General features: G+C 40.4%; 1 long non-coding RNA gene across 1 annotated transcript; it reads left to right on the forward strand.

Annotated features, from left to right (window-relative positions):
- Positions 1 to 26444: 26444 nt before the first annotated feature.
- LOC104666611 lies at positions 26445 to 56656 on the forward strand. Its single transcript, XR_004052815.1, has 3 exons — positions 26445 to 26612; positions 27313 to 27676; positions 56448 to 56656. It is a non-coding gene; the product is annotated as an uncharacterized LOC104666611 (long non-coding RNA).
- Positions 56657 to 72089: the final 15433 nt, after the last annotated feature.

Genomic DNA, 72089 nt, shown 5'->3' on the forward strand with positions numbered 1-72089 from the left:
CAAGAACAGGGTTTTGAGCCATAGAACTGATCATAGAGCTGATGGAGCCACATATAAAGAATCGTTGACAGGAGTGGGTTCTCTGCATTTAGATTTCTGAGAGGAGGGATAAGGAAGAACCAATCCCAGGTGTCTAAAATAGCCATGGGTCATTTAAGACAATTATCCACCAAAGATTCCTTAACAAATTTTTTTCTTTTTTGTTTTTTTGAGACAGAGTCTCACTCTGTTGCCCAGGCTGGAGTGCAGTGGTGCCATCTCAGCTCACTGCAAGCTCCGCCTCCTGGGTCCACGCCATTCTCCTGCCTCAGCCTCCTGAGTAGCTGGGAATACAGGTACCCACCACCGCGCCCGGCTAATTTTTTTTTTTTTTTTTTTTTTTTTGTATTTTTAGTAGAGACGGGGTTTCACTGTATTAGCCAGGATGGTCTCGATCTCCTGATCGGTGATCCGCCTGCCTCGGCCTCCCAAAGTGCTGGGATTATAGGCGTGAGCCACCACGCCCAGCCACCTTAACAAATTTTTTTCTAAAGGCGGGTTTAGGCACATTGTAGGAAGGAAAATTAAAAAGAATTTCTTTCTTAAATGAGTTATTAAAAAAATAGATTTGATTAGAAATGAATCCATGAAATTAAAATGTTAGGATGATTGAAAGTAGAACATCACTTTTTTCTTGTGAAGGTCAAATGAGGGGTATGCTTGTGAGAAAGGAAAAAGACAACAGCAAGGAAAGCAAATTAAAACCAACACTGGGTTGTGCAAAGGACTAAATGTGTTCCCTTAAAATTCATATATTGGAATCTTAACACCAATGTGATGGGAATAAGAGTTGGGGCCTTTAGGAAGAGATTAGGTCATGAGAGGGAGCCCTCATAAATTAGATTAGTGCCTTTTTAAAAGGGACTCCCGAGAGCTCTCTCACCCTGTTTGCCACCTATGAGGACACAAATAGAAGGCAGCTGTCTGCAAACTTGGGAGTCCTCACTAGAACCCAACCCTGCTGGCTTCCTGATCTTGGACTTCTAGGACTGTGAGAAACACAAGCCTGTTGTTTATAAGCCACCATCTCTATGACACTTTGTTATGGCAGCCTGACCTGACTAAGGCAAGTTAGGAGTCAGAACTCTCAAATTCTCTGAATCTCAGCCCTGACATTCAATATCTATGGGTGGCATGATGGGTATGGCACTTCACAGATGTGTTTCCTGACTTTTAATCTAAATGAGAATGAGTACAATCACTACTGCCTACCTGAGATCACTGCACGAAAGTGTTTTATAAACTGTTAAATAAATAATTTATTTTGGCACCATCTTGAAATTTTAAATGTCTATGTGAAAATTTTCTCTGCTTGTCACCACTGCCTCCTGTCCTTATAGAAACGTATTTTCATGAGCTGTCTGGTTCAGAGTTTAAAAGTAGGGAGAATAAGTATTCAACCATAATTGATGTCAAACAATGTTGTAAAATCTCTTAAGTTATCAGAGTCTAAGCACTCTTGGTTATGAAACCCAAATAATAACAATGCATACGAAACTGTTTTGTAAACTTTAATGCTCAATGCAAATGTCACTTATTTATTTCAGTTTCTCTCTTACTAAAGTCTATTTGTCTGATCTTTTTGCTGCTGGTATATTTTTGCCCTAGTAAGTTCAAAAAAATTAAAAATTCATAATTCCTGGCTTCAGATACCTCTCTGGGAATTTTGAGAGTTTTTTTCTATATAGATCTGCATTACCTGCCTGATTCCAATGCATCTCAACTGGGTTGCTCCTACGCCAACCATTTATTTCATGAGCTTGCATCTCACTCCCTTCTCACTTTCTCCATTAACCTTTACCTTGGAAACATCAGATCTGCTCCCATCTAAGCCAAAAACACTATCCAATTTTATATCCATTAGGTAATGCCTTGTGATTCAAACTACATCTCAAGATTTTCCTTGTTGAGAAAGCTTATCTCAAGGTGCTTGGAGGGGTGACAAAGATGCAATTCATTAATCATTGTAGCTCTTCATATGTAGAGAATGCAGCAATTAAAAGGTGCTTCCTCATATGTTTGATCTTCACTTACATAAAGAAAAATATAGTACCTACAGTTAAGTATTTAACATTATTCTATTCATTGTGCAAAGTGAGAAAACCAGCAATGTTTAAATCAAATAAAGTCCAAAATCTCTCAAATGATAAGCAAAACAGTGAAGTTTGCATTTTTTCTGTCTACATTTTTTTTCTTTCAGGAATTTTTCTTTGTTTTTGGTTTTCTGAAGTTTGAATATAATATGTCTACATGTGTATTTTGCTAGTTTGTCACTTATCCTGTTTGGTGTACTCTGTAGCTTGGTGTTTTTCATTACTTTTGGGAAGTTCTCAGTCATTGTTTCTTTACATATTTCTTCTGCTCCATTCTGTTTCTTCTCCTACTAGTATTCTAATTACACGTATATTGCATCTTTTGAAATTGTCCCACAGTTCATAATTGTTCTGTTCTGCTTTTATCATTCTTTTTTCTCTCTGTATTTCAATTTGGAAAGTTTCCATTGATCTATCTTCAAGCTCAATGATTCTTTCTTTGGCTGTGTCTAATCCACTAATGAGCCTATCAGAGGCATTCTTGATTTCTGTTAGTGTTTTTCATTTCTAGCGTTTCCTTTTGATACTTTTCTAGCGTTTCCATCTCTCTACTTCATTATCCACCTGTTCTTTCATGTCTACTTTTTTCATTAATTACCTTAACATATTAGTCATAGTTACTTTAAATTCCATAATAATTACAACATGTGTTTCATATCTGAGTCTAGTTCTTAAACCTGTTTCGTCTCTTCAGAATGTTTTTTTCTTGTCATTTGACATGTCTCATAATTTTTTGTTGAAAGTCAGATACAATGTATTGAGTAATAGGAAGTGAAATCGGCATTTAGTGTAAGAATTAATGGTCGTCTGGCCAGAAGTTTGTTTGTGTTTAGTGTTTGCTATAGTTGTATGTCACAAATATAAATATACCCAGAGGTTTCAAATTTCTCTAGTGTCTTTGTCTTTGTCTCATCTCTTGCCTTTGGGCTTCCCTAAGTACTCCTTCTTAGAGAGAGTCTGTGTCACCTCTTTCAGCTGTGCTTGCTGTTTATACTGTATTCCTGTTGATGTGATGGTAAGGTGCAGGGGAGGAGGAGTATTCTCTAATTTTATTAATAAATCTCAGTCTTTTAATGGGGCTGTGTCTTGGGGCTATAACCTTTACAAGGTTTCTCCTTTGGTACTCTCCCTTCCCCCTGCCTCCTACTCCCTTTCCTGTCTGCAGCCTCCCCAACTTATTTCCTGGAAGCCATGGTCCTTGTTGACTATGGGGATCTTTTGCCCCCTATAAAAGTAGACAGAAAGTTTGTGGGGGGTGTTTCCACTGGAATATGACTCTGGCAAAGTCTTTTCTCTTGGAGCATAGGCTTTTGTTGCAGACACATTTCACAAAGATTACTCTCCCCCTTCTCTTGCCAGAACCTTGAAGGGATCTCTCAGATCTTCATCTTGAGAACCTGTGAATTTCCTAGAGGTAAAGCTAGTGATTGTATGGGGTCTCTGAGGACTGGGGACCCCTGGAAGTTTCTGACTTTCATGCTAGTCTACACTCCTGGTTTATCAAAATTTCCATTTGAGTCTTCCTATGAGTTTATGCCTCATGTGGTTTCTGCTCCAGATAAGCAGATTTGGCTATATTTCCCCAGATCTGGGGATGGCAGTTTGCCCTAAAGCCACAATTATTTCATTGTTCCAAGAAATATAATTGATTTTCCAAGAAAAAGTCCAGCTTTTTTGTTGTAAGAATAAAACGATGATTTCCAAAGTATTTACATGTCAGAATGGGAGCCAAATGTCCCAAGTCATTTCCTTTACCCGAGAGCCTTCACCAGCTTCTAAGCAAGAAAAAGAAAAATCTATAAATAAGCCACCATCTACCTGTTGCTATTAGTAAAACCATTTTTGTGTTACTAGCAAAGAGGAAGGAAATGCCGATGTATTGACTTCTCTATCTGCCCATTCTCTATGGAGGAGGAAAGCCAGCAGAAAAGTGCTGAAAAATAGCTTTGAGGCATAAAAAGCTAAGTCATACCATGCTGCAGGAGGATAGCAATCTGTCCAGCAGAAGGCTCAGTCTGACTGTGGCCATCAGGGGTGTCTTAGGAGGGATCCAGGCCTCCAGAGATTAGAACAACCCCCATATATTTCCCACTTCTGGCTAGTTATTGATCTGCTGACCACAAAATCACGGGCAACTCATAAAAATCACAAAAATTTGCACGTTGAAACTGGAAGATTCTCAGGGCTTTATTTATTTATTTATTTATTTATTTATTTATTTATTTATTTATTTTTTACAAATGAGGAAACTAAGCCACACAGGTAGCTCTTGACAGATTGTGGGTTGGTGGCGGGGGAGGGGGGGCAGTCTACACTTTTTTCAATGCCTTTTGCTCCTACTCGAAATTACTTTTATTTTCGTTTTATCCTACCCTTTGGAGCATAAGATTTTTATGTACTTGTATATATACTTTTCTCCTTAGTATGCTGGCTCCCCAAGGAGGGTAGAAACTGGCCCTTTATGTTATTACTAAACTCCTCTAGGCATTTATAAAGATGAAAAATGTCAAAAAAAAAAAAAAAAAAGAGAGAAAAATATAGCAGTGCTGAAGATGGGGAAAAAGAGGTAGGCAAGACTTATTTATTTCCCTTCCACCTTGTCATCTAGACATTTTGCAAGCATATCACAACAGCATAAATCTGATATATCTGCTGTCAACTCCAACACCCTTTCATTCCACCTGAGATCATGTTAGGAAAAGGAATGAGGAAGACGTTTGTGTTCTTCTTACTCATTGTTTCAAATGATGAGAAAGTCTTTGATGAGACAGAAAGAAGAACGAGGCAGAGCAAGAACAATAAACCCAAGTGCAATGATAAAACCAAGTGTGCAGTGGGAAAATATGCAAGACTAAATCTGAATCCTTCAACGTGAGTCATCTGAGGATACCTTTGAAAACGGTATTTTTATTTGGTTCGTCTGAAACATTATGTAGCTTTTGTCCTGTGCTTGGTTATCTCGGAGTCTTAGCTGTCAGAGAAGGAAGGGACCTGAGAGCCTGCCTTGTTTAACGTTCCTCATGCTGCACTGGAATCCACTGAATCACCAGGGACCAGCTGACCTCTGCTGAACCCAACCCCACTCACACTCACCCCTAGTGGGGCACTCATTAATCCTCAATCCACTTACTTTACGTTCTAGGGCTCTGGATGTTAGAAAGTCCTTTGTCTTGTGGAACTGAATATGATTTCCTTATAAATCCATGAATTGGTCTTAATTACATCATAAAATAAATATGCTTGACAATTCAGCTATTAAGCAAAGTATACATTTTGTATTGGATGAAGTCTTTTTGAGGAGAAATCTTGGACAAAATTTGACAATCTATTCTTTTATTTTCATGGATCTCCAAACAATATGAACCAAAATGGCTAGCCTGAGTGATTTAAGGAGTTCAGCAAATTGACCTATAAATAAAGCAGAGACTAAACTAGTTTGAAATATAGGACATAGAAATGTCTTTACTTCTCCCCAAGTAGTGAATGACCACATGTCCCTGTGGGGTCCTCAGGGCAGGAATATGCCCCCAGTTTGTGGAGATGAAGGATCACTTTCTCATCTAGAGTGGTAAATTATATTAATTGGAGAAAGTGGTGAATTATATTAAAGGAGGCATTTCCAGTTCCAACTCTTCAGATACACATGGAAATGGGCAGTTCTGAGTATATTTAGAGATACCATGTTGCACTAGACGTTAGAGAACGCAAGTGTCACATTAAATGGTGATAGGTGAAATTGAAATTAGTTATCTGAACATTCTCTTTTTCAGAAAGATCCTGGACCTTGCATTAGAAAACTTGGAAAAAGTCACAAGGTATGGAGACATTATTGATATCGAACGTGATTTCAGGTAGGCTGTTTGTTCTAACCTCAGCCAAATTCCAGCCCCACTGGGGAGGCAGCAAGCTGATAGCAGGAGGAATGTGGAAGAGAGAAAGGCTTGCAGAAAATGGACCAAAGAGGAAACAAGGCAGACGTTCTCCATCTCTTTTGATTGGGGCCAACTATGAGAAGAGACAGCCCCAGTGAGAAAAAGTGAACTCCAAGCTCCATAGATCAGCAGGGAGACATGAGGGCAAAGTCTTAGTACCTGAGCTCTGCGTATATACAAGAAAATGCAAATACAAATTAAGCACCAAGAAATTACACATCTATACGCACAAAGGATAAGAGAAAAAGGCAAATTTACAATGTGACATCACTAATTAAAAGAACTAGGGAGGGGCAAGAGGTATCCTACTGTTGTAGATCCCAGACTCTTTGAGTTTATTAATTTTTAAAACTAGAATGTTGAGTTCATTTGTTTACAATATTAAATGCAATTCAAATAATGATATCTTAATGATTATTCAGAATCAAATTTTTATTTGTCAAAAAGAATGCTGAAAAAGGTCACATTCAAAGAAAATAATGATTATATGACTAAAGATAGTAATTAATTTCTCAGGAAAAAAATGAACCACCCACACATATAATCCTTCATCTTTGTAGAAACTCATTTGAAGTAAACCTATTTTACTCCTTTAAGCTCACCTTTGATTGAACAAAGTAAAAATAGTCTTTCTTTGTCTATGCATTTGCTTTAATAAATAGGCATCTAGAAACATCAGAGGTAATAATATATCAAAAGCTAACTGAATTCCACCGAGTTGTTTTGAAAATGAGATTTCTCCATCTTCGAATTTTCAAAATCAATTTATCTCCTTCATTGGCGGACAAAAAAAAAAAGAAAGTTTTTGACGCCTTACTTTAAAGGAAAATTTCTTGATTTCAAATATGTAAGGAAAAGAATTCTCTGCATATTTTATCTTACTGTATATACATACATCTATCACTTGGTTTCTTTGTCAACCTCATAGCCAGAATTACTGACAGATGATCATTTGATGTACCACACTAATTTCAATGAGAGTTGTACAAATGAGTGTTTAATCTCATAAATATGTTCATAGTCTCTAATAAACTCTGTATGCAATTCCTTAGTGAATTTTCAATGGTAACGTAAAGCTAAATATCAATTAATTAAAGAGTTTTGGGGGTGGAAAAGGGGACAAGGGGAAGGAACCACTCTTGGTTCTTACAGGATGGAGTTTGCAATGAGAACTTAATTTACAAATGAAAAATGGCATTAAATTAATATCTAATTTCTAAGCTAGTTGACCAAATTATTTGAGGCTTACTGGTTTTTTCTTGCTTAGTGTTGATATAGTACTTACTTAACTTTGTTATCATCATAAACAAAAACAAACAATTATGATATGCTCCTCAAATTGAAAAGCAGCAGGTGGCACTCCCTACCTTCAATAGTAGCTACCTGAATGTGTATCTCTCCATATATCCTTTGAAAGCAAACTGATCAATGAGGATATTAAGAAATATCACCCCTAACCCTCATGTACAACAAAACTAGAAGACAAAGAATAGTATAGACTATATGTGTAATGGGAAGAACCTCTCAAACCAGCAGAGTCAGTTTCAGACTACAGACTAAAGACAAAGATGGACAAGGATAGAAGAGGTGTGACTGCATTTAGGATGTAGCATGGTGGAAAAGAGAAACCATCCCCCCAAGAAAATAGGAGTGTCGTGAGATGGGACATAGAGAACAGGTCTGAGGCCTCAGGGATCCACTGGCTACTGTGGAATTGAAAGAAAGAGGCTTGATGTTTCAAAGGACCAGAGGTGTAAGTCTTCTAGGAAAGAAGCAGGCAACATGGAGGCTTGCCGGTAAAGGGGAAAAGATAGCAAAAGCCAGAAGTCATAGAAAGAAGTATTACATATCAGGAAGCACTGTGGCCACCTCCACCCAGTAGAAGAAAGCAATGAAAAAATATACCCCACAGCCGGGCGCGGTGGCTCAAGCCTGTAATCCCAGCACTTTGGGAGGCCGAGACGGGCGGATCACAAGGTCAGGAGATCGAGACCATCCTGGCTAATACGGTGAAACTCCGTCTCTACTAAAGAATACAAAAAACTAGCCGGGCGACGAGGCGGGCACCTGTAGTCCCAGCTACTTGGGAGGCGGAGGCAGGAGAATGGCGTGAACCTGGGAGGTGGAGCTTGCAGTGAGCTGAGATCCGGCCACCGCACTCCAGCCTGGGCGACAGAGCCAGACTCCGCCTCAAAAAAAAAAAAAAAAAAAAAATATATATATATATATATATATACCCCACTTACAAGGGCAACAAAAAAATACAAAATACTTAAAATAAATGTTGTGGCCAGGTGTGGTGACTCATGCCTGTAATCCCAGCACTTTGGGAGGCCAAGGCGGGTGGATCACGAAGTCAGGATATTGAGACCAGTCTGGCCAATATGGTGAAACCCCATCTCTACTAACAATAAAAAAAATTAGCCAGGTATGGTGGCACAAGCTTGTAATCCCAGCTAATCAGGAGGCTGAGGCAGACAAATCACTTGAATCACTGGCGAAGTTTCAGTGAGCCGAGATTGCGCCAGTGCACTCCAGTCTGGGCAACAGAGCAAGACTCTGTCTTCAAAAAAAAAAAAAAAAGTTGCAAGAAATATGGAAAAAAACTGATGAGTAAGCCTTGAAAACGCTCCTGGAAGACCCATGATGAACGTGAACCATAAGGAAAATGCCCCTTGTTCATAGACAAAGCAAGTCAACATTATAAACTTGCCAATTTTCCTAAAACAAATGAATAAACAATACAATCACAATAAAGATAGCAACAAGTTTGTTTTTTTTTCCCCTTGAGCTAGACATTTGATTCTAAAATTCATATGAAATATAAAGATGGGACAATAGCTAAGAAACCTCTGAAAAGGAAGATAAACTGGGTGGGGGCAGCCCTAACCCTATCAGGTATTAAAATATAGCATTGAGCTGCTGCATTTAAACCATTCTGGAAATGTTCCATGAATAGACAGACCAATGAAACAGAATAGAAAGTAGATCCAAGTATATAAAAAATTTGTGTTTGATAAAGATGAATGCATCCTTTGTTATACACAAACTTTCACTTGAGAATTTATAAATTTGGGGAAATGATGAGCTTTCATTAATTACTGTGGAAATTATGAACTTTCATTATTTATTGGGGAAATTATGAACTTTCTTGTAAATGGTGTTGAAATAATTGGTTTCATTTGTAAGAGAAAAACATGGACCCATACTTCACACTATACCTAAGAGGAAATTCTAAAAGATCTAAGATATAAACATAAAACTGAAACAACATGGTACTCAGATAAAACAAAACTTTGAAGGGAGGAAAATACTCAAAATCCAGAGACAATAAAAATAAAGGAAAGAACTAATAAATTCTATTCTCTGTGCATCTGTATGTTTTAATATAACAAATAGAAAAGGAAAAATAATCAACGCTAAAATAAAAGAACATGTTTTCACCCAAATAATTTAAATCTGTGAATCAAAATACTTCATCTGTTATCAGTTGACTAAAACCATAGATCAGTACCTGGACACAGTTTTGTAAAATTTATAAATCTCAAGACAAAAGCTCACTCCCCATGTATTTCAGCAGAAAAGTCAATCTACCTACAATTTAGTAAAAATAATATTTGTCTTAGACTTTTCCATAGGAATGAACATCAGACATAAATAAAAGTAACATTTACAGAGATTTTAAAAAGAAAGGTTGTAACCCAAGAATCTAGACTAAACAAATTTTCACTCATCTGTAAAGATAAAAGTAAATAGTCAGGTCTTTAGGAAGTAGTTCACTTCCATGCCATTTTGGAGAAAAATAAAAATAAAAAAAATGAATATGTATTGCATCAGAGTAAAGTAAAAAACTTGATAATATGAAAATTGTGGTCAATAAAGAACATTCAGGTTTATTTTTAAAAGTTGCAATTATTGAAAATACTCTTGAAACCATAGGGTAAATATTTTGAAAATGCTTCAGAAAAAGAAGAGTCTCCAGTCTTTCCCTCTCTCACAAACACACAGCCGCAAACACACTTATGCACTTTTAAAATATTAGATTATTGCAACCAAAGTTAAAAATTAGATGGAGAAGAAGGGCAAGGAATAAAAAGCAGCCGGTTTCCTAATTTTCTATAAAGAAGTATCAATAGAAACTGTCTTATGTTGGCAATACTAATTAGATAAATATTGGTTCAAGTGCATGTTCTAAGATTTGAAGAAACTTACCAGATAATTAAAAACAAAATATACACCTTTCTAGTTATTAGAAGTACAAAGACGTTAAAAATAATCAACTTACAAAAAGAGAAAACAAGAAGATGAAAGCACACAAGCAGGAAAAAAAAGATATGAAATGCCAACTCCCTAAAGTCTATTATTTTCTCATCTATAAGATGTGGGTTATAACAAACCTAACCATAAGTTAATTTTGAAGATTAATAAGATAATGTTCAAAAAGTATTTGTCAGTGTCTGGCTCACAATCGAAGCTCAAACAATGTTTATTATTATTATTACTATTTATAATAAAATACGACAGTTATCAATTATAAAAGTAAATTTAAATAGTTAAAATTTAAATAAAATGGCCAGGCACGGTGGCTCACACCTGTAATCCCAGCACTTTGGGAGGCTGAGGTGGGTGGATCACGAGGTCAGGAGAACAAGACCATCCTGGCTAACACGGTGAAACCCCGTCTCTATTAAAAATACAAAAAAATTAGCCAGGCCTGGTGGCGGGCACCTGTAGTCCCAGCTACTCAGGAGGCTGAGGCAGGAGAATAGCGTGAACCCGGGAGGCGGAGCTTGCAGTGAGCTGAGATCACACCATTGCGCTCCAGCCTGGGCGACTGAGCAAGACTCCGTCTCAGGGAAAAAATAAATAAATAATAAATAAATAAATAAATAAATAAATAAATAAATAAATAAAATGTTTGACCTTTCTTATTAGAGGGAAAAATTAATACAATAAATAAAATAACCAAGAGAATTAAAAATTTAGGCATGTGAAAAGATATCGCAAACAACACAGATCAAAAGAAAGTAACTGTAGAATTCCAAGTAAAAAAGCATTAGATGATGCAAAGATGGTCATTTTATATGGACAGATTTTTAAAAATCACAGTGATGATAAAATTGTCATAAAATTTAATTCATTAAACATTTATCTTTAAAATAAGTAAAAGTATTTGGAAATACAAGGGATAAGAAATAATTTTTAATGCTTTGCTCTTAGTATTTATAAATTAAGAAGACCAAAAACAGGGCAACCCTCTTTTGGACCCCCTGTCTGTGGTGGAGAGCTTTCTTTGATTGCTCATTAAACTCTCGCTCCAACCTCAAAAAAAAAAATAATAATAATAATAAATAAAATAAATCAAGATGACCAAAAATATACCTAAGATGGTAGAGGACATTAACAATGTAATTAATTAGATTTAATTAGTGTATATTAAACAATATACCTTTCCAAGATTTTGGAAAACCTTAACAAAAACTGTATCTTATGTAGTCTACAGGATTTAAAAAAATTTTATTTGTACATGACACACTCTATCATGACTATGTAATAAAAATAAAAACTAATGGGAATAAAACATTTCAGAAAATCCAGTAACTTTAGAATAAAAAGAAAACCTTGTAAATATTAGCTAAAAAGAGAAAGAAAATGAAAGTTACTACTATGAACCATTTAGAAAGTAATGACTGTGTAAAACTGTATGTTAAAATTTCTGTACCAAGACAATTAAATGGGAAAAGAAAAGGCCTTTCAGTAAGTGGAGCTGGAAAAACTAGATACCCACACACGAAAGAATGAGTTGAAGTCCTATCTCACATACAAAAATTAGCCAAAATGGAGGAGCTAAAACTCTAAAACTCTTAGAAGAAAATAAGCATAAATCCTCATGATCTTAGAATAGACAATGGTTTCTTAAATAAGACATTGAAAGTATAAGCTGCAAAAGAAAAAATTACATAAATTGGACATCATCAAAATTAAAAACTTTTGCGTTTCAAAGAATGCCATCAAGAAAGTGAAAGGAAAATCCACAGAATGGGAGAACATTTTTATAAATCATGTGTCTTATAAAGCAGGAGTCCCCAAGCCCCAGACCACAGACTGTACTGGTCCCTGGCCTGTTAGGAACCAGGCTGCACAGCAGGAGATGAGTTGAGGGAAGTAAGCATTACTGCCTGGGCTCTGCTGATCAGATTCTCATGGAAGTGCAAACCCTATTGCGAACTGTGCTTGCAAGGTGTATTAGTCCATTCTCATGCTGCTATGAAAAAAATATCTGAGACTGAGTAATTTACAAAGTAAAGAGGTTTAATTGACTCACAGTTCAGCATGGCTTGGGAGGCCTCAGTAAACTTACAATCATAGTGGAAGGCAAAGGAGAAGCAGGCCTCTTCTTCACAGAGTGGCAGGATGGAGTGAGTGCAAGTAGGGGAAATGCCAGACACTTATAAAACTATCAGATCTCGTGAGAACTCACTCACTATCACAACAACAGCTTGGGGGAAACCACCCCATGATCCAATTACCGCCACCGGGTCTTACCCTTGACACATGGGGATTATAGGGATTATGTGAATTATAATTCAAGATGAGATTTTGGGTGGGGACACAGCCAACCCAAACCACATCACGAGGGATCTAGGTTGCACACAGTTTATGCGACTCCAGTGTCTGATGATCTGAGGTGCAACAGTTTCATCCTGAAACCATGCCCCTTCCCCTGCACTTCCCACCCCCAGTTCCAATTTTGTGAAAAATATCTTTCATGAAACTCGTCTCTGGTGTCAAAAATGTTGGGGACCACTCTTATAAGGGACTTGTACCTAAAATATATAAAGAATTATTACAACTCAATAACAGAAGGGCAAATAACTCACTTTTAAAAATTAGCAAAGGATTTGAATAGACAGTTCTTTTAAGAAGACATACAGGCCGGGCGCGGTGGCTCAAGCCTGTAATCCCAGCACTTTGGGAGGCCGAGACGGGCGGATCACGAGGTCAGAAGATCGAGACCATCCTGGCTAACACGGTGAAACCCCGTCTCTACTAAAAATACAAAAACTAGCCGGGCGAGGTGGCGGGCGCCTGTAGTCCCAGCTACTCCGGAGGCTGAGGCGGGAGAATGGCCTGAACCCGGGAGGCGGAGCTTGCAGTGAACTGAGATCTGGCCACTGCACTCCAGTCCGGGCGACAGAGCGAGACTCCGCCTCAAAAAAAAAAAAAAAAAGAAGACATACAAATGGCCAATAAGCACATCAATGGTTGCTTGACATCATCAGCCATTTGCAAAATTGAAATCAAATCCACAATGAGATACCACTTCACACTCGTGACAATGCCTATAACAAAAAAGATGGATAAAAACAGGTGTTGGCAAGGATATGGATGGAGAAACTGGAATCCTCATGCACTGCTGCCAGGAATGTAAAGTGGTGCAGCCACTTTGGAAAACAGGCTGGCAATTCCACTCCCAGGCACATACCCAAGAGAAATGAAAACATAACATCCACATGAAACCTTGTATACAAATGGTCATAGTAGCATTGTTCATAATAGCTAAAAAGTGGAAACTACCCAAATGTTCACGAACTGATGAATGGATTAAAAAATGTGGTAATGAAACATGCTTCCATGATAAAAAAGAAATGAAGTACTGGCATGTGCTACAATTGAGACAAACCTTGAAGACATGATGCTAAGTGAAAGAAGTCAGTCACAAAGGACCCCATATGGTATGATTCTGTTTATATTAAATTTCCAAAATAAAGGAACATATATAAGATGAAGTAGATTAATGCTTGCCTTGGGCTAGAGGGGCTGGAGTAATTGAGGGTGATTTTTAAGGGGTGCAAGGTTTATTTGTAGTGTCATGAAAATGTTCTAAAATTGATTGTTGTAGTGATTGCAGAACTCTGTGAATATACTAAAAGTCATTGAATCATATACTTTAAATGGGTGGATTGTGTCACCCATTTAAAAAAAAAAAAACAACTTGTGCTATGACTTCAACTTCCAAGTGGAATGTAGACATTGTGATTGCCCAATGTTCCCAACACAATTACTGGACAAAAAGCCAGATAAATGACCAAAATCTTGTTTCAAGTCACCATAAAGTTGTAGAAACAATAACTAAACAAACTGGTATTTCACAGGAGGAGACTTCTAGGGCAGTAGGAGTTTTGCTAATGTTTAATAAAGACTCATGATCAGATTTGGCCCACACCAGGGAGAGAAACCAGAGATGTTTTTATTGGTCACTCAGGGCTGGTACGGGCACAAAAGATTATATAACTTGAGAAGAACAGACTTAACTGTTGTTTTCCCTAAGAAATTCTCTGTGTGCTAGAGATGAACATGGAGGACTCGAGAGCTAGGCTAAGGGTTCCTAGAAGACAGAGTAAAATGCTTTATTCTCCAAGTGCTTGAGAGACTGTGTTTCCCCAGAGGGACAGGGCCTGCCAATTGGTCCTTCAAGATTTTTGCCACATTTAAAGCTGCAGGATATGGGAGCTAAAGATCCAAGCTGAAATCTAAAAAGTGGATTTGCCACAGTCTTCCATGTTTGAGGGAGAGTTACCCACTAGTCTCTCAGCCCAAATCCTTAAAGGGTCTTCCCTGAGAAACAAGGAAGGACCAAAGACGGATGAGTCTTAGTAAAACTGCATATGTGTACTAGAACTGAGAGGAAGCGGGAGAGAGACAATGGGCCAAAAGCAACAATTGAAGATTTAATGGCAAAGCATTTGCCAAAATGGATAAAATATTAATACAGCAATTCAAAAATTCAAGAAACCCTAAGTAGCTCAGTAAACTCCAAGTAGAGATTAAGAAAAAAGAAAATCATACTAAGGTACATTACAGTTAAACCGCTAAAACTTAGCAGATGAGGTCAAGTTTCTTTTCTAAAGCAAATTCATACCTTTAAATAGCATTATTAAATAATAAATATTTAAAAATTTTAAAACTACTTATTCATCATAAGAAATTAAGAAAATAACAAAACTTAAGATTCACAGGAGATTGGGTTACCAAAAATAAATACTGAAATTAAATTATCAGAAGAAGGGAAAACAGTTAAATTGATAGATTAATAAAACTTAAAGATGATTACTTTAATAATAAAAACCCAACAAAAGACATGTGTTTACTTTCAATGTTTATTATTTTAATTAAATAAATTTGATTCAAATTAAAAAGCACAAATGCGAGAGTGAAAAAATGACGTGACTACAGATTCAAAGGAAACTAACTACAAAAATAAGGGAAACTGTAAAAATATGCCTTCCATAAATAAATTTGATAGCTTTAATGAAAAATATAATTTCTGGCCAAATATAAATTATAATATTTTACCTAAGAAGCAGAATATCTGAATAAGCCTATTACTATGCATATTACTAAATTCAGAAATTTTAAAATTTACTCCAAGATTTTACAAGATTAGGTTGTATCATATAAAACTACTTTATGCTATATATAATAGAGTGCATATCCATAATAATTGGTTATATTTGAATCTCAATTTATTTTTGACATTAGATTAACTTGTTACCAAGCTTGAGAAAACACTACAACCATGCAACTAAAAAAAATAGCACATGCGACATTCTCACTTATGAATATAGGTGCAAAAATTCTAAAGGAAATTCTAAAAAATCAATTTCAATGCTAAATAAAAATGAGACCATACCATTTTAAGTAGAATTATTCTAGGTATACAGACTCACTTCACACTAGGCAATCTATCAGTTTAATTGATAAAGCCACAGTTCAAAGGTAAAACTACACAATTACTTCTACCCACGCTGAAAACACATTAATAATTAAGATACATTTAAAAATTAATAAGCTTTATTTTTAGAGTAGTTTTAGCTTTACTGATATATTGTGTAGAAAATACAAAGTTCCCATATACTCCCTCTCCCTACCACAGTTTCCTCTGTTATCAATATCTTGCATTGATGTGGCACATTTATTATAATTGATGAGCCAATATTGATATACTATTATTACTAAAATCAGTAGTTTACTTTAGGTTTCACTCTTGATATTATACATTCTAGGGGTTTTGACAAGTGTATAGTGATGTGTACCCACCACTGAGGTATCTCATATAGTAATAGTTTCACTGCCCTAAAAATCCCCTTTGTACTACCTATTCATCTCTCCCTGTCCTCCAATCCCCAGCAACCACTCATCTTTCTACTGTCTTCAAAGTTTCACCTTTTCCAAAATGTCAGAGTAGGAATCATACAATATGCAGCCTTTTCAGATTGGTTTCTTTCACTTAACGACATGTGTTTAAGCCTCCTCCATGTCTTTTTGTGGCTTGATAACTCATTTCTTTTCATTAATAAATAGTATTCCATTGTATGGATGTGGATGTACCATAGTTTATTTGTCCGTTCACTTATTGAAAGAAATCTGGGTTGCTTCTAAATTTTGGTAGTTAAGAGGAAAGCTGCTGTAAACATTCATGTGCAGGTTTTTGTCTGTATGTAAGTTTCTAATTCATAAGGGCAAATATGAGGGAGTGTTACTACTGAGTAGGAGTATGCCTAATTTTGTGAGAAACTGCCAAAATCACTTTCCAAGTGGCCATACCATTTTGCATTCCCACTAGCAATGAGTAAGAGGATCTGTTGCACAACATTCTCATCAGAATTTGGTGGTGTTGATGTTTGGGATTTTGGTCATTCTAATGGGTGTGTAGTAATATCTCGTTTTGACTTGAAAGTCTCTAATGATGTTGAGCATCTTTCCATATGCTTATTTTCCATCTATATATCTCCTTTGGTAAGGTATCTGTTGAGATCTTTTGCCTATTTTTTAATTGGACTGTTTGTTTCTTATTGTGGAGTTTTAAGAGTTTTTTGAATATCTTAAATACCAGCTTTTATCTGACATATGTTTGACAAAATCCTCCCGGCCTATGGCTTATTTTTTCATTCTCTGAACAGTGTCATTTACAGAACAGAATTTTGAAATTTTAACAAAGTCCAACGTATCAATTTTTTTATGGACTATGCTTTTGGATCTAAGAAGTCATTGCCAAATTCAAGGTCATTGAAATATTCTCCTATTTTATTTTCTCAGCATTTTACAAGATATATTTTTAATTAAAAACAAATAGACACTCTGAATCAGTCATGGTCCCCACAAGGATTTTTAATAGAAACTGTAAGGAAAAGACAACTTATAATGGGCGTGGCAAGGTTAAGGAAATATATAAGGGATAATGCTTGCAACCATGATAAACTGTCATCACCCAGGTCAAAACGAAAAAGGGGAGGAGCTAGTGGTGAGACCCACTGTGGAGGCTATGGTGAAGAAGCTGTTATTGTGAACTCCACTACTACTACAGGTTTCACACCTAGGCAAGAAGAGTGGGTAGTCCTGATAAGTTGATAGATATAAGAAAGGGGCCTGGGCGCGGTGGCTCACGCCTGCAGTTCAAGCACTTTGGGAGGCCGAGGCGGACGGATCACGAGGTCAGGACATCGAGACCATCCTGGCTAACACGGTGAAACCCCGTCTCTACTAAAAATACAAAAAAAAAAAAAGAAAAAATTCGTCGGGCATGGTGGCGGGCGCCTGTAGTCCCAGCTACTCGGGAGGCTGAGGCAGAAGAATGGCGTGAACCCAGGTGGTGGAGCTTGCAGTGAGCCGAGATGACACCACTGCACTCCATGCACTCCAGCCTGGGTGACAGAGCGAGGCTCCGTCTCAAAAAAATAAAATAAAATAAAAATTTAAAAAGAGGAGCCTTGGCTGGCAGGAACAGGAACAAGGATGGGGGAGAGCCATCATTCTAAGAAATAGTTGACAAGCCATTGTTCTGAGAAATGGTTTACCAAAAACAACCCACTTGCACAATACCCTGTTCCCAAATACCTTGTTCTGCATAGACCCAGCAGCATGACCCTATCAGCAGGTGGCTTCTCCAGCACAACCTTACAAATCTTCCCTCCAGCCCCTGACTCTTCACAGACATCCTCCTCTCCGCTGTGCTCCTCATTGTTCTCTTGCAATTTTCTTCCTACTTTGTACAATAAATCTGCCTTTCTTTACCCATTACTGTCTTGGTAAATTCTTTCACTGCCTACAAGCTGGACCCAGCCAGTTGCACCAGCAACATTTTGGTGGTCCATACGGAGACCCCTCCCCTATTCACCCCTTTTCCTCTTCTCCAACTCCAACATTTTAGTGGACAGCATCCAAGCCTGGAGACATCTGATGGCCCCCAACTGGGGCTACTCCCTGGTGGACCAGAAGGCCCCAGTGGAAAGACGTTTGAAAATCACCGTCCGATCGAGTGAGAGTGTAGAGTTTACTTTCCTTTGCCATCTTCTGGTGGACAAACTCTAGTATCCCTCTGGCAACTGATGGCAACTGGCCAGGGCCACTCTCTGGTGTAGCCTAAAGGCCAAGGAGTGAACAGGTTTGGCTGCCTTGCTTGGAAGGGAGGATGGTCCTCTCCTAACCCTTCTGGTCAAAAGTCCCCGGTCCCTACATGCAGTGCAAGAGGCAGCGGCAGGTTGACCAGGGAAAACCCACACACATTTTGGGGAACTCAGACCCCCTCCTTCTCACTCGAAATTTCTCCTGTGAAGAAAGCCAGCTATCCTTTTCTGGACATTTTAAGCAAGATGATCCCACACAGCACCAGAACAGTGAGTCTTCCCTCAACCTTTTCCCCTTACACCTGGATTCAGCATGCAGTATAATTCGTACCTGGACTGACCTGGGGCTGCTCACCCTGTGTTCATCTATCCAGTGTAAGGCTCTCGTGCTGAGAGGTCCTTCCCGATAGGTGGGATGCTCCTTTGGAAAATGCCTCTCAAGCCTCCTCAATGGACATAAGTGGAACCCCCTTTCCTTGGAAGGAGGCCCCAAGAGAAATTGTGCTTTGGTCCCCGGTAGACATTCTTTTCCAATCCCCCCATGGGACAAAGCCCTTCCATTGTCTCAGACTCAACTCTGGGCTGCATTCGAAAACATTGGGATAAACTTGACCCCCAGACTCTCAAAAGGAAACATCGAATTTTCTTGTGTAATACAGCATGGCCACTACTCCTACTAGCTTCCAAATGAGACCCTTGCCCCCAATAGTATTTTGCAGCTTGACCTCTTCTGTCGTAATTCCTCTAAATGGCTTGAGATTCCTTATATCTGAGGTTGTGTAACTCTAAGTTTGCTCTCCACTCCCTTACATGGTTCCTTCCATTACTAGGACAGCTGCATTTATACTTCTACTTCTCTTCTTCAGTCCTTTGTCTCTTTAATTTGCTGGTTAAATTTGTTTCTTCCAGAATGTAGCAACTCCACAGCAAACTCCTAATGATGCAAGGATATCAGCCAATCACCCTCAGAGAACCCCATGAATCTCCTGTAGACTCACTGGATACCAATTCCATATTAATACGCTCTTTCTTCCTCAGTTCTATCCTCCAGCGGCATCTAATAGACTAAGTCCCATAACTAGGGACAATAATCCACAGGGTCCCCTAACAGACCAACAATCATAGGTAGGGCCCACACTGTGCCCACAGTCAGCAGGAAGCAGTTGAAAGATCAGACCTCCATACTAATGCCAAGATTTGTCACCGTTGTTCTGTCAGGGTGGAACATGGAGTCCTGGTAAGTTAATAGATACAAGAAAGAGGCTCTAACTGGCAGGAACAGGAATGAGGGTTGGGGAGAACCACTGTTCTAAGAGATGGCTGACAAGCCATTTTTCTGAGAAACAGTTAACCACAAACAACCTACTTGTACAACATCCTGTTCCCAAATACCTTGTTCCACATGTAGCCCCAGCAGCATGACCCTATCTGTACACAGCCTCTCCAGCATAACCTTATCAAACTTCTCTGCTGTGCTGCCTGTTGCTCTCTTGCAGCGTATCTTTGTACTTTCTCTAATAAATCTGACTTTCTTAACCCACAACTGTTTTGGTAAATTCCTTTACTGCCTGTAACACCAGTCCCAGCCTATCACACCTGTGACAGATGGAGAGGATAAAGTACCTTTACTTCTCTCTCCTCACCCTCAGTAGCATGCCAGTGATCCTCGCTGGCCAAACACAACAAGAGGGCAGCCAGCAAGGGAGCCTGGGGCCGGCCGTCTGCATGGGTGATAATACTGGGGGCACAGGCAGAGCCAACATGAGTGGGCCAGCCCTGTGAGAGAGGGCACATGAAGCATGATGACCACAGCTCTTTGTGTAACCAAAAATTAGTGTTCCACACTCTAGACTCTTGCAGACCAAGGGTCAAAGCTGAGTTCTAGCACTCATTGGAAAGTTGATGTCTTTAAGCCTCTGCATTTTATGTGTAATTAGGATTAATAACAGTGCTACATTATAGATATTGAGATGATTATTTATTTTAAATGTTTGTGAAGTATTAATGAGTGCTCAGTAAATGCTAGCTGCTATCACTACTGCTGCCACTACTATCAAGACTACTACTACCATTACTACTACTAATACCATAACTACTACTATCATTACTATTACGATCATGAGTACTACCACCACTACCATCACTACTACTATCATTGCCACTACTATTACCATTACCACAATTATCATCACCACTGCTACCACCACCATTACTATTACTACTACTGCTATCATTACTACTATTGCTACTATAATTACTACTCCTACTCCTACCATTACTACTAGTAGTATCATCATTACTACTACTACTATCATTACTACTATTACCACCACTATTACTACTACTGCTGTCATTACTACTACCACTATGTACTCTTACTCCTACCATTACTACTACCACCACCACTACTATAATTGCTACTATTACTACCATTACTACTACCATCATTACTACTACTACTATTAGTTTAGTCATTATTATCAGAGGTGAGGAGAAGCAGGCAGCATAACCAGGAACATAAGTATTATTTCTCAATATGAGACAGAATCTCTATATTAAATTAATAGCCAAAGCCATACCCAGCAATGAAGTATTTACATGTTCTCACTAAAACCAAGAACTAAATAACCACAGGATTGCTACCATCATTATCAATGAACATTCTAGAAATTTTAGTCAACATATTAAGATATGCAACATCAGGAAAGAGAACAAATTTACCTTTTTTTGGTTAACATTTACAAAACATGATGGTTCTCTGCCAAGAAAATCACTCCCCCATTTAAAAATTAAATGGCTAAACACAAAAAGAATGTATAAAATTTAATGGTTGTTCTAAAAACCAGGATAAAACTATTCATAATATTTAATGAAGATAATTTTCCAATTATAATGGCAACACAAACTATTAAGTGCCTAAATAGCTTTATATAGAATTTTGCAAATAATATAAAGGCTAGTAAAAAATAAAAACAAAAAAACTTATAACTACATTAAGAAAGCTGGGCACAGTGCCTCATGCTGGTAATCTCAGAACTCTGGGAGGCTGAGGCAGGAGGATCGTTTGAGGCCAGGAGTGGGAGACTAGCCTGGGCATCATTGCAAGATCACATTTCTACAAAAAATAAAAAAAAATTAGGCAGGCATGGTGGCATGTGCCTGCAGTTATCTACTTGGGAGGCTACAGGTAGCTAGACTGCAGTAATGGTAGTAGGAGCAATAATGACATTGGAAAAAATGTCGATATTTTACAAATTCATTTATAGGGTTAACACAATTGCACTTAAACTTCCACTGAGATTTATTATTAAATGTGTTCAAGTAAAACTAAGATTCATCTAGAAGAATGAATTCACAAGTAGAGCTCAGAAAAAACTTTTTAAATGCAAAACAGAAAAGATTAACCAGTGAGATTTGCCCTGTTATATATAGAAACATAACACTAATATAGACAACATGTAGTTTTGGCACAAGAATAGATTATTGGAACAATGAAATAGAAACTCTGGGAAAAGAATACATACATTAATATAATGAAGTAAACCTAGACATGTATTCTGACACATTACCCCAAAAGAAATACCAGGTTGATTAAAGACTTAAATGTCAAAAATAAGCCACTATAAAAATCTTAGAAGAATATGCAGCAGAATATTTGTGTATCTCAGAGTGAAAAAAGGGTTTTACAAGTATAAAGGCAATGCTAAATAGAACAGAAAATTGATATGACAACATGAAAGAAAATCTTTTATATTTCAAAAGTCAGCTTTTCAGTTTTTGCCAGTAATAGCCATTGTTTCTAACCATGGCGGTCTAAGTTTCCAGGCTTGTTATTGGAACAGGATTAGAAATGGAATTACACTACACACCGGGTGATTGTGTCAACAACCTCTAGAATGATTTCTTCTTGGAATGAGACTTAAGATACCATAGTTCTACTTCTATTGTACATTGATACATTAAGTCATTTATAACATTTCCCAAAACTCCAATCCAGAGAAGTTTCTCTATAACCAGGGCATTGCTTTTGGAATTCAGGGAGGCCTGAGTTCCGGATGGGAATGGGAGTGAGATAGTCCAGCGAATGGTAACAGTCACTATTATTCCTTACTTTACAGAGGAGGAATATTCTGCTCCTTTATGAGCCAACATTTACTTTCTCTGAATTAAATGCTACTGGTTTCTTATTTATAGAAAGCAGAGATTGACTGGGCACACTTTCCCCCACAGTTTCCAAGACTCTGTAATTATATGCAAAATAGTAAAATTAAATTCAATCTAGATGAATCCATATTTCAATAAGGATATTAGTGACTTATGTCTAAAAATTAAAATTAGACACGTTAATCCTGTCATGCTTTCCATTCAAATGTTTGTCCTAAACAGCAACAACAACAAAAACCTGATTTCCTAATAGTCCATTTAGCTTTTATTTCATGCCATTTACAAAGTTTAGGCAACATAAATGCACATTATGCATATCTCTGTCCCATATCTCAGTCTAGATAATTGTCTAGATAATTATCTAGACAACCTAGATAATGAGGGAAAGGTTGAATGGCAGAGCAGATAAACCACGTCTTCATGGTCTGAACTACTGAGAGTAAGTATCATCTCCATCACTTAACAACTGTACCACTCTGGGCAGATGTGCTGCACAAGCCCTTTCAGTCTTGTAGGCTTACCCAGTAGTCAGGATTTGTGGCAAGAATACAGTGCCAGCTGTGCTCCGGCCACTGCTCTCAGGGCACTGTTCTCTTTCTATGTTCTGATATTTCTCCCATAGCTACCAACCGGCCCATTCTTCCAGTCTTTCCCTGTTCAGATCCTAATGGGAGAGAGTTGATGGTCTTAGATAGTCACCATAATCTCTTTTGAGCAGAGATTTGTTGGAGAAGCCAGGCCACTTTGAAGGACACAGGCTGCCTGATATTCTGGCTGCCCTTGGGTCAGATCTCATCCCTGGTCAAAGTGGTGCCACCACTTTCTCAAAGATTGCTTAATTCTCTCTCCTTCATCATGCTTTAGAAGGCAGCATTTCTCTTAAAGGAGCACAGTGGGCAGGGCAGCAGCAGTGGACGACACGTGTATTACAGCAGTGCTGGGTATCATCATAACCAATGTGAACATGTGGATTGTTCTTAAAATGTGCCAGACGTCTCATGAAACATTCAACGTTTCTTAATTCACCCTCACAACCAGAATGACGTAAGTGTTGTTATTATTATTATTTGATATTTTACAGACAAAGAGAAGCTTACAGCAGGAAATAGCTTTCTGAAAATGATAAGATCAGTGGGTGGAATATTCTATTGGATTCCAGAGTTTATGCTTTTAGCTATCAAGCTATACTCTTTCTCACTATATTTCCCTGAGCTTTGGTTTCCTCATCTATAAAACTGGAACTGCACTGCCTGTTTACCTTTAGAGCTATAGGCAATAAACGTTATGCTTTTATTTTATTTTATTTTATTTTATTTTTTTATTTTTTTTTTGAGACGGAGTCTCGCTCTGTCGCCCAGGCTGGAGTGCAGTGGCCAGATCTCAGCTCACTGCAAGCTCCGCCTCCCGGGTTTACGCCATTCTCCTGCCTCAGCCTCCCGAGTAGCTGGGACTACAGGCGCCCGCCACCTCGCCCGGCTAGTTTTTTGTATTTTTTAGTAGAGACGGGGTTTCACCGTGTTAGCCAGGATGGTCTCGATCTCCTGACCTCGCGATCCGCCCGTCTCGGCCTCCCAAAGTGCTGGGATTACAGGCTTGAGCCACCGCGCCCGGCCACGTTATGCATTTATTATAGTAAATAGCATATAGTAGAGCAAAGCATGGAAATTCAGGAAGTAACAGAGCAATCATCAGAATATCTATGTGGTAAATCTAGATAAACATTACTTGTATACATAATTACAGTAGTGCCTTTAAAACGCACACCAACAGCACTTTAATAAGTCAAGAATGCATGTTGCACCTATTAAACACCAATTTTTAAACATCATATAAATAACAAGCTAATAGAAGAAGAAATGTAATTAGAAAATATTAAATAAACCCAAAAACTTTAAGGAAGGACAAAAAAAAAATCATAGAACAAAGAAAATAGGAATCAATAGTAAGATGGTAGATTTAACCTTGAATTACAGTAAATGTAAACAGACTAAATATTCAAATTGAAATATAAAGCTCATCAGAGAGGGTAATAATACCAAACAAAGCTAAACAAGCTGCTTACTTTAAATAGAGAGATATCGACAGGTTGAAAGTAAGGATGGTAAAACTGCTATGCAAAGCAAAAGCTACAAAATCAAAGCAAAGAGTGGTTCGTTTCAGAATAATAATAGTTTCAGGCTTAATATGAAATAATCGTAAATTTGTTTATACCTAATAACATAGCCACAAAATATATAAAAATTGACAGATATACAATCATGTTAAGAGACTGTATAAGTCAGATTTCTCCAGAAAAACAGAATCAAAAGGATATATACATTAAGAATTATATTAAGAAATTTATTTTAGCATATTGGCTTACATGGTTGTGGGGCTGGCAAGTCCAGAATCCGTAGGAGAAGCTGGCAGGCTGAAACTCAGGCAGGAAATGATGTTGCAGTCTTTAGGGAGAATTTTTTCTTCTCTAGGAAAATTCAGATTTTGCTCTTAAGGCTTTCAACTGATTGTATGAGGCCCACTCACAGTATGAAAAGTAATCTTTATGTGAAGTCAACTGACTGTAGATGTTAACTACATCTACAAAATACCTTTGCAGCACTACTTAGATTAGTGTTGGATTAAATAAATGGGCACTAACGGCCGGGTGCAGTGGCTCACGCCTGTAATCCCAGCACTTTGGGAGGCTATGGCAGGGAGATCACCTGAGGTCAGGAGTTCAAGACTAGTCTGGTCAACATGGTGAAACCCCATCTGTACTAAAAATACAAAAATTAGCCTGGCGTGGTGGCGGGCACCTGTAAACCCAGCTACTTGGGAGGCTGAGGCAGGAGAATCACTTGAACCCAGGAGGTTGCAGTGAACCGAGATCGCGCCATTGCATTCCAGTCTGGTTGACAAGAGCAAAACCCCGTCTTACCACACAGACACACATACAAAAAGGCACTAAAGCCTGGCCCCATGATGGCACAGGAAACTAATCGTCATGGAGACTTTATCCACACTTCTGAATATATGTTACATTTCAATATTTAAAAAAAAAACCACAAAATCATAAAGCAATCAACAAAACTAAGCTGGGCCGGGCGCGGTGGCTCAAGCCTGTAATCCCAGCACTTTGGGAGGCCGAGACGGGCGGATCACGAGGTCAGGAGATCGAGACCATCCTGGCTAACACGGTGAAACCCCGTCTCTACTAAAAAATACAAAAAACTAGCCGGGCGACGAGGCGGGCGCCTGTAGTCCCAACTACTCGGGAGGCTGAGACAGGAGAATGGCGTGAACCCGGGAGGCGGAGCTTGCAGTGAGCTGAGAGCCGGCCACTGCACTTCAGCCTTGGTGGCAGAGCAAGACTCCGTCTCAAAAAAAAAAAAAAAAAAAACAAAACTAAGCTGAATGCTTCGTAATTGCTGCATTCCCTGGGAAGCTGACTGTGAGATGGAGATTAAAGTGCAGGACATTTCTTACGGTTGTTCTTGGGATCAACGCCTGTGGAGAGGAGCAGCTGAGGCAGGATCAGGAAGCGGGTAAGTAGAGTGCAATGCTGGTGAAGCGGCATCACTGTCTGTGGTAAATATCCGGGGTTCATCATCTCTCGTCAAGATGATTAACGACATGGACTCATATGGTTGAGTTAAGGAGCGGAAAGTTTAACAAGTAGAAGAAAAGAGAGAGGAGACCAGCTATCAGACATCCTTGAGGGAAAGGCTGGTCGGTGACTGACTGCAGCAGGTTTTATGGGCAGGCTTGAGGAGGCGGTGTCTGATTTATGTACGGCCTGGAGATTGGTTAGACCAGGGGTGACGTTTACGTAGCGCGCAGGGAAGGCTGGTCACTCCACCCTAGTCTTATTCAGCAAATAGGCTTTTCACTTGGCCGGCGCCATCTTGTCCACTCCTTACTGAACGCAGGGCTGGCAAAAAGAGAAGAGGGATCCGTTCTAGGCATGTTCTAGGCATTTGGAACATGCCTAATCCCAGGTAGTGTTTTTTGTTGTTGTGTTTTGAGACGGAGTTTCGCTCTATGTTGCCCACGCTGGAGTACAATGGCGTGATCTCGGCTCACCACAACCTCCGCCTCCTGCATTCCAGCGATTCTCCTGCCTCAGCCTCCTGAGTAGCTGGGATTACAGGCGTGAGCTACCGCGCCGGCCCCAGGTAGTATATTTTTATTGGCACAACTGCTGGCATTCGCCTGTGCAAGCTTTCAGCTTTCTGTCTATGTCTGCAGCTCGATTTTCCAGGCTGCTCTTTGTTAGAAAAGAAAATGATTTGGGGGCGGCTTTTCATTAAAAGGAAAACCTTACTGAGGACTCCCATACCCCCACTATCTGCCTAAGTACTTTCTTCTTAACTCCTATATCACTGGGTCAGCCGCAACCCCAGGCAGACCTCAAGGGAGATGGGAAGATGGGAAGATGGGACGATCTGTCAGAGCTATGCTGAGTTGAGGCATGAGGGCCGACCTTTATGGATTGCGAATCAGTGACTCATCGGAGGTGGGGCAACCTGGAAGGAAATGTGGCTTTGGGTGAGGCAGGTGTCTTCACAGGAGGCAGTCTCTTTGTATCTGGAGGGGCAATTGTCAGTGTTCCCCTAGACTGAAGGGTGAATTATGGAGAATGGAATAGAACGTTTTGTTATAATGATTTGCTTGATGACTTATTTCCTGTTTCCTTAGCTTCATCTTGCTGAGCAAAAATGAAGGAACTTGGACCCAACTTTGTTACTGTAAGAAAGGGCCTTCATTCATTCAAGATGGCTTTTGTGAAGCACCTACTGTGAGTAGATGATTTCCTGTCAAAGACAGTTAACAAATCCTCAGAATATTGCTTCATGTACAGTTATTGGAGATGAGTAACTCACATTCTCTTAATTGTAATGGTTCCTTGGAAAGTCATCGTGGAAGATGAAGGCTGGCTCATACAATTTCCCAGACAGGAATTTGGCTGCCAACAGGGAATTCTGAACAACTGAAAACTCCAGATGAATGCACAACATAATGATGGTTAAATTAAAAAAAAAAAAAAAAAAAAAAAAGCACGGTAATAAAATTTCCATGAAATATTTTGTGTAAGCGCAGATAACCAGTCATTTTCTTTGTAGAATTCTTATTCTTAAATAATTGAGAATACTTTGTTCTTTATGATATGTGATGGGCAGCTATACTATGATTCTTCTGAGTGACTCAATTTTATTTTTTTCACATTTAATGACTTTGTTTCTCCTAAGTCAATGCACAGATAGTGTATTAATCAGGGTTCTCTGGAAAACCAGAACCAATTTATTATCAGGTACTGGTTCATGCGATTGTGGAGGCTGAGAAGCCCTGTGAGCTGCTCTCTGCGAGCTGGAGACTCAGGAAAGCTGATGAAGGTCAAAGAAAGGCCGGAGTGGTCAGGAGGCAGGAGGCAGGGGCTTGGGAAGGCATTCAACCAAAGCCTTTCCTGAGGTTTCCTTGGGGAAAGCAGGTGAGCAGCTTAGGATGGGCTAGTTTGAATCATCCTGATGAGCTCGAAGCTCTAGGGATAGTCCCTTGTTGTCTAGTACCCAGCTCTGGAATGGTTAAGGCAGAAATTTCAAAAAAATTAAAATTTAAAAAATATATATGTGTACAATATCATACACATATATATACAAAATAATACACATATATATTGTATTCGTACACACACACACAAGCGGCAACTCCATGCTAGGGAGAATGGTGATTCTAGACATCCTGAACTCCAGAAAGATGGTGAAATAGGTAATCCAAGTCACCTCCCCATCTGCTCCTGACTTGGGTGGCCCCCTTGGTGGGTGAGGGGGTTGTTGGTCTGCACTTTGGCGCCCTCTAGGTGAGAACACTGCATAGCCATTCTGGTCTCTGCTGCATTGTACTTTTCATAGGAAAAAATTAGCAAGCTGACCTCTGTTTTGGAATGCCTCAGAAGCTAGAATAGAAGCCCACTCACTCTCCTACAGCACCGCTTTACCCCCACACACCTGTCTCTGCTAGGTAATAAGTAGGCGTGGCTTGCAGACACAAAGCGTGAATACTATTAGTAAATTCACCTTGTGAAAGCAGCTCCACCTTCCTCTAATTTGGCCTCGGGGGTTGTTTTGCTATTTTATGAGTCTGTATGTAATTAGTCACAATTAAAATCTGAATCTAAGTATATTCACAGTCCAATTTCATCTGAGGCAATGAAAAATAAATAACCCACCGTGACTTTATTACTTCTGTTTCTCAGATGTGGGGAAGCAGAATAGTGCAGTGGGTCTCTTCACGCATCCACAGGACAGGTAGGATCTGCAGGGGCTTGAAAGTCCCATAGCTCAAGTTCATTTCACCTGGACTGTCAACACTGTCTATGGCCAAGACTTAAGGCAGAAATGTCCAGCAATTCTTTGTGTGCGAGGATCTCATTTCATCCTTCTTCCAGGGAGGAGGGGGATGAGAAAAAATAACTCCCAAACCTCTTGTTACCATTCTATCTCTACTTCTGAGCTCTGTCATTGTTTATGTCATTTATATTCCAGATTCCAAAAGGATATGAAAGATCTGCCTGAGATCTAGTAGCATATTTCCAGCTGGCTCTTTGGAATCAAGAATATATACAAAGCATTATTGACAACGAATGTTTATTTACTCTGAAGATGGTTTCCCCTTCTGTGTGAGTCAGGGTTCTGCAGAGAAACAGAACCAATGGGATATACATAGTGCTGTGGTTTGAATGTGTCCCCTCCAAATTTCATGTTGAAACGTAATCCGTATTGAGGTGGTATTAAGACGTGGAGCCTTGTGGGAAGTGATTAAGCCATGATGGCTCCTCCATCATGAATGGATGAGTGCCTTATAAAAGGGCTGGAAAGACAGGACAGAAATACCTGTAGGAGGAGATTGGCTTGTGTGATTACAGAGACTAAGGAGTCCCACCATCTGCTATCTGCAAGCTGGAGAACCAGGAAAGCTGAGGGTTCAATTTAGTGTGAGTCTGAAGGCTTGGCAACCAGGGGAGCTGCTGGTCTAAGTCCCGGAGTCCAAAGGCCCAGAACCAGGAGCTCTGATGTCTGGGGACTGAGGAAGACGGATGGACCAGTTCAAAAAGAAAGGGGCAGAGAATTCCTCCTCCCTCTACCTGTTTGTTCTATTCAGACCCTCAATCGATTAGATGATGCCTGTCCACACTGATGGTGGTGGATCTTCTGATTCAAATGTGAATCTCTTTAACCATCATACCTTCTAAGTTCCCACGTTTCTTCTACCCTTGCCTATCCCTTCTTCTCTAACCTCACCTTGTCCTCCCTTACCTCCATCCCTTCTTCTCTCCCCTGCATACATTTTGTGGAAAGCCTATGTATTAAGGGTAGACACAAGGCAAAATTGTTTCTCTGTTCATGGAACTTAGATACTACTGCACCAGCTACTGGAGAAAGTATTATGCACTTGCCAAGTAATACACAGGATTTTTGTCACTTACAAACACAGCAAAGCCCAAAATCTACTATCATCATTTTCTCCTTCTGGTCACTCAAAGTCACATCAAGAGAATAAATTGATTTTGTCCTCAGGACACCTTGTCATGTCTCCCAACTTTCCTGTATAGCTGATGGTTGTTACTCCAGACTTAGATTAGGTTATCTTCAGGGTTGTGGGTTGAAATGCATCTTCCGAAAAATGTGTTCAAGTCCCTGAGAATGGGACCTTATTTGGAAATAGGGTCTTTGTAGATGTCATCAAGTATTGATGAGGTCTTCCTGGAGTAGGATAAGCCCTAATGCAATGACTGGTATCTTTATAAGAAGAGGAAGTTTTAGATACAGACACACAGAGGGAGAAGGCCATGTGATGATTGAAGCAGAGCTGGCGTGTCTACAAGTCGAGCAATGCCAGCAATCACCAGAAGCTAGGTGGGAGGCACACAACAGACTCTCCCTCACACCCTGCGGAGGGAACCAGCCCTGCAAACGCTTTCGTGTAGAAGGCCCTTACAGAACTGTGAGGGACTAACTTTCTCCGGTTTCAAGCCACCCAGTTTGTGGTGATTTGTTAAGGCAGCCCTAGGAAACTGGTACATCCAGTCAGTGCAATAACTTTCAAATATCTGCTTGCCTCCAACACTCACACTCCATCTGCTCCCATCCTTGATCACTGTGGCATCCTGCACATAGCACTCAAAGCTGGGTCAGTGTGAGCCAAGAGAACTCAGGAGAGGAGAGACATAAAAGAGAAGAAGACCTTGGAGAGAGAGGTTTTGAGACTGGAAAGCAATCATATAAGCCATTGGATACTTGCAGAAATCTTGGAGTGGTCTCTGAATTTCCCCCAGAGCATGGAATGGGGAAATTCGAAGGACAGAGAGGCTTCTGTTGCCTTCTGCATGGTGTATAAGAAATCTCATTGAATCCTCTCTGCCACTGCATGGGCTGGAACCACTACCTGCAAATACAGCAAGGAAACTGAGGCTCTGTGGGGTTATCTCTTGCTTAAGAATGACTGACTGGACTGACAAAGTTCAGCCATAGAATTAGAACCCAAGACATTCTGCTCTATAGTGAGTACTGTTCCTTACCACCCTTATATCTCTAAATCAACAAACTGGGTTATTTGTTTTTCTTGGCCCTAACTTGCTATTTACCTATCTGGATTTCCTTCTCTTTCCCTCTGCACCTGGTCAAAAGCTGCTCATCCTTCAAAGTCCAATTTAAATTTAATTGTCTCTATATAAACATTCCTGAGCACCTTAGCCTGAAGAGATATGAATCAGTCCCACTGAACAAGACTAACTGACATGCATATAATTTAATTTGCACAATGAACACCTCCTGAGTTATTTCTTCAGTTATTGGCTTGGTCTCTTTGTATCTTTTGTTCTGAGTTATTTTTTTCAGACTGTTGTAAGCTCCTTGGGCAGAGTCCATAATTTATACATCTTTGTATACCTAGTGGGTCTCAGAACAGTTCCTTGCACACACAAAAAAGAGGCAAAATGAAGTCAGATGTGTTGGTTCTAACTACAGTCATCTGTACTGGAGTTGTTAATTCTAAGATGTTGAATGCTTTTCTTAAACTTCCCGGTCTCTGTCTCCTCTTCTTTGACAATAGGGGTTTGAACCAGTGAATGTCAGTTTCCTTCAGCTCTGTTGGGCTGGGGCACTGCTCCTTTGGCTTAGGGACCTATGCCAGGAAGAGGGAATGTGGGAGTCCTCTGGCCCGATTTCCAGGCCCCAGCAAGCTTACCTTGTCAGATTTACCAGAGGGTTGGGCTGCAGGCATGACCTTGGTGTTCCTTGCAGGAAACAAAGGCCAGGTGTGATGCTGGCAGTGTGTCTGTGTGTCTCAGGAGTCTCTCTGATGTTCTGTCTGAGATAACATGTTGGGAGATGCCAGATCTCAACAGGACAGATCAAGCCACATGTGCCCAGAAAGGCTTTTGGCAACATCACATTCACTTAGGAGCTGTGGTCCACAGGGGACTGGGGAATGATGTTCTGAATGGTGATGGAAATAAGTGTTCTTATTCTTGTTTACAGTGCCTTTTTGGGAAAATGGGTGAAATAAGGTTGTGTGTGTGTGTGTGTGTGTGTGTGTGTGTGTTGAAGTAGGGCTGGAATGGAAACTTGGGGTGCGATATTTGAAGCTCTGTAGTACCGTTCCTTATTGAAGTAACACCCCTCCCCTAAGTATAAACTTGTGGATGGCTTCCCCAGTGCAAGTTTATACGTTTATAAACCCCAAGCTTTGCAGATTAGACGTATGGGCAACTGAATTTTTATACACCAGCAGAGAAATTTTAAGTAATTTAAAGCATAATCATGTACATCCAAATGCTGGTGGTTTGTGCTGGCTTAAGAAGCGAGAATATTCCTTTGGTTGGTGTAGCATTTCTCTTTACTGAACAGCATTAAAATAGCAACAACCAACTATGCACTTTAGAGAGAACCATCTAGACGTAGAGAGAAAGGAATCAATTTGTCTGTAGGTAGCAATGTCTGATAGTATCCGTAAAATATTACAGCCAAGGAAATTTCAAGGGAGTGGAGCAATGGAGGTTTTGTGCTTAAAAAGCGATCAATTAATTGGCAATCAGGTATAACTGTAGGTATAATTATATAGAAAACAGGCAACATGAGATCATTTATTTATTATTATGAGGGGATAATTTTATGCTCATTTTACTGAGGCTAATTTCTTTTTATCCTCCTAAGAAGTAGATGTGAACATGCCTATTGTGTGTATTTGCAAAGGAAATTCAAACAGTATGTCTTTGTTTCAGAAGCAAATGCTGTTAATGTTGCTATTTCAGAATGACTTTTATAATAGTTATAGATGTTCTCGTTTGTTTGCAAATACATTTAAAACAACAAAAAAGGAATACTTGGGGATTTGAATAGCATGTTTTCAACTTTAATTGCATTCTGTATTTAGAATTTAAAGGGGATCCCTGATCTTTGTTTTCTCAAATGTTCCACTTGAGGCCATATTATTCTAGGGCAGTGGTCCTAAGCCACAGATTTTTGTCTCTTGCCCCCACCCCTCCCGGTCACATCTGGCGGTGTCTGGGGGCATTTTGATTATCACAATAGGGAGGGTCCCCTGGTACAATAGGGAGGGTCCCCTAGTACAGGATTCTGGTACGTAAAGGCCGGGGCTGCTGCTAGACAGCCTAAAACACACAGGATGGTTCCCATCCACAAAGAATCATTCCAAAATGTCAGGAGTACTGAAATGGAGAAACCCTGCTCAAAAAAAAAAAAAAAGAAAAAAAAGAAAAATTTTATTTCCTTCTTACAGTAATCCACAGTTAATCTCTAACCCCATTTTGTTCACAACAGCATGGTGTCATGACTTAAAGGTGTATCTCAAAAGAATCTCTCATATCAGTGCAGAATAGAGAAATTGTGTGCAGCCTACATGTGATTTGTCACTTTAGTACTCTGTGGTAGGTTATTTGACATTTCATGCTTCATAGTCTGAAATGCCCTCTCTTAGTATACCCATCTGACATTTTCGAGAGACTAATGTTTGCCTAAGAATGCTTAAGTGTTGGCCAGATTTTACTCTGAGTGATACTACCACCTGAAAGTGGGGGAAAAAAAGAAGGAGGAAAAAAAGTTAAATTTTCATTCTAAACATTTTCAAAGTTTGATTGGCAATAATTAATTCAACAGCTAAGAAGGGACTGCAATTGTTAAAAATCATAGCTATCAAATGTTACGGCATCTGGGAACCCTAGTGGTTGGCTACTTAACATGATTCTTTAGGACAATTCTACCATACTTCAGCATAATAAACTGAAAAGACATGAACAAATGTGCCAACTGCTTCCCTTTCTACTCCCATCCCCTGCTCTGGAAAGAAGCCATAACACCTATAATACCACACCGCTGTAAAATAAACCCAAATGTTGTGCTTATTTTACTGCTATGCATTGAGCATTATTATTTGGAGATACTCTATGCTGCTTCATTAAGGATCTTTCGTACTGGGTGGGGAAACTGAGTCACAGGGGATGATTAAAAGAAGGAAGAAGTCAGATGACTTCGGATTCTGTAGGCTCCTGCATAGAGAACACCTTAGGAAAAGCAATCCTTCATTCTCAGCACATGGAAGAAACGCATTCCCAACTTCTCAGTGATGAACGCTGTTTCCTAACAGTGTGAGGTTAATGAACCTCCTTATTTTTGGCAGGATGAGGAAGTGGCAAGCAGAAAAACCTACCAAAGGGAGCCCAGTTCCAAGGCTTTAATTGCTTATGTGACTGTTAAGAAAAGAGCCACCTTCTTTCACAGTAGAAGGATACAGTTCTCTATTCCCAAATCTGGCAGCTATTCCTCAATTATAGAAAGAAGAAGGAAATTAAAATGTGATGGATTAAATAAGAGGGTGAACCGGTACTTATTTCCTAACTAGAAATTACCATTTTTGTGCTTTTAAATTGATAATTATCAGCACCATACTTTATTCACTTTTGTCATAAGGTCCTTCCTTTTAATTAAAATTGAGATGCTTCACATTTCTTGCCTTCCCTTAAGAAAATCTTTCAAGCGTTTAAGTCCCTGATATTGGAAAGCTTTAATTACAGCACAGAAAAAGAAGAGTGGAAAGAGTTGGGAGCGGGGGGACGTGTCCCTTCATTTCCCATGAACATGATCACACTGAGAACTCAGGGAGGTCCAGTGCGTTTGTCAACTTGCCAAACATTATGTTCATTAAAGGCCAGAAAGTATCCCTGGGGGGCGGATACACATGAGCTCATTTCCAATCATTTTACCTGCTCTGCCTCATTTCAGAGCCCAGTCAGATCATCACCAGACTTCTCAGATTGTCCTAAAAAAATCAGCATTAAAATTAAGTCACAACACACATCCGGGTTTGCACCTGTATCTCACACCTGTGAGGAACGCTTTTATATTGAAATAAGATTCTCCAGAGAAACAGAATATATATATATATGTATTCTTACACACACATATGTATGTATATATACATATATATACACATATATATTTTAAATTTTATTAAAAAATTTAAAGATATTTATTTTAAGAAATTGGCTTGTGTGATTGTAGAGGCTGGCAAGTTCAAAATCTTTAAGTCAGATCAGCAGGCTGACAACTTAGGTAGAAGTTAATGCCACTGTCTTGAGGCAGATAATTTTTTTTCCAGGAAACCTTAGTTTTTGCTCTGAAGGCCTTCAGCTGACTGAATGAGGGCCATGCACATGATCCAGTTATCAAGGAGAATCTCTTTTACTTAAAGTCAACTGACCAGATTATCTACAAAATAGCTTCACAGCACCTAGATGATTTTGATGACATAACTGTGTATTATATAGCCTAGCCAAGTTGATACATAAAACTCATCATCACAGGCATCAAGCTCAAATGTTAGGGTTTGCAGTGGACTAATGCATACTTAAGTACCTGGATGACGTCCAGAAGGGACAAAAGCCCCCAGCTTCCCCACTCAGTGTGCTGCCACCTCCATACCGATGTTGACTCTCTTTCTGTTTTCAGGGTCTAACCCATGTATTCTGGTTCTGACCTGCTCTATTTTCTCCTTATCCTCCTGGAGCAGGAGTGAATTAGCAAGTATGTTGAGTGATAGGACAGATTTCACTATTCCTTGAATGCCGATGGAACTCAAAGTCTTATGTCTCATGATTTTCCACTTGATTTCCATTTTTATGCTTTGGGTAATAAGGTTTAACTTGCCTCTCCATTGGGAATATAGATTCCTGGAAGGTAGAGAATGTTTCATCTCATTTTCTGTGTGTAGAGTTCACAGTTAGGGTTCAGGTGATACTCAGAAAATACATTCAGAATTTTAGAGATGTATGGAGTTGTGAAACTAGCAAAATATTAATCATTCTTTTGAGACACAGTCTCACTTTGTCACCCAGGCTGGAGTGCAGTAGCATGATCTCCACTCACTGCAACCTCCGCCTCCCAGGTTCAAGTGATTCTCCTGCCTCAGCCTCCTGAGTAGCTGGGATTGCAGGCACCCACTGCCACGCCTGGCTAATTTTTGTATTTGTAGTAGAGACGGGGTTTGCCATGTTGGCCAGGCTGGTCTTGAACTCCAGACCTCAAATGATCCACCCACCTTGGCCTCCCAAAGTGCTGGGATTACAGGCATGAGCCACGACACTCTGCCTAATCATTCATTTTAAGTGATTAAATCATCCATTCATCTTCTTTTAGTGCATCCATCATCCTTTTTCCTTCCTTCCTTCCTTCCTTCCTTCCTTCCTTCCTTCCTTCCTTCCTTCCTTCCATCCATCTATCCATCCACTTATTAATTCAATAAATATTTACTGTTTTCCTTCTTTTGAGAGGTGTTTGACCTAAACTAAGAGGTATGGAAGTTAAATGACTTGTGGGAAATGAGAATGTTTTATTCTCTCATTTCCCACAAGTCACTTATATTGTTGCTAAAATTTAGTAACTGCAATAAAAATGCATGATTCCGGACAATGTATCTCATTTTATTTACTTCTAATATGGATATCAGGTTGGTTCTCCTGCCTCTGAGTCTCAGTTGAGATCACAAAGAGGTGATAACAGCTCATTGGGAATTGGCCATTTGCAACCAAAGTTTGTGATATAGTTGGGACGACTAATTGAATAACTGGGTCACAACAGGAGACATCTTAAATTACTAAAGTGGCATGATTTTGGAAAGACTGGTTTCATTTGTTTCACTAAACTACCAGTAATACCTTATGTTTCCAACTTTGGTTTTTGTCAGTTAAGATCTGGCTTAATATCCCTCATGGAAAAGATGGACAATTTAGGCAAAAAGTATAAAGATAAAGTTTAGGCAGGGCACAGTGGCTCACGCCTGTAATCCCATCACTTTGGAAGGCTGAGGCGGGCAGTTCACGAGGTCAGGAGTTCAAGACCAGTCTGGCCCACATAGTGAAACCCTGTCTCTACTAAAAATACAAAAAGCAGCCACGTGTGGTGGTGTGCACTTGTAATCCCAGCTACTCAGGAGGCTGAGGCAGGAGAATCACGTGAATCCGGGAGGCAGAGGTTGCAGTGAGCCAAGATCGCACCATTGTACTCCAGTGTGAGACTCTATCTCAAAAATAAAAAATAAAAATAATAAAGTTTAAAGGAGAAGTATATATTTATGTATTATATATTTAATTAGCATATGCACCAACCATACAACTGCCTTCAGAAAATACCTTTCTGACAAAATTAGAATAGAGTAAAGGAGACATAGGTGGTAGGGAGGAAAGGGGTTAGGTGGGTAAATTTAGGCTGTGCCAAAAAAAGTGGGGCCCCTAGGAGTGGGGTACCTAGGACTAGCATTGGCAGAAACCACTTGAGCCTCCAGCCAACATCCTTTTGCTGAGGCCTCTGCATGGTTGATAGAGCAGTCCCAAAGATGTAAATGGAGCAATTAAGCATCATTCAATTTATAGTGCTCTTGGCAACAAAAGATCTTCCAGAATTCTTCATCTGCCCTAGGCAAACCTTTAGAGGCTCTCCTTTTGCTTCTTCACACTTGTGGCAATTTTCCAAGAAGAAATTCCACTAAAAAGTCTGTTTTTTAATCCAAATTAAGCAAATGGGGAAGTAGTCTAGGATTATGGTAGGAGTTGAAATTCTGGTGTCAGACTGCCAGAGTGCAAAAACCTGGCCCAGGTTTCCCTCCTGTCTACTAAGCAGGTAGGGGGTGGGTGTGAAGAGGTGGTGGTGGGGGGTTGGTTTACCTTGACTAAGCTGCTTCTCTGAGCTTCCACATTCCCACTTGTAAAATGGAGTAATAGCAGTCTTTACTTGGCAAAGTGGTTAGAAGGCTAGATGAGCCACTTCTGAAGAAGTGCTCAGTGCATAGTAAGCAAGAGAAATGCTGACTATTGTTCACATGCGTACAGTGAATGGGACTGTTACATGACCATCACATCAATGATAATTACATTTCCATGATTTTTCCTTTTAACTCATAATACCTTTGGGTATTTAGCTGGAACACAACATAATTTACTAAATGGATACAGTAGAATGCTCTTTAATAATGATGTCTACTTTGTTTTCTTGTCCTCAAATCAAATGGAGCTGAGTGCAGTGGTCCAGCTATTCAGGAGGCTGAGGTCAGAGGACAGTTTGAACCTAGGAATCTGAGGTTAGCCTGGGCAATATAGGAAGATGCCATCTCTAAAAAAAAAAAAAATCAAATGGAGAAAACTATTGGTCCGTGTTCTATGTTATAGACAAGATACAAAAGACAAACTCAGATTAATGCAAGTTAACCAACTCTATAAAAATTCATAGAATTTTGTTATTTCAACTGCCTTTTCTACCACTATTATATTTATTGACTCTACCTGGGCATGCTTTAAAAATTCCGTAAACATATAAAAGTATGTTCATAACTAGATATCCATCAACATTGGGAGAGAATCTAAAACAACTTATTCCCCGTTCTTTTACCCAGGTGTATTTTCTTCAAAGCCACCTATCTGTATCTGAGATTATATTACACATTTAAAGTTTTCTGGTTTATCATCCCTTCCTAAAATGCATACCTGAGGAGGGTGGGGACTCATTTGGTCTTGCTCACCAGTGAGCCTCTGGTGCTCTGATAACACTCCAAAAATACATGTAGAATGAATGTCAAGTAAATAAATTCAGAAAATGGGCATTTATATTTCTAACTTGAATATGTATACACAATTTCAGTTAATACCCGCCTGCTTTTATTATTTGTCTTGTGAGGTATGACATTTCCAATGCAAGCCTTGCCCTACTGAAGCCGTCATTTGCTGAATGTGTAATTTTCATCAAACTGTACTTTAATATTAATCAAAATGAAAAGAATCCTCTTCTAAATATTTGTGGACCTTGAGCTTGTATCATGTTTGCATAATGAGATTTAAGTAGAACATACTTTAAGGCGCACAGAGCTATTTTTTCGTATTCTATTACAGACAAGATACAGAAGACAAACTCAGATTAATCCAAGAATCAAAAATAAAAAGACAAAAGATCAAGAAAAGGCTGTTTTTTTTTTTTTTAAGATTAGCAAAACGCACAAGCCCTTGGTGTGATTATCCCAGAAGAAAATAGAGAGGACATAGCGAAATAATATAAAGAATGAAAAAAGTTAACAGAATTAGTAAAGGTTTTTAATATCATGAGAAAACATAATTTCAATAAATTTAAATCTTAGTTTAGACAATTTTCTAGCAATTATAATTTTACAAAGCTAACTCAAGAAAAAAATGTGAATAAACCACTAATTGTCAAAGTATTATATACAAACTCATTCTAAGCCTAGAAAAAAAAACTGGGACAAGTCCTCAACTTATTCTACATGGTTAATATAACCTAGATACCAAAGTTGAAGGGGTGGCCTGCCCCTCCACACCTGTGGGTGCTTCTCGTTAGGTGGAACGAGAGACTTGAGAAAAAGAATAATACACAGAGACAAAGTATAGACAAAGAAAAGCGGGGCCTAGGGGACCGGTGCTGTGCTTACAGAGGACCCACACCGCCACCGGTCCCTGAGTTCCCTCAGTATTTATTGCTCAAAAGATAAGGGAGTAAATCAGCAGTAAGACATACAGATACACGGAGATGTTCCATTTCCCAGGGACGGGCAGGAGACAGATGTTTTTCTTTTACTGAGATTTAAGAGAAGGGTGATGGCCTTTAACCACCAGCAGCCTTTAGGCATTTGTTTAACAAAGCGCATTCCTTACAGCCCAAAATCTTTTAAACCTTAAATCACCACAGCGATGTCTCTTGCAAGGACAAGGTTGGGGGTAGGGTCACAGATTAACAGTATCTCAAATGCAGAGCCAAATGGAGTCTCTTAAATTTACTTCTTTCTATATAAACACAGTAACAGGCTGACCTCTCTTTTCCCCACAAAAGGTTAAATCTTTTTATGAATTATATACATTTTATGAAAAATTCTAAATAAAGCATTCATAAATTGAATATTTTAAAACCCCAAATACATCATGACTCAGGAATGAGGCCTGCCTTGACACAGAAAAACCTACTAATGCAATTCACTACATTAATAGAGTAATGTAGACACACCATAGATCACCTCAAAAAGTGCCAAAAAGGCAATAAAATTGAATAGTTATGGCTTGTAAACACTGGAAGTAAACTAAAAACAGATGGAGACTTTTTCATCTGATAAAAGGTATCCACCAAAAACAAAAATAAAAACAAACATAAAACAAGTAAACACATACAAACCTACTGTGAATCTCTCACTCTGTGGCTACAGACGAGTAATTGCAGGGTCTGGCAGCTAACAGATCTGGGGGAGCCCTTGTCCTTTTGTAGGACTTAGGATTTTAAGTACAGAATTTCCAGATAAGTTTGACTGAATAAATTGGCACCAACTTTGGAAAAAAAAAAAAAAACTGAGCCTTCATCACAACCATCTTGGATTACTGAGCAGGAATCCTATACAAGATAATTTTTTTAAAAAGATAAAACAACAACTCATATAATGTTTACATAAACACATATTAAAGATGTAACCCGTTCATTAATGAGGGAACCAAGATCTTACAGTCAATTCAAAGAAGAATTCAAAACGCATAAACACATACATAGGAAATAAATGCTGAAATAAATTTATAAATAAATGCAAAATTAGTATTTCCAGGGCAACTGTGAACTATATCTCCACTGGGTACAGTTTGTTTGAGCTTTTATTGGCAGGAACCAGTTGGATGACAGTTTTTGTGGAGGTGTGGAGTAACTCAAAGACAACAAAAGGCAGAGCCTGTGCAGAAGGTGCCACCCCACTATCCACTTGCCCATTTTAACATCTTTCACAATTTCTCCTAACAGTTTAAATTATATTTTGATGTTGACCTCTTTTAAATACTCGATTAGGGAATAATTTTCTTTATTCTCTGATGTTTCTGATGCTCGGCGTGTCTTTTATTTTCTTATTTATCTTTAAAACATGACATCAGTGGAGCCATATGCCAATGTCAGTTAGATATGTCTATGGGAAGTTAGACCACACTCCTGTTGGGCCCCAGCTGGATGACCTCAATTGCTAGCAAAATGCTTGCAAGGAAAATGTGGAGACAGCCTAAGCTACAGAAACCATCTTGCTTTTTCCTGACAACATAAGTTTTCAAAGCAATATTTAAACAAAAGACAACATTTTTTTCCCCAAGTAAATATCTACAGCCTTCCTCCTAGCGTATGTTACTCCCAAATCATGTCCTTGTTATTTAGTGGTACCCAAATGTCTACATGTGGGAGTATTCCTTGTGGATTAGGGTGTTAGCATCTAGGAGTCTCCTCTTTTATGAAATGCAAACATTCTTTGAGCACAATTGCAACATCAGCTGTGATATTTACCTAAATGTTTCCCAAGGATAAGTGGCTTAGGTCAGAGCCCTGAGGCTACAGGATGTAGGGTTTGACCAGCAAGAGATTTGAGGGCCGGTAACTATCCCATGAGAAAGAAAGTATCAGACACAGCAGCATTATCCCAGGACATAGGGTCCTGGAGGTTAGAGGCAGCCCACAAGAAAGCAGGGATCCCAAAAAGAGACAGGAAGGTGCTAAGGACAGAACTCAGCTCTGTGTCTACTCCCAACCTGATCCTTGATTACCAGAATGATCCAGTTCACAATTTCCAATGCTGAAGGCAAAGAGAAAAGATTTGGGGCTGAGACTGACCTATGTTGTTTGTTTATATACAGGACATTAGGTACCCTAGGCCATTGACCTCGTAGAGAACAGGCAGCATTTGTTGTCTGCCAACTCTGGATTCTGCAGGCATCAAAGGATTAGACTCTCATAATGAAATCAGCCCTTTAAGCTACTCGGAAGACTTACGATAGGGATCACTACCCAGATTAATTTGCTACCAAATAAAGAATGAGAGGCCAAGATAAACAAGAGAGAGCAGCCAGCTGGTAGGGTTTGAAAAAAAAAAAAAAATCCAAGCCATTCATTTTCCTTTTGTTCTTTTATTTCCAATTGAATTATGATGGCTCATCTTTTCTAACCTGATATGAGCTGAATTTTTTATGATTTAAATTTGCTCATTATATTTCTATTGCAGAGTGGTTCTCTGAAGAAGGAACCTGCTGCTGTCTGTCATGGTGCCATGATGGTATTGTGCAAATCCTCAAGGCAGCTTTCCAGGGCTGCTGTCAGCCTGGCTCATGCCCTTTAGCCACTGAGCAGTAAATGAGGATCTGTAGGACTGAACATAATTTGAGGGGCCCAGTGCAAAATGAAAATACAAGGTACCTTGTACAAAATAAATTAAGACTTTCATCAGAGCCACAGGGGCCTTCTGAGTCCAGGGCTCAGACCACACACCCATGAAGTTGACCCTGGGGGTCTCAGTGATGGGATAAGCAAATCCTTTCTCACTAGCAATTACATAAACTGTCTTGCCAGAGACTGAAGACTTACAACTTGGGAGTCAGATACACTTCGTAGCTCAGAAAGCTGACTTTAATAAAAGTAGTGCATCTAGAAGAAAGCTGTTTATTTATAGAGGTGGCTTGATATGTTTTGAATTTGTGTCCTTACCCAAATATCGTGTTGTTATGCCCAGACCGTTTATCCCCGAAGAAGACCACCAGAGTCCAGAGTCAAAGCCAAGCGGCAAGGATCTTTACTGCAAGTTCGAACTTGGTCCCTCCATTCCACAACGTACAAGAGGGCCCCGAACAATACGTGTGCTCGCTTTTTATAGCCCGATGTAAACAGGATATGCTAAGTTACAGAGGAACAAGGGTATTCTTTTGGTTACAGCATTACAATTGGTTGTCATTTTAAGTTATACATTTAGTAGTTTTCTATTGGTTCCCGCGCTTTCAGTAAAACCACAAATGGTTGTGACCTTATCGGGGGACTCTCCAGGTGGTGTTTTTCCAAAGTTGAGATATATGGAGGAATGTGTTTGTGCTGGGCTCAGGGCTGAGGAATGTGTGAATGTGTTTGTGTTGGGCTCAGGAAGTTGAGATATATGGAGGAATGTGTCTGTGCTGGGCCCAGGAAGTTGAGATATATGGAGGAATGTGTTTGTGCTGGGCCCAGGGCTGAGGAATGTGTTTGTGCTCTTTCAGTGTCAAATTGTCGTCCCTAATGTTGGAGGAGAGGCCTGGTGAGAGGTGATTGGATCACAGGGAGGGACTTCCCCTTACTTTTCTCTCAATAATGAGTTCTCTTGAGATCTGGTTGTTTAAAACTGTGTGACGCCTCCCCCTACTGTCTCTTTCTCCTTCTCTGGCCATGCAAGACATATCTGCTTCTCCTTCACCTTCCACCATGATTGTAAGTTTCCTGAGGCCTCCCCAGCCATGCTTCTTATACAGCCTGTGGAACTGTGAATCAACTAAACCTCTTTTCTTTATAAATTAGCCAGTCTTAGTTCTTTATAGCAATGTGAGAATGGACTAATACATGGCTTCACCTTAGCTTTCTTGGAATCTGTAAGTTGATCCAAATTGCTTGATGAATACATTCTCTAGGGATCCATGGGAATCTCTCTTTGAGAAGATTTTTCTCTTGTGGCTTCACTTAAAATCTATCTACCTTTACATGTATGCATTTATATTGAGGTGATTGATTATTTGGGTAACACCTCCATGTATATGATATTATAGGGCCCCCATTTGTATTAGGGTTTGTAATTCTGTCAGCATGAAGCAGTCATTTCAACAGACAGTATTTAATTTTTAATGTAGGGTTTATCTAACCAGATTCTGCAGAGGTGTTCTTGGGGTACCCCAGTGCTCAAGTTAGGAAAATGCTGCTTTCAGTCTAAGTCAAGTTCTAATCTAAAGGTTTTGAGATCTTAATGATTAATAAGTTCTATGCATGTTCTAATGACCATATGTAAAGCTAAATGCCATATGCAAACTAAATCTTTGAAAGAATTGATGGAAAATGGCGATCTTCATTCAGATAAGATTTAGCCTACTGGTTACAAAAAATTCCAGATAACCACATATCGAGGAAGAATAATGTAGCAGCAACAACAACAGTTTTGAGTACTCATAGTATGACAGATACTTTTGGTGTATTTTTCCAGTCCTGTGAGATAGGTCTTTGTTGATCCTCCATTTTGCAGATGAGAAAAATGAAGCAAGAAGGATTCAGTAACTCACCCAGGTCTCCAGGCAGCGGGAGGCAGAAGTTAAATTTAATTCCCCAGAATCTGACTCTAAAGCAGGTGCTTTACCCTCTCAATTTCATTTCTCTACACACTTGTACTGGAAAATGCATGAAAGTTTGCATGATTTCAAACTTTCACATGAGCATGAAGATCAGCAGAATTTATGGGGATGTGAGTGTTTTAAATTGTAGGTTTTATTATTATTCAGGCATAGTGAGTTCAGCAGATCAGGAGATGACTGCCATTGAAAGGATGGTTTATTACTCACAGTTCCCAAGAGGAGGAGGCAGCCACTCCATACAGGGCCCTTTGGGAAAGTGCCAGGTTTGATCAGGAAGCAGAGGGACTGGGAGGAGAACATGGACAAGAGCCTTTATTATGGTTCCTATGAGAAGGAACAGGTGAGGCAGGATAGACAGACTTAGGATTGTCTGGTTTAAATAATTCCAAAGGGCTCTGGGCTGCAGGGGCTGTATCTCATTGCCTGGTACCTGGCTATGGGATGATTTGGGCAGGTGAATGGTTAGGGAGGCTTGTGGGAGTCTGATGAAGAAGGTCTTTGGGGCATGGGCTCTGGGTTAGTTGGTTTGCATCTGGAAGACACCCTTGTAGGCAAATAATTTATCTTTAGGAATTGGATATCCCTGGGAGTAACATTTTTCATAATCACCAGCAATGAATGAGAGTTCCTGCTCCCCCACATCCTCACCAGCATTTGGTGTTGTCAGGGTTTTATATCTTGTCTGTTCTAATAAAAGTGTAGTGCCATCTCATTGTTGCTTTGACTTGCAATTTCCTAATGACATATGATGTTGAGAGTTTTTTCGTTTGCTTATTTGCCATCTGTATATCTTTTTTGACAGAGTGTCTCTTCAAGCCTTTTGCCCATTCTTTAATTAGGTTGTTCATTTCTTTTTGTTGAGTTGCAAGTATTCTTTGAATATCTTGAATAATATTCTTTCCAGATATGTACTATGAAAATATTTTTCTCCCAGTCCATGGCTTGTCTTCTCATTCTCTTAACAATGTCTTTCACAGAATTTTGGGTCCTTTTTGTTTGTTTTTAAATTTCAGTGAAGGTCAGCATATTATCACTGTACTCATGGTAAATTAGATTTTCTCCTGTCTTCTTCTAGGGGTTTTACAGTTTTGTGTTTACATTTAGGTCTGTGACCCATTATGAGTTAATTTTTGAAAGGGGTGTAAGGGCTAGGCCTATAGTCATTTTTTTTTCCTGCATGTGAATGTTTAGTTGTTACAACACTGTTTCTTGAACAGATTATCTTTTCTCCATTGTATTGCCTTTGATTCTTTGTAAAAAATCATCAGTTAACTATATTTGTGTGGATCTATATCTGAGGTCTGTATTTTGTTCCTTTGATCTATTTGCCTATTATTTTGCCAATACAACACTCTCCTGATGATTATGGCATTGCAATAAGTATGGAAGGTGAATAATATCAGTCCTTTTACTCTTACTCTGTTATTCTTTAATATTGTATTGATTATTTTGAGTCTTTTTCTCCTCATATAAACTTTAGAAGCAGCTTCTCAAAATCCACAAAATAATTCCCAGGGTTTGGATTGGGATTGTGTTGAGTCTATAGGTCAACTTGGATAGAAATGACATCTAGACATTGAGTCTTTATATAAATAAAAATAAAATATTTCTCCATTTATTTAGCTGTTTGATTTCTTTCATCAGAATTTTGTAGTTTTCATCTTGTACTTATTTTGTGAGATTCATAAGTATTTCATTTCAGAAAGTGCTAATTTTAATGGAAAACAATTTATTTTTCATTAAAATGTATTTTTAATTATAATTTAATTTGTAGGAAAACAGTTTAATTGTGTTAACCTTATATCCTGCACCTTATTATAATCACTTACTAGTTGCAGAAATTATTTTTGGTTGTTTTGGATTTTCTACATAGACAACACTGTCATTTGTTAAAAAGAGCAGCCTATTTCGTTCTTCACCAGCAATATACCCCCTTTTCTCATATCACTGCATTAAGACTCCCAGTAAAATGTTAAGAAGGAGTGCTGATAGAGAACATCCTTGCCTTGGTCTTGACATTAGTAGGGTAATTTCTAGTTTCTCACCATGTTGGTTGTGATGGTAGCTCTACATTTTTAAATAATATTCATTATCAAGTTAAGGAAGTTCTCCTCTATTCTTTGTTGAGCTGGGTTTTACCATGAAAGGGTATTCGATGTTCTCAAGTGCTTTCCTGTCTGTTGATAGGGTCATGCTATTTTTCTTCTTCATATATAGGATGGATTGCATTACTTTCTTTTTATTTATTCATTTATTTTCTTTTCAACTTATTTTAGATTGAAAGGGCATGTGTAACAGGTTTGTTACATGGGTAAATTGTATGTCACGTGGGCTTTGTGTACAGATAATTTTGTCACCCAGGTAATCGGCCTAATACTTGATAGGTAGTTTTTCAAACCCTACCATCCTCCCACTCTCATTTGTGGACTGGATAAAGAAAATGTGGTATATATACACCATGGGATACTATACAGTTGTTAAAAAATGACATCATGTCCTTTGCAGCAACATAGATAGAGCTGGAGGTCATAATCCTAAGTGAATTAATGCAGGAATAGAAACAAAATACTTCATGCTCTCACTTATAAGTGGGAGCTAAACAGTAAGTACACATGGACATAAAGAAGGGAACGATAGACACTGGAGTCTACTCTCAAGAAAAGGCAAGATGACATTCTGGTGTCCACCTGGCTAGAACAGAGAAAGAAAAAAAAAAAAAAGATTGACTCGTCCCCAGGGCGTCTTCCTACACTTCGATTCTGAATGATACTATGCTTTCCATCACTCCTTTCCTTTCTACTCTTAGCACAAATATCCTTAAAGAGACTTTTAGGGCTGAAGTCAAAGTCACTTTGTTTCACATACATACCCCAACATCTGCTACTTGTTTTCTTGATACTTAAATTCACTTAACAGGAGATCTGGCCTTTCTTTCCAGCCTTTAATTGATGGTTAAAGCTTTCTGAAAGGCTAGCAGAAGTAATCTGTTAGTGCAATTGGGTTTCACTCCTAATTCTTAGTGTCATTCTACAGTTCTTTCTGAAGCCGTGACCTGTGATCATCTTGATCAGGGATGAGCAATCTACAGCTCATGGATCAAACTCAGTGAGCTGCTTGTTTTGTATGAGCTGTGAGTGTCCACAAAAGTTTTACTGGAACATAGCCGTGCTTCTTCTTTGTCCCCGTTTTCAAAGACCAATTTTGTTCGATGACAGCAGAGTGGAGTAGTTGCAACAGAGACTGTATTTCCTACAAAATCTAAACTATTTACTCTTTGACTCTTTACCAAAAAAAAAAAAAAAAACCCCAAAAACAACCCCCCAAAAAGTTGCTAACTCCTCGTCTAGGTAGTGTGAGGTTCAGTTTCTGGCTCCAACACTCACTACTGGGGAGGCATTGAGCCAGTGCCATTCTCCTAGGAAGTGCTCCACATAGCAGCTATTGGCACACAAGTCATGTGGAGATGGGGAATCCTAAGGAAAAGAATGGTTGACTTTGGATAAACGTATTGAACTTTTGAATTCTCACAGTATCCTGGTTGTATAATTTCTGCACATATGGGACCTGCATCTTGAGTTTTTTTCTATCCAGTTCATGTTTGTAGAAGTATCTTACATGTGCAGATGATGAAGCAATGCCTTTAAGCAAATACCTTTAAACAATGCCTCGAGCAAAATGATGTATTTTAGTGTCTGAGTTTATTGTCAGTATTACCAAGTACAATGCTTGACTCCTGCTTTGGTAATGTCAGGAAGTGTGGCAGATGGTGGGGAGACAAGAGGAATCATTCAGGAAGAAACCAGGGAGCTCCCAGGGTAAAAGAAGCAATTAAAATGCAACCCTTGGATGGGCTCAAATGCAGTCTGCCTCCTCTTCCTTACCACGGGCCAGATCCAGTCTTTCTTAATTGAAGGGGTCACGCTAAAGTTCTTATCGACAAAAGTGGTGTCGCTTAGGAAAATCATATTCCTTAGCTAATTTTAGGTGCCGTTTTGTGCTTCCTGTTTTACCAACCTTCTAAACAGTAAATAAGAGAACATTGCTGTCTATAAAAAATCTTTTAGTTGTAGTGTCAGCTTACAAAAGAATTGACAAAAAGGAGTGGAAGTTCTTTTAAGTCCTTGCCAGGCTGCAGAGCAGAGCTAGAAGAACATAAAGTCTTAATCCTTTCCCTGCTTACCTTAGGGGTGGTGGATGTTTTTCAGGGCTCCATGGGGGGCTGGCGTGGTGTTTGGTCATGCTGACTTGGGAGCCAGATGATCTATCTGAGCTCTGGTGTTGGCTTTGCCATGTAACCCTGAACTGTCGAATCAACCACTATTCCAGGATGGTTGATTTTATGTGTCAACTTGGAGATGTTTTGGGATGAGATTAACATTTAAATTGATAGACTAAGTAAAGTGCATTGCTCTTCATAATGTGGGTGGGCCACATCTAATCAGTTGAAGGCCTGAGTACAACAAAAAGACCGGCTTCCTGGAGCAAGAGGAAATTCTCCAGCAATTGCCTTCGGATTTCATCTGCACCATTGGCTCTCCTGGGTCTCCAGCCTGCTGGTCCACACTGAGACTTGGACTTGCCAACCTCCATAATCACATAAGCCAATTCCTTATAATAAATTTCTTTGAATACACACACACACACACACACACACACGCATTTGATTTCTCTGGAGAATCCTGACAAATTTAATTCTATGAATAGAATAAAAGTCTCTGTTAACTTAAAGTTCCTGTTCAGTTTAAAATTAAAAAGGTACTAATGGCTCCTGGGTTGAGTCCTTGACCATCATATGCACACGTGCTTTAACCCCAAACAGACAGCTTCATCTTTCTTTCTTGCACGGGCAAAATGGCTTCTCATCTTTGGAGGGGTCGAGAGCCTAGGTGCGGGATCCAGACTCCCTAGGTTCAAATCCGAACTCTGTCACTTGGTAGCTTTGTGACCTTGTGTAAGCCACTTACCTACTCTAGGCGTCAATTCCCTCATCTGTAAAATGGCAAAATAATACTCACCTCATAGGATTACTGTGAAAAGTAATGACTTAATGCAAGTAAAGCGCTTAATGAATTATCTGGCACTCAGTAAATGCTTGTCCCAGTTAGAATAGATCTGGTTCGTCTGCAGTGATGAAACATCAGTCTGCTCAGAACTTGGCTAGAAATGCTTAAGCAGTTGAGTGGAGCCTTAAAAGAAGCAAGTAGAAACAAAAATTCTGCTATGTGCCTGAAGGAGGGAGAAATGAAATCCTTGACAAATAGAATGAATGATTCCCTAGTTACTATTCTTAATATGTATTATGTGGCTAGATACACCTTGTTTTCTTGCTCAGGGAAAATAATTTCTCTGAATATTGGATTGATGCTTCTATCAAAAAGCATCTTCTCTGTCCTGTTTAACAGAGAAAACGTGGTTCCCCTCCTCCAGTAGTTAAAGCCCTGAGCTGTGTCTGCCAGTGCCCAAGCAGAGAGCATTTAGTATCTTGGGCTGTCATCAAGGAGCTTCTTTATAGAAGCACTGACACCTTCGGTGGTTGGGGGTGGGGAAAATAGTTAAAATGCAAATGTACCAGTATTTACTAGTTTTTGGAGCTCACGCCTCGTGCATTTCATTCTGAACTTGTTACTCAATGCCTCTGAAATCACCCTTGCAAATTTAGGCCCCCGGAAATAATTCCACCAAGGCAGAAAATTAGCAAACAAAGAAGTTTCACTGGCCTTTAGATCATTTTCTTTCATAGCTTGTAATTTTCCGTTAAATTGTAAATTTAACTTTCTGTTCTCCATTGACTTTTCATTTGTCCGTTATATTACATGTGTAGTGGCAACCTTGATTTTTACACATGATCCACATTCACTTAGCAAGGGTTGATCCATTATGTGGACCCCTTCTGGGGATGTGTGGACTGTGTCTATCAATTTAAGAATGTTATATATGGACACATAATGGGTATTATGAATATTTTTAAAACCTGTGCACAGAAATAATGCACTTCAGGGACATTTTAAATGAATATTCCTTATTTTTAGCTGAATCCCCACTAAGAATCTAGGTGTATTATAGGTGAGTGATCTGTGCCCTTGATAACCTTAAAATTTGGAATTTCTGTACTGAATAAGATTCATGCTAAGCATTTAAGGATGGTCTGTTGGATTCATGGCAAGTGTTATCTACTGGATTCATAAGATGGATCTTGGAGAACTTTTTATAAATAGATAATCACATGTGCTATAGCTATGAGATTCCTAGAGCATAGAGATAATCGCTCTTTCATCATTGCCATTTATAAATTTGAAAAAAGTCAGAAAATTCAGTGAGGAACCTTAAAGAATATCTAGGCACCTAACTCTTGATGCATACAAGCTACCCAGTGTAAGAATGTGCATCTTATGATTACTGAATATTCAGCATTGGTTGAAAGGCATGTGGGATAATCGTGTGATAGTGGGAGGAGGATGGCCTTTATTATTTGTAAATATGATATTTAATGCAACCCAAGTTTAAATTTCAAACCATTTCTCATTAGTGCATTTTCATATGAAATTTGAATAGTACGAAATGAATTATGCAAAGGAAAAGTACTTGACTATTGATAAGAAAAAGGAATGCTGTATTATGAGTCAGGAGACGTAGTGCAGTACGCACTCAATCTGTGACTTTCAACAAACAATTGCTCCCCTCGAAGCCTCAGTCTCCTGAATTGCAGAATGAAAGAATGACCCTGGATCCTGTTTCTAGGTTCCTTTGTACTTTCAAAATCTTTAAGAATCTTTTGTTGTTGTTGTTGACAAAAGGATTTAAAGAGTAGGGACAAGTGACCATCTCTAAGTGGTGAAAAGAGAAGTTAACCCAAGAGATACATAAAGTGGGGAAGCAGCAGAGTTAGAATTGGAGAAAGCAGGGAGTGAAGTTGAGGGGTGCCACGTTCCCTATAGATAACTCTTGAAGGGTCGGTTTCTCTTCTGTAAAATAGAGACCATAGCTCAGAGGTTTGTTATAAGGGTTAAATGAGATAATGCATAAAACATGCTTCCAGGAATAAAGAATCATGGAAGTGAATAAGGAAGAAAGGAGATGGAGGAAGAGGAGGGAGAGAAAATGACTTAGAAAATGTGTGATTAACTAAGTAATTAATCCTCCCAAAGCTTTCACATTCAGCCAAAGCACATTTGTGCATAGAAGTCTCATTTGTCTACCTTGGAATAATCCATTTTGTGAGTTTTTCATAGAAGATGAGTAAACTCAGCCCGGTTTTCTAATAACTCTGCTGCCTTCTTGTTCACCTGTTTTCTGACCAGGAGGCATGTAACTCAAGTTTTCATCAGCTTAAGCCCAACCACATTTTGGAGGCATGTCTGCGTCACAAATTATCTTGGGTTTTCAAAAATCAAAAATAAACCACTTTACCAAAAATTCAACCCCACTCCATCACTTTGGTTTCTCTGAGCCTTGTGCACCATTATTGTCATGAGGAGTTGTGAGCTAACTGTGCCACATTTTCAGGAGCCTTCGTGTCATCCTGTTTCAGCCCTTGACAGGGGCTCCTGCGGGGTTCTCCAGCTTTCCTTTTGATTTCCCCAGGATATTATCATTGTGACTGGTCAAGGGAGGGGACATCCTGAGAAAATCAGCTAACAGTTCCTCCTGGAAAATTCAAGCTCTCTGATTAGAGGGGCAAGAAATCAAATTAATATGTATTTAAGCACTTTTTATAGTGCTATGTGCTATGTGCTAGGTGCACATAGTTCCTAGGTAATGGGATTCAGCAGCCAACTAGCTGACTAAGTCCTCTTGGAGCTAACATTTTAGTGGAGAATGTCGATAACCCCCAAAAAAATTAATAAAGAAGAAATAAAATTTTCGATAATGAGCTGTATTATGAAGAAAAATAAAAGCAGGGTAGAAGGGGCAGTGAAAATGATGGGGTGGTCTGGAAAGGTTGATCTGAGGAGGTGATTTTTGAGATCTGAATGAAGTGGGAGAACAAGCCATGGGGAGGGATAGAGAAAGAGCAATGCAGGCACAGAAAATATTAAATACACAGTGGGTGGGAACTAACGATTAACTTGGCAAATGCAGCTGGAACAGGGTAACGGGTGAAGGATAGAGCCCATTCAGGTAGGCAAAGGTTGGAGTTTCAAGACCTTGTAGGCTAAAGTAAGGGGTTTGGATCTTATCAGAATTAAGATGGTAATCTATTGAATGGTTTTGAGTTGGAGAATGATGCAACGTATTTGCATATTGAAAAGATTACTCTGACTAATATATTGATAGCAAACTGTCATGGGACCAGAGTGGAAGCTGGTTAGTAAATAACTGGAACTGTTTAGGAGAGAGAAGACCGTGCATTTCACTAGAGTAATTACAGCACGGGTAGCTTAGAAGAATGGGATTCAATACATATTTTGGAGAAAAATCCAGCCTGACTTTTTGCTCTGTTTAATGTGGGACGTAAAGGGAAAGAAGGAGTCAAGGATGACTGCTAGGTTTCTGTTTTTAGCGACTGGGTAAATGGTTAACTGAGGAGATGAGGTACTGTATCAGTGAGAACTCATGCAGGAAAAAAGGAACCACTCCAAGTATGTTAAGTATGAAGAGGTTTCATACAGGGAATCAAGTGCTTTCAAAAGCATTGGATTAGCTGAGGAAACACAGGTTAGAGAAGATGCCCAGTAGTACTTAGTTCTGCTGTCACTGCTTGGGCCAGTGAATTCAGAAGTTGTTGCTGCCACTCAGATTAGGAAAGTGAAGGAAACTAGTGGTGCCCTACAGCACTGAGAAGAGTAACTGGAATGGATCACCCAGAGGCCACCGCAAAAACTCATGTCTGCCAAAGCTTTCATGTCCTACATTGATGCATGGGGAAGAAGAGTATGTTCTGCGCTCTTTCATCTTTGAAATCTCTCACTAGTGCACCTCATTAGCAGAATACAGCTGCAACCAGAAACTGAAAGGCAGAAGAGTCTGACAGATAAAGTTTCCAGCCTTTCAGCTGATTGTTGCAAAAGAAAGCATATAACGCAGGACAGAGGAGAGCAATAGAATCTTGTAGGCTAAGGAGAAGATAATAAAATATTTGGATTGTCATGTTATAAACCTGTGTGTCTATCGGACACCCAAGCAGAAGTGTCAAGAAGGAAATAGAATACACAAGTCTAGGAATCATAGGAAAGGTCAAGGATGGAAATATAACTTGGGGAGCCATTAGAACATAAATGGTAATTAAAGGCATGCAACTGGAGAGTATTACCTAAGGAATAAGTGTAGATAGAGAAAGGTCCTAGAACTGAGCCCTATATGCTTCTGGAAAAACTTGGACATTGGGGAAATCAGGAAGCGCTTCTAGGGTTAAAAGGATTGAAGGCGGCACACGGTGGCTCACGCCTGTAATATCAGCACTTTGGGAGGCTGAGACGGGTAGATTACTAGAGATCAGGAGTTCAAGACCAGCCTGGCCAACATGGTGAAACCCCATCTCTACTAAATACAAAATTAGCCAGGCATGGTGGCATACACCTATAATCCCTGTTACTTGGGAGACTGAGGCAGGAGAATGACTTGAACCCTGGAGGCAGAGGTTGCAGTGAGCCGAGATCGTGCCATTGCACTCCAGCCTGGGAAAAGAACAAAACTCCATCTGAAAAAAAAAAAAAAAAAAGGATTGAGGTTGGGACTGGTACCTGACAGAAGCTCAGACAAATGGCTTACATATTGCAGTCAAGACTACAAAAAGGCTTAGAGGTCAGGAAGAAGAGGAGATGCCAGCCAATGCAACTGACAAGGTAGGAGAATAATCTACACAGTATGGTCCTCTGAAAGTCAAATGTCAAATACTGATGAGAGTTGTGTTTTGTTTTTGTTTTTGTTTTTGTTTTTGCTTTTGTTTTTGTTTTTGATGTTTTGAGACAGTCTTTTTCTGTCACCTAGGCTGGAGTGCAGTGATGTAATCACGGATCACTGCAGCCTCCACCTCCCAGTTCAAGAAATTCTCATGCCTCAGCCTCCTGAGCAGCTGGGATTACAGGTGTGTGCCACCATGCCTGGCCTGATGAGAGTTTTTGTTTTTGTTTTTTAAATGAAATTAAATTAAATTTTGCATTCTGGGATACATGTGAAGGATGTACAGGTTTGTTACATAGGTAAACGTGTGCCATGGTGGTTTGCTACACCTATCAACCCATCACCTAGGTATTAAGCCCAGCATGCATTAGCTATTTATCCTGATGCTCTCCTGCCTTTCAGCCCCTCGCTGACAGACCCCAGTGTGTGTCGTTCCCCTCCCTGCGTCCATATATTCTCATTGTTTAGTTCCCACTTATAAGTGAGAACATATGGTGTTTGGTTTTCTGTTCTTGTATTAGTTTTCTGAGGATGATGGCATCCAGCTGCATCCATGTCCCTGCAAGGGACGTGATCTCATTCCTTTATATGGCTTCATAATATTCCATGGTATATATGTACCACACTTTCTTTATCTAGTCTATCACTGATGGGCATTTGGGTTGATTCCATGTCTTTGCTGTTGTGAATAGTGCTGCAGCGTAATACACATGCATGTATCTTTATATTAGATTAATTTCTATTCCTTTGGGTGCATGCTCAGTAATGGGATTGCTGGGTCAAATGGTATTTCTGGTTCTAGGTCTTGGAGGAATTGCCACACTGTCTTCCACAATGGTTGAACTAATTTACTTTCCCACCAACAGTGTAAAAGCATTCCTATTTCTCCACAGCCTTGCCAGGATCTGTTGTTTCTTGACTTTTTAATAATCGTCATTCTGACTGGCATGCGATGGTGTCTCATTGTGGTTTTGCTTTGCATGTCTCTAATGATCAGTGATGAGAGTTTTTAACAAGGTGGAGTATGAGAGTTCAACACTGTATTTGGCCAGATGGAAGCTGTAGGAAACCTTAAGCAGAGTAGTCTTCAAAATCTTGAATGAAGTGGATGGAGGTAGGGATAGAGAATGTGCAGTGAGCAAATAGAGAATTTACAGAATTATTTGGTCTCATTGTGATGTAATATAAGGAGAGCAGAAAAAAAGAGCAGCAGTTGGAAATGATGTAGAATCTGGGGAGAGACCTTTTAAAGAAATGTGATATCAAGGCTTGTCTGTGTGCTGAGAATGATGTGTGATATTGGAAGTCAGCTTGAGAATGGAGCAGTCAAGACACAAATTGGTTGGCAGGTCATGATCAACATGAGAGGAATCTCTATCCTGCTTCCAGGCTATCCTTGGCACTGTTATTTTTAAAAAAATAATGCACTGACTTTGCTTTCAAAGGAATTACTGGACAGTCAAAATATACACACATGCAAAAATTGAGGAGCAATTTCCCATAAAATGTAAGCAAGAATAATAGTTATTTTATGTTATTTCTGTAAGTGTTAGTGGCAGTAAGTAAAGAATGAATTGTAAAATTGTGACAGGGAAGGTAGAGGAGTGCTTTTTGAAACCTGTTTTCCATTAGATCTTTTTTTTTTTTTTTTTTTTTTTTGAGACCGAGTCTCGCTCTGCCGCCCGGACTGGAGTGCAGTGGCTGGATCTCAGCTCACTTCAGCTCACTGCAAGCTCCGCCTCCCGGGTTCACGCCATTCTCCTGCCTCAGCCTCCCGAGTAGCTGGGACTACAGGCGCCCGCCACCACGCCTGGCTAGTTTTTTGTATTTTTTAGTAGAGACGGGGTTTCACCATGTTAGCCAGGATGGTCTCGATCTCCTGACCTCGTGATCCACCCGTCTCGGTCTTCCAAAGTGCTGGGATTACAGGCTTGAGCCACCGCGCCCGGCCTTCCATTAGATCTTAAAGAAAGTTGAGAACATAAATTTGTGGAGAAGTGAGGGTGAGTATTCTTAAGGGAGGCGGAAGCAAGATTTAATAACAGTGCAGAACAAGGAATCAGCAAAGCCTGTTGAAAACGTCAGAAAACTTAGGGGAAGCTGGAGTGGAGGGTTAGAGTTGGGAGACCTGAGTGAGGGTCTTGGTTTTCACTCAGTGGGCAGTTGAGACCCACCTAATGTGGAATAACCATGGGCTTCTGGAATGGGCTGATACAGTGACATGTCGCCCATATTAGTGGATCCATGAATCATTTGCTACAAAGTCATCTTGTTTGGTTTTCAGACAAACCTTGGAAATCAAGAAAGTTCTGGAATGATGAAGCTGTTCATGCCGAGACCTAAAGCGCTGGCCCAGTATGAGTCCATTCAATTCATGCCTGTGGCAATTTTCTTGGAACTCCTTTTTATTGTTAGTTCTCATTTGTTTCCATATTTAGTGAACATACATTTAATTGCAAAGCTGTTGTTAATAAAAATTCTTACAGTACCTCACTGTACAAACATCTTTCATGTGTGCTAGGCATTTTCAAAAGTGGAATCATTCTGCATCTGATTTGTATCATCTTATTTAAACCAAGACAGTATTGGCCATACTGTCTACCAAAACAGGCTGTAAGAAATTATAGTAATTTTTGCAGCTATAGAGTAATTTTTGTAGCTATAGAGTAATTTTTGCAGCTATATACTCTATATATAGAGATAGAGCTATCTCTTCTGGGTTTCCAGAAACTGTTCTGCTCTATGTGATTTTAAGAAAACCGGCACATTGGTGGGAGGATAGTAGTTGGGAAATGCTTCTAGAATTAAGAGGATTGAAGTTGAGACTGGAGGTAAGCTTAAAGGAATGGCTGAAGTATCCCATCAAGACGTCATAGTGTCATTAGAATGACCATGTTCTCTTGTGAATCCTCACCAATGGTATAGAATCCTTTGATTTCAATTCCTACCACTCTGGGAAACCCCAAGGCTTGTGCTCCTGGTACACAGCCCATTTCAAGTATGTTGAAGCATGCTTCCTTGTGGGAATGCTGGATTCCCAGCCCAGTGAGGTAATGACCAAGCAGCGTCTTCAGAGGAAGGATGGCTGTGCAGCATGGTGAAGGACTCGATGAGAAGGTAATTGATGCTTCACCTTTTCTTGTTTTCTGTAAAGTAGGGGAATATGACTCCTCCACCCTGGTTTGTTTTATTTTTTTCAAGCAGTCAAAATTATTTAAGCTTCTTGGAGGATGGGATTTTCTAGCAACTGTGAAATGTTTAGGGGTGGTTGGGGTCTGAGCAATCCAGAGAAATATAGATGCAAGCTAAGGGGAAAAGATGGAAAGGTGCTAAGGAAGAGGCAGAATAGTCCTATAAAGAAAAGGCACACACATACACGCATACACACACTGAGACTCACACAAATCTTGTTAAAAAACATTACAGCAAACTGGAGTTCTTAAATCCCCAGTGCATGGAGCTTTGGGAGGGTAATTCTGTTAACTTAAAGAGAAAGGGTAGTCCTCTGTAATGAATGCAGTTCTTGTGCATACTCAGCTACTGTGCTCTAATGATGTTTTACTGAGCTTGAGGATCTGTTAGACAAAATATGCTGATCTTCTGTACCCTGGGAACTTTCTCCAAGTGAGGTCACACTGCTGCCCAACTCAGTTCTGTGACTGCTCTGATGATGCGATTTTATTCCATGTCCAGTGATTTAGAAAACACAAGAGTTTTGAGTTTGAGTTCCTTCTCATGAATCCATTAGTGATTGTGGTGGGTTTCATTGATTTCTTCCTAATGATTTGTCTTCTCTTTAAGACTGGTGCTATTTGCGGTTTAGTGATATATACTTGTAAGGATTTGGGTCTGATGTTTGGCCCATCAGCCAGGTCGTCTGCAGTTTGGGATTCTCAGTAATCTAAGATCCAATGTCTGACCCCTTCTCCTTCTTGCCTCATTCTGTACATGCTGTTTAGTTACAGGATGAGCTTGGTCCCTAAACATTCCAACAGTCACTGGGCTTTCAACAAATGTAACTGAATGAAAGACAAATCTTTCATGTGCAGATTTGCCTGCCTCTAGAACACAGAGTTGAAAATACCTCTCATTACCTCCTTAAAATTATATGCTTGGCCTCCTTTGAAGCCAAGGTATAGCTTTTCAAGCCAGTTGCCCTGTGCTGTGAGAGGGTCAGCACCTTTCTGAAGACGGTTCTCACTACTGTTACACCTCGTGCTGTTGAAAGCAGCAGGAGCTCTGCGGGTGTGTGCAATTTCTCTGTAGCTGCCCGAGGCAGGGCCCTGTATCCTGTGGTTGCTCAGGGGGACTCTTGGGCAGGAGATGCCTGCAGATCGGCTTTGTAGTGACCTCCACCATCCTGGTCCCAGCCATTTTTCCTTGGCACCATCCAGGCTGAGCTTAATGCAGCAAGGACCAAGATGTCCTCATCCTCAAGCATGCCTGCCTCATGCGAATAGAGTGAAGCTGGCTCATTTCCAGCATTTTCTTTCTGTAATTAAATTTTCTTATGGCAGTAGGTTTAATATGACTCTAGGCAAAACCCTAGGGTTTTACACAAATCATTTATCATTTGGACGTAATTATCACCATTTAAGCCCCTCTGGTTTCTGCATTATTGAATGAAACATTGTGGCCTTCACCCTTCCATCTGGATGGATTGGGTGAAGGGTCTTATCTAAAATTCCCAGTGTGCTCTAATTGTCAATCAACAATTCAAATCAAACAAGTGACCTCCACTACCTACAGGATAGACTTGGTGCAAGTCTAGTTTTAGTGTGAAAAGCAATTTCCATATGGACATAGACCATAAAGGGGGCTTCTATAAGGGTCTGAGCAATAGCTCATTGTATGTGACTAGCAAAGTGGGGAGAAAAAACAAAGAAATCTCCCTATGGGTGCAGTGTTTTTGGTTTTATAGAAAGAGAGAAAAACAACTCTCTGAATCAAATCATCAGGCACAAAAAACAAATGCTGCCAGAGTAATTATCCCTGAAAAAAACTCAGTCCTGAGGGCTCTCCATGCCATAGGTTTCCTGGTGCCACCTGCAGCTCATCCCAAGAAGGGGTTGGAGATGCATCAGGAGCCTTCGGCAAAGGGGAAACACCCTGCAGTGGGGCTGAGTTGGCAAAGAAGCACCCCCAGAGGAATGAGAGGTGCAGCTTCTCTCCCTTTCCTCCTTGCCATGTGCTGAGAGCCCCTGACCCCAGGATCTTTCTGCAGTCCTTCCCTTTAGGTTGCTTAGACAAGGAACTTAGACAAGTGCACTTCAACCACTGAACAGTAGAATGGGGTCCTAATTGTAACCCTGTCATGGATTTTGAAGGATTTAATGAGACAATCCATGCGAAATGCTAAGCACTCAGTATGCCCCCAAGTCAGTGGAGTTGCTTCCATTCCCAGCCTCGGTCTTCAGTCCCTGGTCACCTCACAAGCAACTAGGGACTCAACACTAATTCAAGGCACAGATCTGATTGCAGGGGCCTCCCAGACGCGGGAAGGTCCTCTTGGCCACTAGGGGGCACCAACTACATGGAAAAGAAGGATTGAATTTCGAGGACTCAGTCCACTGCCCTGCGATGTAAATCCTGTAACTCATTTAATTTTCTTGGAGCAAAGTTTGGGAATAGTTGATGCAGATGGTGCTATTTCTGCTTGGGAAGGTGGTTACACTTACATGTCAAATGAAACTTTTCTTAGCTCCTCCCTGTGACTCACCAGCTCCAGCTATTATGCACTCATACTTTAAAAAAAGTTTTCGGCTCAGCCCCTTTTACTTTCAGTCCTCTTTCTTCTGTATTCTCCAATGCCTGGGAAAATAGACAATATCCTCAGTTATGTGGAAGAGGAAGAAGAGTTATGTAGAAGAAAGAAGCGTCCTTACTATGAAATGTTTCTGACTTTTTGAGCCAACTACGTCTGGATCAGATTTTTCCATCTATAGTCATATCTTTTCATAGCCTTTTAAACCTGGCTCATGAAAGGACAGAGAGAGTGCAATGTCCCTGAGATATCTAGGAAACCATGGAGAATTTCTTATCAGAATTAACCTTTATTGTATTTGAAAGTAACCTAGATCCTAGGAAGCATGAGATGCCATGGGCTTCCCAGAACCCATAGCAGGTGAGAAAGAACTGGAATACAGGGTGAGGTGTGATGAATTGAACTGCTTTTTCCGGAACACAGAATACAACCAAGGTATGAAAGCTGTTCCCCAGAGGGGAAAAATGTACACTGGCCAGTGAGGGTGCATCCAAGAGCCTGTGGACTTTCTTGGGCATTGATGAAACCAATATGCCAGGCATCACCTGCTTGAGAATTACTAGAGATGTTTGTCAAACCTCCAGGTTTTGAGCCCTAGCTCAGAGCTCTGAAATTAGACTATCTTGATGTACATCTCAGAAATATGCAACTACTTTGAGGTGGTTTTACACTTCCTAAAATTTAAGAACAATTGTTCTAGAAGATAATAATTCTACCTCCACTGACATTGGAAATACATGTAAGGATGGCTCTGCATGTACTTTGTCACAGCAAGTTGACATTTTCTTGAATCACTGAAAGGAATTATTGCTGTAAAAAATCCAATCCAACGATAAAGCCCGGGATGATCAGAACTGTTCATCCAGAAACTCTTCATGTCCCAGAATCACACATGGTGTCCGGCACACCTGCTGGAGTAGATTCCTGTGGTCGGTGACCCCCCAGTTTGTGTGCCAACAGGGCTTAGAGCCGCTGGCAGTGCAGTTGCCACATGGTATCTCAATGTCAAGAATCAACTGTTCCAAGAAGCCAAGAGGGTGCAGGTTGGCAGTAGTGGGGTGGGGGGATCTGGTTGCAAGATGGTGTCATGGAGCCTTTCTGTGGCATTGAAGGAACAAAGACACAAGAGCACAAAATACATGGCACTTTTGTGCTGCTGGCACTGTTTCTACATTGAATGACCTCCCCAGGAAATCCCCACTGAAACACAAGGTGAGTTCTGCCAGATTAAAACAAGATAATTCCAATGAGTTTATCAGGAAGTGGAAGTGGAGAGCTACATTGGAAATCTGTTTTCAGACATCCTGTGTCCATTTCTGTTTCTGGAAACCACTTCTAGATGAACCTTGGACTCAGTTAATCTTCCCTTTGCTCTGCATTCTCTGATGTCCAAGCAATAAAACAAACAGGCCTACATGGGTTCATTTGATAGACATGGTGCCTTGCTCACCCATCTCTTCAGCCTCTCTCTCCAGTCATGCAGATAGTGCTTTCCTGAGGAGTAGCAATGAGGAGATGGGAGAAAGTAGATTATCTGTTTCTTAACTGGCTCTTTACCTCTCAAATAACCTTCCTCTTTGGGGCATTTTTGCACAATTCTCTCTAGATTGAATGCATTGAGGGCAAAATAACCCCAAACTGATTGCTGCAGTTATTATTATTGTTCTCCTCCTTCTCATCCTCCTCATTTTCTCCTCCTCTGCCTCCTCCAACTTCTCCTTCTACTCCTCCTCCTCCTTCTCCTTCTTCTTCATCTCTGTCTTTTTCTTCTCTTCTTCCTCCTGATTCTTTTTTTTTAACTCGACTGTGTGATGATTTCTTCTTTTACAATTTTATTGTCATAGTTTACAAATTTTCAATGAAATATAAACCCTAAAATTTAAAATATTGCTCTAATAATTTTTTAAAATAGAGTCATTTTTAAGTGCAAAGGGCCATATTATTCAAATTCAATTTTGAAGTTTATGTTTGTACCTTTCCTGGGTTTAGGGGCCATTTTAAAATGTGGTAATTATGACAATATCTGATGGTACCAGTGGCCACTTCAATAGCTGTTAGCTGCAAATTCAACAAGTATAGGATACCTGTCTCCTTCTTGGGACTTTCATGGCATACCCCTTTTCCCAGTAATGCTGTGTGGTTAAAAAAAATAATAATGCTGTGAGGTTCAGAGAGACTGAATAACTATCAAAAATAATGTAAAAAAGATATATGACAGAGTTAGTATTTGAACACAGTTTTCAAACTCCCAGGTATTCCCTGCAAAGAGAAGGTATGAGGAACAACCCTCTTTGTCTCTGTGACCCCACAGCAGCCTCTGGGCCCCCATTTTCTGATTCTTCCTCCTGTTTCTTTTTGTCTTTGATCTGCTTCTATTTCTCCTCTCCTTTTTCCTCTTGTCTTTTGTCTGGTCCATGCCAATCATGCTCTCTGAGATGAAGAACCTGTGATCCCTTGATTGTTGTCAACCTGAGAACATTTCTTGCCCCACCCAAGGCAGAAGGAAATGACACAAAGAAAAACATTTTATTCATTGGGTGAAATGGGACTTTTTTGAGCTGCTTTGTTCAACATCAGTGAAGCTGCTCAATAAAGAGAAGAGGAAACCTGGCATAAAAGAAGAAACTGGGCTTCAGCTTTGCATGCATATGCATGTTTATTTCAGCACTATTCACAGTAACAAAGACATAGAATAAACCTAGATGCCCATCAATGGTGGATTGGATAAAGAAAATGTGGTACAATACACCGTGGAATACTATGAAGCCATGAAAAAAGAACAAAATTATGTCATTTGCACCAACATGGGTGCAGCTGGAGGCTATTCTCCTAAGTGAATTAGTGCAGAAACAGAAAACCAAATACTACATGTTCTTACTTATAAATGAGAGCTAAACATTGGGTACACGTGGATATAATGACAGGAAAAACAGACACTGGGACTCCAAATATGGGGAGGGAGGGAGGAGAGTAAGGACTGATAAACCACCAATTGACTACTATGTTTACTTTGTGGGTGACGTATTCAATTGAAGCCAAAACCTTAGCATCATGCAATATATCCATGTAACAAATCTGCACATGTACCCCCAGAACTAAGATTTAAAAAAATAAAATAAGAAATATTTTCTCCCAGAGACAACGTCCTAACTTGGTTTTATCAGAGTCAGTTCTTCCTGATGGGAGATAATAAATAATGGCATCTTACCGAGAAGACTTCATCAAGTACCTGAAGTTTACTGTGGGAACATCTGGGCTGTAGGCCCTCCTTCCAAGGAGCTCTGGGATCAACTTCTGAGAAGCATGAAGTTCGAATTCAACTTTAGCCTTGTTATGCTTGTGTGTGTGCTTCCACACTTACTGTTAAGGGATTTGCGAGTGGCTGAGGAGAGGAGACACAGAAGACTCCCTTTCTTTGTAATGTACAAAAAACCGTAGGGAATCAGTAAATGCAGATGAACGGGAATATGAAGCACTTACTGTCCTTGTGGTTCAGAGGTTTTAGAACAGGCACATCCACCTTTACTCAGCCACAACCCAGAAGACTGGAATTCAGAGGCACACTCGACCTCTAAGCCTGCCTTTCTCATCATGCTGTCTCACACTTCTCCCTGGATAAATAAAGACAACCTGTGCCCTGGCCTTGATAATGACGCTGGGGACAAAGTCAAGCTCCGACAGTGTTGGGACAGTCTCCGGAGTCCACCTGGGCCCTGGCGCCTGTAACGAACGGCCTGGCTGGTCCTTAGACCAGGCCACCTTGCCTGACTGCTTTCTGGTTTCTTTCCCTCCTGGGCCATCTGTTTTTCACCTGCCTGATGGCTGCAGTCTGCTTTCCATCTGGTCATCATTTCAAAAACATGGGAAGCAGAATATGACAAATGGTGATAAATGCAAAGCAAAGAGTCACAAAGGTTTCAGCGTTGATCATCAACAGATTTACCAGCAATTATAAAATTTGGCTCCTTCTTATTCATTTTCATCTGCATGCCAAAAGCAATCGATTGTAGTAAAGACCCGCATTCTTTGTATATTTTACTTGCCAAGTCAGTTGGAGTCCAGATGGTGACACTGACCTTTGCAGAGTTCCTCATTCGTCCCAGGAAATGTATATTCAAGGAAAAGTCAAGCCTCTTACCACTTTAGTGGTACCACTAAGAGGGTAGTTGGAGAACTTGGATTCTTTTAAATGCACACACACACACACACACACACACACCCCAAGCCTGGAACATGCTGCTTGCTCTTAACATCAGAGTGTTATTATTTTGGGCTGACTGGAAAACAAAAGCTCCAAGTTAGAAAGCGATCTGTTCCACCCCTGCCCCCTCACCCTCCCTGAAGCCAGACGGCTGTAGTGCCACTTTCTCCTCTTCAGACACACACCAGGTTGGAGCCCATTAAATTGCGTTGGCACTGACTGGACCTCACAGAGGTCCGTGTTCTGTGCCCCTCCAGGCACCTTCATTGGCTTTTGCATACTTTCCTTGCTGCTCCCAGTTCACCAGATGCTGTGATAAATCCTTGTAAGGTCACAAGAGTGCAACAATGAGGAAAAAAAAAAAGCCGTGATCCTAAAACTAAACCACACTCCTACATTATCGGGATTTTTCCATTTTCCGGTGAGAGTGGAATAGTGAAGACTTTCTGCTCCGGAGCCTGGTTGCTTTCCATGGATCTTAACAACAGGGGGAAACAGCAGACCCTGCACCTGCAGGAGGGAGAGGGTCTGGGGAAAGATAAAGCTGGAATTAACCTCATGCTACTAATTATAAAGAATGATTGGAAGGATCAATAACACCCAAATTAGCTATTTGCCAAACACTGCATATCTATCAACTGATAACCACGCTCTTATTATTGAAATAATTTGTGTTTTCATAAATCCAGTTCTAATTCAAGAAGACGCCATTTCATGTGAACTCCATCAGATTACAGCTCTCCAGGCACAAGGGGTCACTGGCTAAGGATCAAAGCACATGTCCAGATTTCCTCCTTCTCGCTTTTCTTCTTGGTTGCTTATGGATGCAAAATGCTCTTTCCCTCCTTCTCCATTCTGTGGCTTTGGGGATTTAGAAGAACAAGAGTTAAATCCTAGGCCGGGCGCGGTGGCTCAAGCCTGTAATCCCAGCACTTTGGGAGGCCGAGACGGGCGGATCACGAGGTCAGGAGATTGAGACCATCCTGGCTAACACGGTGAAACCCCGTCTCTACTAAAAACTACAAAAAACTAGCCGGGCGACGTGGCGGCGCCTGTAGTCCCAGCTACCCGGGAGGCTGAGACAGAAGAATGGCGTGAACCCTGGAGGCAGAGCTTGCAGTGAGCTGAGATCCGGCCACAGCACTCCAGCCTGGGTGACAGAGCGAGACTCCGTCTCAAAAAAAAAAAAAAAAAAAAAAAAAAAGAGTTAAATCCTTACTTTGTGTCAGGGTCCGTAACAAAGGCTTCACACATCTTAACATGTTGAGTCCTCAGACTGAAGGCATGAAGATGGATATACTATTATCATCCCCATTTTACATATGAGGACATCGAGGCATAGATAGGTTAACTTGCCCAGCGTCACAGGCTAGTATGTGTGGATTTGAACCAAGGCCATGGAGCTCCGGGATTTGTGCTCCTAAACATGTTGCTGTGGTCCCCCTCAGAATGTAGAGCAAAGTCACCCCCTCAGCTGGGGGTGACTTTGCATTTGGCAGGGCCCTCTACTTTAGCACTGTCTGGAGACATTGTTGGTTGTCACAGGTGGAGAAGCACTCCTGGAATCTCGTGAGTGAAGGCCAGGCTGGAGATACTGCTCAACATCCTCTAATGTACAGGGCAACTCCCCTCAGCATAGAACTCTCCTCCCTCAAATATCAATAATGCTGACATTGAAAAAACCCTGATGAAAAGAAAACACCGGACACATACACACAAATGTATACAGATGTATAAATAGTAAATCAATCAATCAATCTATCAATCTCTGTTGATCCACCTATTTAGCTAGCTACCTGTATCTTCTTCCTGCTCCCAGAACACAGCTAGAAGGTTTACTCTTTTGAAAGGGCCTTTAAAGTATTCACTATTTTGAAAGCTTTTAGTAGTAATTTTCATATAAGAATTATAGAGCAAAGTGATTTACAAGTTATTGTTCCTTGGAAATATAATGGTGTATGTGTGTGGTGGGAGTGGCTCCAACTTTAGTTCCTGTGGACTTTCCCTTTGGCTGTGGAAAGTCCAGGTCATTCCCTAAGACCTTGTACCTGTGATTTTGTCTCCACTTGGCCTTTGAGAAAAATTCTGGGTCAGGACAGGTCATCTGGCTAAGGCCAAGTTCTCATAGTCATTCTAATTGTAATTACATCCAGCTTACATTACACATTATGTTAATATCACACTCCATCATGTTACAGCAATATACATTATGTAATATATTAATAGACATTACCTATTCTGTTATGAGCACATTACATTAATACACCTTATATTAACACACATTAAATATTACATCAATACACATTACATGCTACATTGACAGCACATTACAAATTACATTAATAATACATTGCAAATTACACTAGTACATACTACATATCACAGTAATGCACACTACGTGTCACATTAGTAACACCTTCCATATTACATGATGAACACATTACATCTTATGTTTATACACGTTGTATGTTATATTCATAATGCACCCGATATTATATAACACATTACATCATAACATATTGCATATTATATGTGCATAATACATACTGCATACATATTAAATATTATATATTATGTATTACATATTACATTAATAACACATTCCATATTACATGTTTAACACATTACACATTATATTAATATGTACATCCTGATGCCTGGTTGAAGGAAGCTCATTCTTTCTGGAGTCCCCAACTCTAATATTCCTGGTCACCTCCAGTCCTAGTTGTCACCTGCAGCTGATCTAGACAACGCTGGTTTCTCAAAGAGCTGACAGTTCCTGGCCGGGCGCGATGGCTCACGCCTGTAATCCCAGCCCTTTGGGAGGCCGAGGAGGGCGGATCACAAGGTCAGGAGATCGAGACCATCCTGGCTAACATGGTGAAACCCCGTCTCTACTACAACTACAAAAAAATTAGCCGGGCGTGGTGGTGGGCGCCTATAGTCCCAGCTGAGGCCGAGGCAGGAGAATGGCGTGAACCCAGGAGGCAGAGCTTGCAGTGAGTGGGGATTGTGCCACTGCACTCCAGCCTGGGTGACAGAGTGAGACTCCATCTCAAAAAAAAAAAAAAAAACTGACAGTTCCCCCAAGGGCAGCTCCCTCCCAGGCCAGCACAGGCCCCTTGGCTGCCTGAAAAGCTCTCCATGTTCTTCACCCCAGCTTGCTTCATGACCCACAGACATCCCCTTTGTGTTGTGCCTACCCAGTGGGGTCCTGGTTCTTTGGGGTCACCCCCACAGCTGCTCTACTGCAGCCCACACGGATGACCAGGGAGATGGGTGAAGCGTTGCTGGTGCTTGACAACTCACAGGGCCCAGCGAATCATTCCTCAGTGCTCATCAGCACCCACAAGTATCAGGCTCTGGCTGGGTGAAGGAGATGGTGCAGGTGAAGATCAAGACAGGGTCCCTGCTCTCCTGGAGCTTGGCTCTAGCAGGAGAGCGGAGTAGAGGTAAGACTTTAAGTAAAAGACCCATTGAAAGCTTGGAATTAAGGATGATGTGCTGTTATATCTAGCCGTGAGGAAAAAGATCATTTTGTTTCAGTTCTTAGACCTGGGTGCTGGGCTCAGCGAAGCTTGCCCAGCTCCTCTTTCCCTCCGGGTGAGTTCTGTCCTGAGGCCTCTCTTTCATTTGTTCCCCCTGCTGTGTGGTTTCTAGATGCATTGCCCATCCTTCAGAGAGCTCAGTGTGAATCCATAAAAGGTGCTTAAAGCTTTTCACTCCATGAAGCCTCATCTATCTCATGAAAGCAATAAATATAAGTGGACATTTGGGAGGAGATGTTTGCTTTGCATGCTCAAAGCTGGATGGCTCATTTGGATGGAGACTGCCCCAGACATCCATGTAAATCCCCCATCTTAGCAGACAGCAAATTTCTGCAGCACAAACCATATTACGTTAATAACACATTACAAATTATACTGATACACACTATCACAATAATTCACATTACATTTTATATTAGTAATATCCTCCATATTACATGATTAACTCATTACACCTTATATGAACTGGTTTGTGCTTCTTCCTACGTAAGCACCCTCTAATTCCATCAGGATCTCAAAGGTCTGGAGCTCAGGTTCAGCCACAGTACATGCAATGCAATGAAATTAATGGTATTATGATAGTAATGATATGATAATATTAATGCAGGCTGTTGTGCAGTACACCTACTAAGGTTCTGGGAGGTAGAATCCACAAGATATGATATACACCTTATCCTTTATTTTCCTCCAAAACACTGCCAAGTTCTATCATCACCATCATTTAACAGATGGTGAAAGAAAGACTCTAAAAAATAACTTGCCCCACTTTGGGAGGCTGAGGCGGGCAGATCACAAGTTCAGGAGATTGAGACAATCCTGGCTAACACAGTGAAACCCCGTCACTACTAAAAATACAAAAAATTAGCTGGGTATGGTGGTGGGCTCCTGTGGTCCCAGCTACTTGGGAGGCTCAGGCAGGAGAATGGTGTGAACCCGGGAGGCGGAGCTGGCAGTGAGCCGAGATCACGCCACTGCACTCCAGCCTGGGAGACAGAGTGAGACTCCACCTCTAAATAAATAAATAAATAAATAAATAAATAAATAAATAAATAAAATAACTTGCCCAAGGCCAGTCAGTGAATTTGCTGCAAACTCTCGGTTTTTCCCCATGTCTTCATTTTCTCTACTCCACATAGTATTTAAGTCATTACCTCCTGTTCACCCCACAATGCTCAGCTTTGCCACCCCTCACTCACTGGAGCACCAGTGCTCAGGTCACCCACTATGCGTACCTTGCACATCCCACCTCTGGCTGCACCCACAGGCTCGCGCTGGGCAGGGAAGGGCATCAGGCATTGTGCCCTTCCACAGCCAGGCTCATGGAGGGCTTTCTGAGCAGAGACTCTAATTCTGCCAGCAGACCTGGTAGAAGCCCCCAGGCTGCAGCCCTGCTCTGCCCACTTCCACTCCTGTGCATGTGGACATCCACATCCACAGTCCAGGTGACTGAATCCGCCTCCCAACCGCAGCATTTCAGAAGATGCTAAGTGCAGGATGAACCACACACTTCCTTCTCCAGACTGGGCCACTTTTGAGAGTAAAAGAGGCATTATTAATAACTGAGACAACAGGTGGATGCTGGACATATGTCATCCTCCCTCTTTGACAAACTCCTGTCACCTCTCACCAGCAGAGGAGGCTATGAGACCAGAAGACTTGGAAAGAAGCAGCAGGCACTGATTGTTTCTAAGGGAGCTGGGTTGGATCCTGTTTTGTGTGGTTGGGAGGCTGGCACCTGGCAGTCCCCTCAGGCCAAGCGTGATATAGTGGGGGCAGGTTATCTTTCTTCCCACTGCCTTAATGTCCTCAGGGTTGCCTTGGGGCCGCTCTTCTTTTCATCAGGAAGGGAGCAGGACCACAGCTGGAAGGGAGCTGATGACCCTCAGCCTGTCATTTTGGTGCAATCCATGGTTTGACTGGCAAGGGAGTAAAGGGGACTGTTGCACCATTCTAGGCTGGCTGAGCCTTGTATCTCATCTCCCCACGTCTCTGTATCCGTGGGGCTAAATGGAGTTGTTTCCATGCTCCTTCTAGAAGCTTCTTCAGCACCAGCCTTCCCCCAAACCAGAACAAGAGCATTGATCTATACCTAAGAGGAGCAGGAATCCGCAGAAACACAATGGAAGAAACTGACATGCCATCTAGTGGAAACAGAGAAAGCCTCAAATGAAAACCTCGGCCAAAATGATGCCACTCAACCAGTGAATCAAGTTTCTGACAAAAGTCAGCTAAATCAAACACCTCTGTGTTTCACCCTTATTGATGGTAACCCGTTAAATGTGACTGCTGCTCAGAAAGCCAAGTAGAGAAAATATAATGGGGCTGCTATTGGCTCATTCCGAATCAGGCATTTCCTCCCAGGTCAGCATTTGGGGTCAGTATGTTGATTACATAATATTGTCGAAGGCAACAGAAAAGGACCATTGACTCACAGGGTGTTACAGCTGATAAAGGACTTCAGAATTAATCACCAAACATTTAGGCAACATTAACTAAAGGTCAAGAACTATTCTAACCACCTTATAAATATTTATTCACTTAATTCTCACAGCAGCCCTATATATAAGCACTAGCATTATCTCCACTTGACAGATAAGGAAACTGAGGCATGAAGAAGTTAAGAAACATACTCAAGGACACACAGCTGATAAGGCTTCACACCCATTTGGTTAGGCTCAGAAGCCACTGCACCATGCCCAGGGTCACAGAGCAAGGAGTCCAAGCAGCATTTCCCTTACTGAGAGATGTAAATAACCGCAAACACTTAGGATGTTTAGTTTTACGACCCACAACCTCCTCCCTCACCTTCCCCAAAAGGTAAACTATTTTCTTTTTTTCTGGAACTTATCTAACATAAATCTACAAAGTAATGTTGTTTATGGGAAAGGCACATCCGATTCAAGCTTATCCACCTTAAATTGCTTCTGCATAACCAACCTAGACGTATAGTTTCTTTCCTTTTACAGAATCACTTCTATTAGTTCTTTAGATGAATTTTTGCTTTTTTTTTCTCCTGAAAGTAAAAAGCAGGAACATATACTGTGATTTATTAGGTTTTGCGTCTGTGACAAGGAATGCAGTCCTGGAGAGGGCGGTAATTAGCTAATGCTCCTGGAATGCTGCTTCCTTCCCACCAGCCCCTGGAGGTCAGCAGGCCAGGGGCGAAGGCAGCTTTGTCCTGCCCCTATGGGAGGTTGTGTTTCTAGACCCAGTGTCTTGAGTTTGCTTCAGGACCTGCGTCTATGGGGAGCAGGGAGCATTTGCACTCCTTGAGGAAGAGGCCCGAGGAGAGGCAGTGGTGTCCTAAGCTCCTAGGGACTCAATCTATTCTTGACCTGCCATCACAGGGATGAGTTTGGCCTGATGAAAGTCACACACCCTGAGCAGACTCTGAGGTTTGGTTTAGTCCACAGTTTTTCAACCTCAAGACTATTGACATTTTGTCGTGGGGCCTACTGGATGCACTGTGGAATGTTAGCAGCATCCCTGGCCCTCCACCACTAGATGCCAGTAATGGCTGTAATCGTAATAGGTTCGCTGCCTAATGGGCAGCCAGCAAGTCAATACACTGAGACAGCCAGTTGCAGCAGAGAAAGAGGTTTAATTGCAGGGCCGCCGAATAAGATGGGAGGAAACCTCAAATTTTTCTCCCCCAGGAGTTTTAGGGTTAGGGTTTTTAAGGGTTTTAGAGTGGACCAAAGTGTGGAGATCAGTGGTTAGTCGAAGAGTGCAGGGTGAAGACATTGGACGAGAAGATGAAGATGCTGTGTTCTCATATTGATGTGGTTCCTCTGGGCCTTCTAACTGGTTGATGTCAGCTGTTCCACTGGAATTCAGGATCTGAAAAGCATCTTAAGCAGTTTTTTTTTCTTTCTTTCTTTCTTTCTTTCTTTCTTTTTTTTGGGGGGGGGGGGGATGGAGTCTTGCTCTGTCACCCAGGCTAGAGTGCAGTGGCGCGATCTCAGCTCACTGTCAACTCCGCCTCCCGAGTTCATGCCATTCTCCTGCCTCAGCCTCCCGAGTAGCTGGGACTACAAGCACTTGCCACCATGCCTGGCTAATTTTTTGTATTTTTAGTAGAGGCAGGGTTTCACCGTGTTAGCCAGGATGGTCTCGATCTCCTGACCTCGTGATCCGCCCAACTCGACCTCCCAAAGTGCTGGGATTACAGGCGTGAGCCACTGCGCCCGGCCGCATCTTAAGCAATTTTTAAGCAAAAGCCTTGTGATTCTAACCTCAGAGATGTTATCTATAAGAACAACAGGGATACAGATGATCAGTGTCTAGGCCTACATTACTTTCTGTTACAAGGAAGTGGGCCAAAGTGCAGCCTGATTAATGCTTAATTATAACTATATTTCTGTACAGAATTCTTGTTAAGAATTATTGGGCCCAAGATTGACCTAATTTTCC

This window comes from Rhinopithecus roxellana, chromosome 13 (assembly GCF_007565055.1).
Source record: "Rhinopithecus roxellana isolate Shanxi Qingling chromosome 13, ASM756505v1, whole genome shotgun sequence".
Taxonomy (NCBI): domain Eukaryota; kingdom Metazoa; phylum Chordata; class Mammalia; order Primates; family Cercopithecidae; genus Rhinopithecus; species Rhinopithecus roxellana.